The following is a 72,089-nucleotide window of genomic DNA, read 5'->3' as shown; positions in this document are numbered from 1 at the left end:
TAGGGCTAGTTTGTTGTGAGAGGAAAACACCGTTGGCTGGTTGATAAGCCCTGGCTGAAATCAAAAGGCGAACAGGCTGAACATGTTTATTGGGTCAGGTACTCTGTTTGTATAGATCCACAGCCCACGATATTCACATGATGATTTGTCTTTTTGTTTCTCCTTGCATAGAACTTCTTCCATCCCCAGATTTCGCATGAGCGTATCTTTATATTGTCTACTCATTCATATTTTGTTGATTTTTTTTTCGTGCACATTTTTATGGTTGTTTTGGATGAGTGGGAGCACAAGAGGCATTCTCGGTAGTGATGGTCAAAGTTAAAAAAAAAAACTCGAATTGGACTTGTATTGGCGAGAGGAGAATGTGCTACGTAGCAGGCTCATTATTTCCATATATGAAGCCTCATATATATATATATATATATATATATATATATAGACCATGGATGGAGTAGCACGAAAATTTAAATAAATAACATGAATAACTACGAGCAATTAAACACTATAAGAACATAAAACAATAAGATAAAAGAATAGTTTTAAAAAGAGTTCCAACATTTAGATAATATTTTTAGAAAAAAATGATACTAGTTTTATATCTTACCGATTTCAAATAATTTAACCATGAAGTTTAAGAGATTAAACTAGTTTTTTATTTAAAAATAGAAAATCACCTTAGAAACCACTTTAATTGGTTTATTATGGTGGTGTTTTGTTTGGTTGCAGGCTGTTTAATAACCTATAAAATAGTTTTAGGATTGTAAATCAAACTGACGTACTCCTATATAAGTTTTGGAGTTTGAAAATAGCTTTATTCTTTCTCATAAAAATGGGGAAACAGCAGTGCTCGCCCATCCTGGAGAAGAAGATAGAGCTGTCCATGCGGTGCATTGAATTCGGGCCCAAGAACACATCCCGAGTTGTCTGCCGATCGAGCTACTAGCCTACTCCCGCTGTCATCCAAGATAGCGACCGTGCGTCGTCCACCCCCGCTGGCCGCTGCATGCACACACCGGCGCGGCGGCGCGCCAAGCGTTCGGTTTCGCCATGCGCGTCGTCGTCTACGGCCGGCTACGGGTCACTTGGATTTTGGGGGCCGTTACCCTCGTGCCGGGCCGCCGGCGCTTGCCATTTTTCACGTCCCCGGCCGTTTGTTCTTGGGGCGTTCCCAACAATCTAGCTCCGAGCTAGCTGACGTTGGATTCTCGCCGACGTGAAAGAGAGTGAGGGCTAAAATACTTTAACGCTAGCGACGAGTTCCTCGCCAGGCGTTTTGTTTGCCCGAGGCATCTGGCACGCCACGCGAGGTCTTACTCTGTTTTTTTTAAACAAACGAGGTCTTACTCTGTGTCCGCGGCTCTCCCTCCACTCCTCTCCTCAGGACGCCATAAAAAAATCTAAAAAATAGTACCGACGTTGCTTTGGATGGTGCGCTCTGCAAATAACTGTTGGCTAGATGAATTTGTGTGTTAGGATCGGTTTAGTTCCAAAAAATTTTCACCATAAACTATCACATCGAATCTTACGGCACATGTATGGAGTATTAAATATAGACGAAAAAAAACTAATTACACAGTTTGGTTGGAAATCGCGAAACAAATGTTTTAAGACTAATTAGTCCATGATTAGCCATAAGTGCTACAGTAAGTAACATACACAAATGATGGATTAATTAGGCTTAATAAATTCGCCTCGTAGTTTTCAGACGAGCTATGTAATTAGTTTTTTTTATTAGTATCCGAAAACCCCTTCCGACATCCCCGAAACATCCGATGTGACATCCAAAAATTTTCATTCCGTGAACTAAACACAGCCTTAGCTCTCGAGATGATGTGGAGATCAAATCGCTAGCAAGCTGGCTAGATTGTTAACGACGCTCTAAGGGCTGTTTTTGTTTTGGTAAAAGTTAAAAGCTGATCAAATGGCCCAAAACTCATATGAGCTTTTGCCTAAAAACAGCTTTCACCTTAGCATAAATCCAAAAGCACTTCCCTCTGCTTTCACTTGCTTTTGAGCTAAAAAATTACCCAGCTGCCACCGGTTATGGAGAAGAAAATAATGATTCGGTGTTTTCTATTCCGCATGGTGGCTCTTCCCGTCACCCCCTTCTCTGTTCTCGTGAGCGCACAGGCGAGCGCGGCTAGGGTTGCGCCCGGCCGCTGCCACCCTATCGGCGGCGACCTCTGGCAGGCTAGCACCCCACCGGCCTCGCCTGAGTCCGGCCGCATCCCAGGTAGGCTCGGTCGCTGCTCGACTGCTCATCCTGCTCGCCTCCGCCTGCTATAGTCAGCCGGCCATCCACCTGCACCGGTCGTCAGCCCTGCTCGCCTCCACCTGCTGTAGTCAGCGTGGCCGCCATCCCTAGCCGAGGGTGCGCTAGCTCGCCCTTCTCCACTGACTCATCCTCGACCGACAGCACACCTACAAGGTATGTCCGATCCCCTCTGGCCATGATGGATTGTGATGGATGCATGAGTAATCTGCAAAATAGATGTATGATTAGTACTGGTTGTGTGATGTATGGTAAATGTTAAAAAAATGTGGTTTTCAGCAGGTGGGACTAGAAGGAGATAGCCGAAGCCTTTGTCCGGACAGGTGCCTCGGGCGAAGGCATGTCAAGTGAAAGGTGGGTCTAGACCAAACTAGGGTTTCATAAATGCATTCAACTACCCTCCCTCTTTTGTACAGAGTTTGTGTTCCCCTTTTATAGGGCACCGCTTGCTAAGGCTACTCTTTTATAATTTTACCCCTTGACGGTTACAGTACATCCTCAGAACATTCCTATACTAATACAAATTGCTAAGGATAATTTAGGTGCCTTCTTCTTCAACCGCCTTTGTTTGATGGGCCACAACCGTGAGTCCGTCCTCGGCCCACGGCTCGGCTCTGAGGCACGAAGGCTTCCCCCCATGCAGGCCTTACCCTTGAAACCTAGCCCTCAGGCTCTGAGGTACGGAGGCTCTTGCGCACGCAGAGGCTTTTCCCCTTTCCCCCCTAGGACGCCTGGATCAGACCGTTGCGTTGGTGACATGTCGTTATTTGATTCGTCGCGGTGGCCGCAGAACCAACGTGTTTTTGAACGAGTGTGACCGTTGGCCCTGGAAATCGAAGCTTTGCGGCGGGGGCTATATAAGGGACGGTAGGTGAAGGCCCCCGTCCCTATTCTAGCCATCGCTTTCACTATTGCCACTTCTTACATTGTCCCTTTTCGCTCGACTTTCACTTAGTTGGTTTTTGCCTTCACTCCCCTCTTGGGTTGTTTCTGAGTTTTAGAAGTGGCTACGCCTATCAGTCCTCCTCCACACTAGACTTCCTTCTTTGGGCTGTACCATTACTTTCTTAGTGTTAGGTCTACTGGGTGGTCCACGCGATTTGAGGAGTGCATGATTGTTAGTGCGGAGGCATTAGGGCTTGAAGAGGATCTTTCTGGAGTCGAGGCCTCCATCGTGGACTTAATCACTGCTGAAGAGGCAAGAGAATTGGCTGGCACATCCAAGATGTGGGATTTTAGGCCTTCGCTCATGACTCCGGACATGATTGAGGAGTTGCGGCAGCTAGGCTGCTTTAGGGATGCTAAGGTGAAGCCTTCGGAGGGGGAGACAATTCCTAAGCCGAAGGCCGCTGATGCCATAGTTTTTAGGGATTTCTTTCTCTATGGCCTTCACTTCCTGGTGGCGTGCTTCCTTCGCCAGGTGTTGGAGGTGTTTGAGGTACAACTTCACCATCTAACGCCCAATGGAATAGTTACCCTGAGTAAGTTTTATGGGGCCTGCTTGTCTTATGGCGCAGAGCCTAATGTTGGTACTTTCTGTGAGTACTATGAGCTCCAGCGCTAGCCTAAACGAGTTGGCGAAGATCAGCTATTGGCATAGTATGGGAGCTGTGCTTTTATGCCATGGAGGGCCCAAAAGGACGAGAAGTTGGAGATCTCCTTCGCACAGAAGAACAAGTGGTCGAAGGATTGGATGCAGTATTGGTTCTATGTGAGGACTAGAGGCATGACATCTATCGGCTCAGATAGGAAGAAGAATACCTGCTATCCGCTAGCCTCAGTGATGACTCCAATGAGGCCTTTGAATCAGGGAACACTAGGTCCTAGGACTGAGGAGGGTCACAAAGCATGCGACAGGGCCTTTGCTCTAGCCTATCGGCACTCTGGAGGTCATGACTTGGCTGAGGAGATGGTGGCGGCTAACTGCTGGCCCCTCGGTAGGAACAGGGCCGCCATGACCTTTGAGATGGTTAGTCTGTCTGTGTGTTGACAAAGGTGTCAGGGTTCCTTTCCCGTGCTTCGAATTTGAGAAGGAGGGCTGGGCTACGAAGAAGTTGGTCAAGTCTGCCGAGGTGGGGGTGCGTGAGATACTTGGTGAGATGTCTAATAGGGAGTATCTAGTGCGCCGGGCCATTGCTGGTATGATGCCCTAGCTTAATAGTTTTTGAGGAATTCAGGTTCCACCACGAGGAACTTGATGTTCCTGCGAAGGTGCATAAGTACATAGAGGACAAGGCAAGGAAGGCCACTATCAAGAATGTAACTGCTGTGGCAGAGGCGAGGAAGAGGAAGGGGCTACTGCGTCCAAGGTCATTACTAAGAGGTAGAAGACTAGGGCTGCTTCTGTTGCCGCCTCCGTCGATGCGTTCGCGTCTACCTCCACTAATGATGATGATGAGGTTGCCGAGAACGTTGGAGGAGGCTCTGGCTCCGCTGCTGCTGAAACGAGAGGTGAGTGCTCTGCTGCCTCCTTGGATCTTGGCAATGACGATTTGGTGGATACCGCCCTCCAAGGTGCAGGCGATGGCCTTGTTGCTGAACCCTTCGCCGTGGCACCTATGCCCAATGTTTTGGGTGATGAAACTTCTGGCTCTGAGGGTGATGGTGGTGGTGGTGGTGATGCTTCTCTATCTAGAGAGGGGGAGGCTGCTGGTACTAGCTTTTGCCGACCTACGGTAGGTCTCGACGAGGTGTCCGAGGATGAGGCGGAGGCAAGCTCTCTAGTTGCTCCATCTCGTGGCGTAGGGTTTCAGGTCACTGGTCACCACGCCGAGGATGCTGGAGGCTTAGGCAGTGTCTTGAGTCCTTTGCATCTTGGTGAGTTGCTTTTTAGCTTTGCTTTTCCTTTAGTGCTTAAGCTTTCTTATTTTATCGGGACTTGTTTTTTATTTCTCTAGAGGTCTTGACGGAGGCCCTTGGGAGGACTGATGAAAACCCTAATGACCCTTTGGGTGTGGACCTCGCCCGGATTAGCTTGGGAGCCCCTCCGAGGCCTCCACTTGGGGGTCCGACTCCTCGTCCATCCGGTGCTGGCTTGGATGGTGGCGAAGGTTACTTTTTATTTCTTATTTTTTGTTTCTGCATTATTTTTTGTTTTTGGTCTTGCTGATTTTGTTTGCTATTCTAGGTGCCTCCGATAGCACAATAAGTGGGTGGACGGATGTGCTTGAAGCTGTTTATAATGATATAGGAGGTTGTTCTTCCTATATCTTTTATTTTCTTACCTTTTGTCTTACGTTTCTTATGCTTGATTTGCTCCTAGGCTGCCTTTGCCACCACCTAAAAAACGTAGACTACTTCAAGTTTCTGCAGATGAACTTGGAGCAGCAATGTGTGGTATGTTTCTTTTTTTGTTTTCTCGGCTGTTACTCTACTTTGCTTATGGCTAACACTCGTTTTGGTAGAGTCACTATCTTTCGAAGGCCATCGAAGAGCGTGGCACACGGGAGGTGGTTGACCGAAATTTGGCCATCGAGGCCTTAAAGGAGGTAGAGACTCTAGAGGCCAAAAATACACGGCTTGTAGGGGAGGTTGGTGGCCTTCGCACTGTCCGTGCTAAATTGGAGGAGTCCTAAAAGAAGGTTGACTTGCTAAATAAGGAGGTTGATGGCGCGAAGGCTGCCAAGCAACTGGCTACTGAGCGCGCCCTGAAGGCCATTGAGTTAGCCGACAGCCTTCAGAAGGAGGTGGATGTCGAGAGGGAGTCTAGCGCTGCCTTAAAGGCGCAAGTAGATATGTTATCTAAGCGCCTTGAGGACGCCAAGTCCATCAGGCTGGCGGTAGCTGAGCTTTACGTGGGGGGCACTTGAGCAGTTCGGAGGCTCTACGCCGTCGCTGTCTTCTAAGCCTTCGGCATTCAACATCTTCTCCTAGTTGAAGGCCAACTTCATGCAGCTCCCTAGCTTCGTTGGAGGTGTTGTGGATTTTGTAGCTTTGGCCTCTGCCACAAATCTTTCAAAGATGTTAGCGTAGGATGGCTGCCCACATACGAAGGATGTGAAGGAGAGAGATCTTGAGGGCCCGGTCGACCTTGGAACGACTTTGCGTGATATCTGAAGATCGGTTCGCCACTTCATGAAGTCGTTCTTGGTGAGGTTTGGCCGAGCGGAGGCTCGCTCAATGGCGAAGGCACGCCGAGCTGAGGTTAGTTTTTTGTTTGTAACTTGTTTGTTTCTATCTTAGGTTTTTTACTACTTGCTTGCTATTTTTATAACATGGTATTATTTCTATAGGAGTTGTAGAAGAAGGAAGCTGCGCGTGGAGCTGCTGGTATGCGATCTTCACCGGCTATGGAGGCGCTGGCTCTGAAGACTCCATCTCCGGTTGCTGAGGCCTTGAAGCCCCTGGAGCCCATGTCTGCTCCTACTGATCTGGAGGTGTAGTGTAGGTTTTGGTTAGTTTTCTTAGGCTTGGTTGAAGGTGATTTGCCACAGTTGTATATACTTAGGTCTAAATTGTGAACTTGTCCTGCACAGGTCTCTTTCGCTGGGACTGTGCAGGACATGCCTCCTGTTACTATGTATCAAGACAACATTTATGTTAATTATGAATTATGGCAATATTGGTAGGAAACTTTCCCCCATCGTTCTGTTCACGATATGTTTGTTTTTGTAAAGTATGATATTGACAATGAACGTGCGAAGTTTACTAGATCATTAGCTTGGCAAGGGTGTCGTTCTTAGTTTTTTAATTGACTTTGTTTGGCTGGCCTTCGCATCTTTGTAGCTGTTACTTGGGAGGCCTTAGCGCCTTCTCTTTTTCCTTTGCCGCCTTCGGGCTTTTGTACTATTGTGCTTCTAATGCGCTACTGTTGTAATTGTATCTGCTTTGAAATAAAGTTTTCCTTGATTATTTATTTATGCATTTCTTATTACAAAGGATTCTTATTATAATTTTTGACTAGGCCGAAGGGTTACATTTCTTGTGCCTTGGTTTCTCTTTTTCCCTCTGCTTCCCTCTTCTCTATCCGACGTTGAATACAAGTCTGTGCACTTGCGCGAAGGAACTGAGTTGTTGGTTTTTGACCTTGGGCGCCTTGTGGAGGCTTTGGTGCTTGTTTTGCCGCTCTGGCCTCCGCCTCTGTGCTTGCTTGAAGTTGACAGGGAAGTTCTAGCATGTCGTAGCGGAGGAACTGAGGTGCTCGTGTTTGATCTTGCTGATGCTGCGATGGCTTTGGTGCAATTTGCGCATTCATCGGAGATGCTGATTTTTATTCTTGATGCTTCTCAAGAGTCCACAGAGCAATTTGAGCAAGCAACGGAGGTCGAAGAAGCATTTCTTGTACATTGTTCCTGCTTGCTCCTGGATTTTCTTATTTTGGCCTTCGGCTATGCTGGAGCAGCTGCACTCCCGTCGAACAAGGTTGATGTCGGGTCACGCTAGAAGGTGTCTTCAGTTGTGGGGGGATGTTACGAGCCTTTGTGCAATACCCTCCCGCAACCTCTAACACTGACTAGCTGTTGCCGAACTTAGGTCACTCTGGGCCTCGCAGAGGCTTTACGACATCGGGTGAATGATGCGTCCTGAGCATGGCCTTCATTGGGCTAACGAGCTGCTAGATTTACGAGTCTTCGCATGATACCTCCTGGTCTCTCATTTCTATGGAGACTCCGACCTCCATTTCCCTCTAGGTTGGCCCTATAGTGTATTATTTTTTGACTGGTTTGATTCCCCCCTGGCACTCTTCTAGGGGTAGTGGTATGAAAATGCACTGACTAAGGCTGTTGCGTCGGCGGGGTGCCAAATTTTATAGTCTACCAATTGTACGTTTAATAAGTCTTGGTGGTTGGCCGGTGTTTATTGCTTGGATATGTTTTAAGTTGGGATTTCCCTGTACCTGGCGTATTTTTTGGCCTTTAATGCTATTGTACTTTAGCTATTAATTTCGGTAGTTAACTGAAGCTCGTGAGCGATAAGCCTCTCCGCGATGCCTACGCCGAAGGTAGGCCTTTGTCGGGTTAGCTTTGGCCTTTTTGGACATTTTGATAAATCCTTGAAGCCTGAGTATGGACAGGTCTTTCATAAGGTTGCAAGCTACTTTAGCCGAGGAGGTCATTCCATGCTTTAGAGGCTTTGTCTAAAGCATTGGAGGGTCCTCTCTTGTAATGCTATCGTTGAATATTGTGGCTGCGTTGCTAGCCAATTTTGACCTTCGCCTTTTATGGTATTTTTGGGGGATTTTTCTTTATATTTTTAGAGGTTTTTACATGAAACTTGTCTCATTAAAAACCTCACCTCCATTTGGAGCTGCCTTTGTGAGGAAGAGTGCAAGCCCTTTTGCATGAAATGTAAAAATGCAAAAGCTAGAAACTTGGTGACCTTTGCTTATAGTTCCGCGGAGGCCACCTTTTTACATTTAGATGTAAAACCTATGCAAACTGTCGATGTTCTAGGTATGTGTTATTGTTCTGCCTTCGCCGTCGGTCAGGTAGAATGGCTCGGGTCTTCCGGCGGCCTTTGCCAAATAAGGGCCTTCCCATTTTGGTTGGAGCTTTCCAACATTTTCAGCGTTAGGTCTCCTTCTGAGGACTAGGTCTCCATCTTGTATGATTTTCTTGATCACTTTGTTGTCTCTCCATTTTTTGGTTTGGTCTTGGTATTTTGTAATGTTTTCAACTGCTTCTAGTGTTGTTTCCTCAATTGTTTATTTAGAGTATTCTTCATCTTCTGCTAGTGCCTATTTTATGACACAGAGGCTCTGATGCCCGGCTTCTATGGGCAACATTGCTTCTTCGCCGTACAAGAGTTTGAACGGTGTGAAGCCTGTTGTTCTATAGGCTGTAGTGTTATGGGACCATACTACCTTCAGCAGTTCCTCTACCCATTTGCCTTTGCGAAGGTTGAATAGAGTCTTTGACATTGCTGAGAATATCACTCTGTTAGCTCTTTCCACTGCTCTGTTTGATTCTAGGTGGTAGACTGAGGCGAAGGCAACCTTGGTACCTATACTCTTGTAGAATTCTTTGAAGTTGTCTGAGTCGAATTGTTTTCCATTATCAACTATTAGGGTTCTTGGTACTCTAAATCTACAAATTATGTTTTGCTAGAACTTTTTTACTGTCTCTGATGTGATTTTGGCAAGTGGTTTGGCCTCAATCCACCTTGTAAAATATTCTATGGCTACTACTGGAAAGTTGTTCCCCCTTACGATAGTGGTAGCGGCCCAACTAGGTCCATCCCCTATCTTTGGAGGGGCCAAGTGGGTTGGGATGAGTTGTACAGCGGCCGAAAGTTTTGACTGGTATGGGGAGGTGCTCTGGCATGCTTGGCAAGTCTTTACAATATCTTTTGCGTCCTTAATGTGGGTAGGCCAATGGAACCCTTGCATGATGGCTTTCGTAGATAGTGCCCTTGGATCGATGTGTGAGCCGCATGAACCTGAATGAATTTCTTGTAGAAGGTTTTTACCTTCGCTTTGAGATATGCACCCGAGCATGTGACAGAACCACCCAATTTATATAAGATCAAGTACGATCGTCCCTGTTTAACACGTTGACACGCATATACTTTTTACTTATATAAACCCGGTAGTCTACCGAGTGCCACGAAGGATCTTGGTAAATCCACATCACAATCAAGACCATAATAGATTAAGAAAATACACATCATATACACGGAGCTGTAGTGGAAATAATGTTTACAATTGAGTTCACAAATAATAATATATTGCCAAGTTAACAAATATGATAGCTAAAATAACATAGCTTTAAAATGGTTACAATAACATAAGTTTCAAATACACTGCTAGCATAAGTAACATCCTCCAACAATAGCATATAGATGAGAAATAAATATAGAGTCACCGAGCCCACCAGCAGTTAGCCACCATCTTTCGTAGGTCAAAAACTTCACTTGCAACATAGTGGGATAAACCCTAAGTACTCGAATATACTCAGCTAGACTTAGTCATCAGGAGAGAAATAAAAAGACTCAAGGATATGGAAGGCTTATTTCATGGAGCTGGTTGGATAGCATAACTTTGCAAAAAGAGCATTACTATCATGAGTTCTTACTTTCAATCTTTAAGTCAATATTTTAGCATCAAGTTTAGTGAAGCTTATTATGGCTAACTTTGCACCTATTCTAGAGCAATCACTTGATTATGCTAAAGCAAACATTAGTAACCATATCTAGGTTATCATATAATCATCATAACCATCATGTTCCATCCAGTGTAATACAATGAGGGGGCTCAGTCAGGTTTCTTACTATCTGAGAGAGACGGCGATTCGAATCGATTGCAACTAGCTAGGCAAAATCCTAACACAAACGCACACTTCCCCCGTCGGGGTCGTGTCTGGTTACCTTTGGTACAACTCAGGACTCAACTTCACGAGTTTGATCAGCATCACACACTTAGGGACCAACCAGCTACTAGGATGCTCAGGCCTTGCCTGCCCTTGGTCTTATATCCGTGTCCCCACACATCCTTACTACCTCCAATGTGCACCCTTAGACAGAACGACTCCTGGCCTGAGTTGAGCTACTCAGCTTTGCGGTCAGAATGAGTTATTCGGCTAGCTAAGTGAGAGGCTGTGTTCAAAATGACATGAGAGCCCACAATGATGTGGTCCTTAACCGACATAGATAGGATAAATATGCACACAAGACCTCCATGTCCTGCTGCTTCTCAATCACCAGATCCCGTCTAGTCTCCATTTATTCATCATCACATGGTTATTTTCCATGATAGCAAATACAGCCAACCGTGATCAGGTATCCGCATTTCTACCGGTCTAAGCATAGCTAAGCATAGAACATCCTACTCATACTAGTAAGGGTTCAGGTATTTATATATATTGGACAAGGTAAGAAATATGCACCAACGGTTTCATTCAACTCCTATCACCTAATGGAGCATACAAAAGTTATACTTATGTGCATTTGTAAAAAAAGAGGGTAGGAGACTTAGGATGCTCCAGAGCTTGTCTAGGATCCAACACAAAGTTAGTTCAGTTAGCTTGCACCATCTTATGGAACATCTCCACTCTAGGCATGCACTCCAGGAGTCCTTCCATCTTCGGGATAGGTTCACCAAACACCATCTTCAGGTTTGGCTCCAACATCATGTCCTTTGGTTCCCCGCGTGGTTCATCTAGCATACCTAAATGAGATGCAAGATGTAAGTACATGAATGCAAAGAATGTAACATGAGATGCATCACATACAAGCATTTAAGATGAGCACAAGGTTACACCAAAAGACATAAGCACCTAGAGTTATTTAACTAAACATCACACAATCTATTATAGAAAGATAGCAAGCATATCAAGCATGGCACACAAGTTAACTTAAGTTTAGCTATTACAAGCATTTATCAATCAAGAACTAACTAAACATGTTTAGTTAAACAAGAGTAAGCTAAAGCAATTAACTTAGCACATGCTCAGAATCTGGACAGCAACATAGAAGGCACTTGTTTCAATCATAACTAGAGTTATAGGCATCAAACAAATGGGATCCTAGAATTTATGAAAATCTTAGAAAGTTGTCTATATCTTTGTTATTTACACCTAGAGCTAATTCAAAGGTTAACAAAGTTGAAAAACACTAACAAGCAGATCTGCACAAACTAGGATAGAAAACTGATATGAACTTCAGAAATATATATCTGAAGTTCTAGACATTCAGCAAACATGATTCTTAACTTTATGGAAATCTTATTAAGTTATCTATAACTTTCTTATTATCATCTTAAGATGATTCTACACCTAACAAGGTTAAACAACCCAATGAATATATTCCTATCCAGATTTGGATAGAACCTGCCATTCCACTTTGAACAACTATAACCGGAGTTCTAGGCCAGCAAAAGTGGTGCTCTTAGACATTTTGAAAATCTTAACAAAAGCGCTATAACTCTTCTATTATCACCAATACATGATTCCATATTTAAATAAGCTAAACAATATAATCATTCAGATATGTTTAGAGCACATGCAAAAGCTGACAGCAAACTTATAAAATCTATAACACCTAAATCATGAGGCCTAAAATCATGAGATTTTAGGACAAGCAATATAAGGAAATTATATACAACTTTGGTATTCAATATATCTACAGAAAACATTATTTAGGCCACTAAGTCATCACCATACTGCTAACTTCTCTAGCAGCCACAACAGCAGAGATACAACTATATGCATTTATCATTTATGTTGTTAACAACTAACATTTTGTTGCTATATATGTAGCTCCTAATCATAACCAAGCAATCACATTACTTAGAATCAATTATTAGAAGTATTACATTGGCATAAACACATGCATCTATTAACAAACTTTCATCCTCTACTTATATAATGCAACATATAAATATTATTTTTAGGTGATATTTTAAACATAGAGCTAGAAGCTGGAATTTTTATAGGTGATAGATGATATCAAAACATGGCTACTGTAGAAATATTACATGCTCAGGTTTTATAAATTCATTACTACAATAAAAACACGTTTCTATTGAAATAAAGCATATGAGGGCAAAATAAATCTAAAGATCAACATTTTTAGTAAACACATGACCATATTAAGGTTTCTTATATTACAACAACATCATACAAAGCTAGTGGAACCACACTTTCCATTTTTACACCTTCATAATAATTATAGCTTATTTAAAACTATTTATCAAACATTAAGCAAGCTAAATCCATAACTCAATCATACTACATCCAATGAACATAAAATGTTTACCATAGCACACATATGACATCAGTAGCCTAGCATAAAAATTTTACAGCAATTGGAGCACCACAACTTTAGATATGAATTTATTCCTAGAAAACCCTAACTTACAAAAATAAATAAAAACAACAGAAACTTTCTACTAACACATATCATATTAGGACTCTACTGCGTAGATCTACTCGCATAGATTCCCAAACATCTTTATTTGCTATTTTACAATTTTTCTATGAATTACTATGATTTCCAAAGTTTTAGCCGATTAAAAGCAACAAAGGAAAAGATAAAGAAAAACACTTTTGCATCAGAAACCCTAAACTTTATAGGAATAAAATAAGCCCAGATCTAAAAAATCCTTCTCTCTGGCGCTTTTGCATCAGGACCTAGAGAAGAGTTTCTATTTCCATTCCCCTCCTCTCTTCTTCTTCAGTGACGCAGAGCAGAGGAGACGGAGGAGTCGGCCAGCTCAGGCAACCGTGGACACCGACAGTAGTGGAGGAAGGGCGCCAGGGCTGGGCAACGATAGGCCACGGCCATGGCTGGCACTAGCTTGACCTGAGCTATAGGTAGCAGTAGAGCAACGGTAGGGTGGCACTAGCAGCGGCGCTGTAGGGAAGCAGAGAGGGAAAGAGAGGCAGAGCACGAGGGAGGCAAAGGGAGAGGTAGAGGGAGTGAGTGAGGGAGCTAGGAGTGCTTGCTACCATCACACACGCGAGAGAGAGAGAGCAGCGCAGGAGCACACGACAACAATGGTGGGGCGCGTTCTCGCGCATGGAGGACGCGTGGGCATTTCGTCGTGCTGTTGGCGGGCAACGGTGTGTCCAACTTTGGGTCCCAAAAATGGCATCTTCCAAGCATATTTAGTCCTAGGCGCCTTAAGCAAAGTTGTTGCCCTCCTGATTGTCTATAGTTTCTCTTAAGGGTGCATAGTTATTTGGGCAGAAGGTTAGTAGATAATTAAGCTCCAAGATGGCATTGTAAATGCATTGACAACAATTAAGGGAACTCAATCTTGATGATCAAAATGAAGTCAAACTCCGACCCAACTTCTCTGAGTTCCTCTCCATGGAGTTAACTCCAACTTCTATTTTTGGATCAAATCAAATTTCTTACCAAAAACACGGGAACACGACACATCAATCATCATTACCACTGAAATCTCAGACTTAGAATATTTTTAAGGGCTAAAAATAGCAGCAAATTCAATCTTGAGCCCTCTGTATGACAAGCATAGACATGGACTCAGCCTTTGATCTAAAAACAAAGTTTGTAGCACACAAACTAAACTACAACTTTCATTTAAGGTCAAACCTTGTATCTTGAATAGAAACCCTTCCTTTACTTTGGTCAAAGTAGCATCACAATAAAGCTTTAAATTATGCTTTTTGGTCCATTGAAGTATTTTCTTGGCATTTGCTCAATATGAAACTTTCATGACTTTTGTTGTAGAGTTTAATTAGGGTTATTTGGGTAAGGTGTCAAGGTTTGGTCGACATCCCATGTTTCCATTCCCTGATGAAGCATTTCGAGAAAGGTTATAACTTATCATTTCATGTGACTTCTTGGCTCCAAACTTCATGAAACTTTTCCAATAGTCAATGTAGATGGAAATAAATGTGAGGCACATGAAAGGAGCACCTTCAACATTACTCAGGCATATATTTGGAAAAGGATTTACCATTAAACACAAGAGTGTTCTATCTATTCCCAAAAGTTCAAGTTGGGATCATTCCTATAAATTGACCTCGACACCTTTATCACCACTTCCAAAAATTTTAGACTAGTGCTCTCGATCATCACTTGACATAACTTATTTAAGTCCAAACTCGTTGCTTAACTCATGACTAACACCTGGGTTATTACAGAGTAGTGGCTGGACAACCCCTTTTTGTACAGTATTCCCTCTATCAGTGTATAGTTTCTTGCTCTCGCTGTCATTCTGGCTGTACTCGCCTCATCCTCTATGTGATGCACGCTATTGAGGCAATCTATGATCAATTGCCTCTAGTCTTCAGACTCAGTGACTAGGATTGTTTTGAATGCCTTTGCCGTGGCCTGCGTTGCTGGTGCTTGTAGTACTTAATAAAAGGCTCCATTTGGTATGAGTAAGTTATTTGCTGTTGCCTTCGCTAATTCATTTGCTTCTACATTTTCTGCACTTGGTATGTACTACAGGGTGAATCCCTAGAACCTCCGCTCAAAATCCCTTACTGTGGCTAGGTATTTGGCCAGTTCTAGTTCTTGTGCCCTGTATTCTTTTTCAACTTATCCAGCTACAACTTGGGAGTCTATTTTTACCAGTAGTGTTCTTGCTCCAAGTGTCTTCGCCTTATTGAGGCCTAGTATAAGGCCTTCGTATTCTACTATATTGTTTGTTGCTTTGAATTCCAACCTTGCTGCATACTTCATGCGGAGGCAAGATGGTGTTATCAAAATGGTGGAGGACCCAGCGCCTAGATGCCCCCAGGCCTTGTCTGTGTAAAGTGTCCAGATTTGGGGCTGAGGCTACGGGGCTTGTTGTGCCAAAAGTGTCCAATCTGCCATAAAATCTGCTAACACCTATGACTTGATTGTTGTTCTTGATACATAGTTGAGTTCAAACTGGGATAGCTCTATTGCCCATTTCTCTATTCTTTCGGAGGCTTCTTTATTGCAGGGTATGTCCCCTAGTAGTTGTGAAGATGGTACTATGATTTCATGTGCTTGGAAATAATGATTCAATTTCCTTGAGGAGATCAGCACTGCATACGCTATTTTTCTATCTTTGTATAGTTCAACTTTGCTTCTGATAGGGCTACTGAGATGTAGTAGACCAGCTGTTGAATGACCTTTGACTCTTCTTCTTTCTCTTGGACAAGCACCCCACTGACTGCATGGTCGAAGGCTGCAACATATAACAACAATGGCGCCTCTGAATCCAGCACTGTTACCATGAGTTTGGTAGCCAAATAATTTTTGAGTTGCTAGAAGGCCTTTGATTGTTCTAGCCCCCATTCTAGTTTATCTCTGCCCTTAAAGCTTTGAAGAATGGGAGGCTACATTCTACTGACTTTGAGATGAATCTGTTCAGCGCTGCTATTCTTACAGTGAGTTTTTGGACTTCCTTTTTGGTTGATGGTTCCACCATTGAAATTATGGCATTTGTTTTATCTGGGTTGGCTCTTATGCCTTCAGGTTCTATGATGTACCCGAGCATTTTACCTCTACTTACGCCGAAGACACACTTTTTTTAGTTGAGTTTTAGCCCGACCTCTCTTAGATTGGCGAAGGTTTCCTTTAAATCTACTATGTGGTCTCCCTCATCCTTACTCATCACCACAATATCATCAACATAAGCTATGATGTTTTTCTAAAGCTAGGGGCTATCGGTATGGGACCCATAGGATACCCCATAAGGAAGGAAGAAGACCTAGTCCAATTAGGATTCTCCTCTTGTAATCTTAGTAGTACTATTACTCTATAATCCTACTAGGAACTCTCATTGTAAACTGACTCAGATTCTGGCCTCCTGACTATATAAAGGAGGGTAGGGCACCTTGGATCGGGAGTTCAAGAGAGCAATTGTATGACACAACACTTCATAATCAATCCAACGCAAAGGCTAACACCGACTGGACGTAGGGTTGTTACTCGATCTGCGATCGAGGGCCTAAACTAGAATAAATTGACTGTCTCTTGCGTTAACCATCGAGTTCAGCATACGCCGAAGCCCAAACATACTACCCCGGGTACCCCCGTGGTAGGCTATCAGTGGTAAAACATCGACAGCTGGCACGCCAGGTAGGGGCTTTCGGCAACTTTGCATCCGAGATCTTGATGGACCTCGACAACATGATCTTCTCAAAGGGATCGACCTTCATCTTTGGTTCATGGATCTGCAAGGCAGGCGACGATGGCAAGCTCCAAGGCCATCTCCTTGAAGAATTAGATCATCATTAGGATCATCCTATTTCAACGATAACGACAGATCAGCTTGCTGGAAGATTCGCACAGCTCAATCTAACTCAGTTCTTGCAAGATCACGTATCCGATTCAAACTCAAGTTCCGCTTCTGAAAAGAAATCTTTTCCGAGTTCTTTTGGAAGACCGAATTCTTTTCTGACAAAGCTCTGAGACATGACGTCAACCTGTCAAGAATACTACTCGGAATACACCCAGAATACTTCAAAGAAGTCGGATCTTTTACCGTTCAGACTCCACAACATGGAAACATCCTATCAGACATGGCACGAAGGATCCACTTATCCTAGGCTTAGAATGCCACTGAAGGGAGCCCAGGAAGGCCTCATTTTAACCATAACATCTCAAGACTACATCATTCACTAGCCAGATACCGTTCCTAAGAATGATGATGCCCAACTAATCAATGACACGACAACAACAATTCTACCTTACCAAGAAGGAGATTCCATCTATGACTTTGAGACCTCTACTGAGGTCATCAACAGCCCTGCCAGAACAGAAATCAACGACGATGACAGAACAACTTACGCTAGAGAAGTACTCATGATTTGCCATCCTCGATCACCATTGATCCCCCCAGAAGCACCCGATATAAGATCTTTAGATGAATCCGAGTCCAATATATCACCATTCATCCAGGGATATAATGGTGAGACTGAGAGCCAGAGGTAAGCAAGAGAAAGAAAGAACAAATTGAAACAAGGACGGCAACACCGTGCGAAGTAGCGAAAAGACACATGGATCAAATACGAATCAGACCTAGCAGAGTACAATAAAAGAAAATTAGAGCAAGAGATCAAAGAAGGACGAGCAGCGAATACTCCCTACGACAAGATCCAAGAGGCACTAGAAGAACTCAGGGCGACCTCACACCCCAATGAGAAACAAGAACAGCTTTGAGATTTCCTCCGATCAACAATCTTTAAAACGAACGACGGAAAGGCAATATCTCATGAACAGGAAGACCAAAATCAAAGGAAGTCCGCTTTCAAAAGATTAGGACCAAGTGGAAGTCACAACGGAGGAAGCTATAGAAATCACAGTCAAAATAACCGAGTCGAGCAACAAAGATAGGACAGGAGCAGAGCACCTACTTGGATGGTCACACAAAACTACTCTTACCAAGATGACAGCTGGCAAGAAGGGGGCATAGAGTCAGAATATACAAAAGCCAGAACACACGATAGATTTCCCTGTTTTGTAAACAGACTTGCATTGATTCGACTGCCTCACAAGTTCAAGCCGTCCAACCACTCCAAATACAACGACAAGACCGAACCAAAGCAATGGCTCAGGATCTACTCTCAATCGATTGAACTAGCCAGAGGAGATGATGACATCAAAACCTTGTTCTTCCCCATGGCCCTAGAGACCATGCCGCTTCAATGGTTTGACAAATTAAATCCTGGATTAATCAGAAATTGGGAAGACTTACAAAGAGCTTTCTATGAAAATTTTGCAGGAATTATTACACATCCAATCACCCACACAGAATTAAAAGGACTTAAGCAGAAAGGAGGTGAAAGTCTCAAAAATTACTATCGATGATTTGGCGAACTACGAGCTCAAGTACATGACATCACACAACGAGAAGTAATCGAAGCTTTCTCTCATAGAATCGTGGCTAGGTGGAAATTCCAAGACTTCTACAAAGAAAACCCAAGAAATAACAAAGAATTCAGAAGAACAGTAGAAAAGATGATTACGGTGGAAGAAAAAATGAAAGAGAGATTCCCAGAAAAGAACAACAGAGACAACCCGGATAGGCAAAATCCTCGAAACAACAGACATCAGGAGAGAAAGCGATGTCCAGACAACACGGTAGCAATGGCTAACAAATCAAAGAAATTCACCAAGCCCAGAAGATATGACGACATTGAGAACATGCGTTGCCCTTTGCACCCCAATGGGAGGCACACCATCAGAAATTGCTACACCTTCAACGAAAGGTACACTAGAAAAGATAGCAAGGGAAACAATAAAGAAGACAATCAGAAAAAAGGAGACAACCATGATGACAAAGGATTCCAAAAATCTAGAGGGATAGTAGCAGTAATCTTTGTCGGGATTCCAGACTCTAGAAGCAAACATCAAGAAAAGTTAGCGCTATGAACAATTATGGCCACAGAACCTGCTACACCAAGATATCTCAACTAGTCAGAGTACCCAATCTAATTCTCAAGAGAAAACCAGTGGACCAGCATAGGAAACGTAGGCCATTGCCCATTGGTTCTAGATCCGACCATTGCTGGCATGACTATCACAAAAGTACTAATTGACGGAGGAGTAGGACTCAACATCATCTTTTTAGAAACTCTAAGGAAGATGGGACTACAACTCACCGGAATGATCACACCAACAAGTACACCTTTTATGGCATAGTACCTGGCAAAGCAGCAATGCCACTTGGACAAATCACTCTACCGGTTACCTTTGGGACTGCCTCAAATTACCGCACAGAGTTCATCAAATTTGAAGTCATAGATTTCAATTCCTCATATCATGCAATTCTTAGGCGCCCAACACTAGCAAAATTCATGGCAATACCACATTATCCGTACCTGTTGCTTAAAATTCCAGGGCCTAACGGAGTTCTTTCTCTTTGGAGCGATTTAAAGTGCGTATTTGACTACGACGTATAGGCGATCCAAATTGCAGCAAAGGCTAACACCAACTGGATGTAGGGTTGTTACTCGATCTACGATCGAGGGCCTAAACTAGGATAAATTGACTGTCTCTTGCATTAACCATCGAGTTCAGCATACACCGAAGCCCGAACATACTGCCCTGGGTACCCCCGTGGCAGGCTATCGGTGGTAAAATATCGACAGGGGCCAAGGACTACCTTTGTCATTCTGGTGAAGGTTGATCCAGCGTTTTTCAATCCTTCAGGCATTCTTGTGTAACAATAAGTTCCGAAGGGGATAGTGAAACTTATCTTCTCCTCATCTTCTTTTTTGAGGCAGATCTGGTGGTATCCTGAGAAGCAATCTAGGAGAGAGAAACGCTTGCATCCTGCTGCCTTGTCAACAGAGGTGCCTATTCTTGGTAGTGGAAATGGATCTTTCTTGCATGCTTTGTTTAGATCTATGAAGTATATGCATATTCTCATCTTTCCATTTTTCTTTGGCACCAGTACTACATTCACCAGCCATTCTGAGTACTTGATCTCTCTGATGACGTTTGTGTTTAACAACCTTTGAACTTTGGCTTTTGCTGGTAAAATTCTCTTCTTTGACATTTTCCTTTGTCACTGCTTTTTTGGTTTTATTCTGGGGTTGATGTCAAGGGAGTGTTGTATAATGTCCCTACTGACCCCTTTCAGGTCAGAGGCTGACCATGTGAAGATGTCTTTGTTTTCGGCTAAGGTTTTTATGAGCTTCGCTTCCTCTTCTTTTGATAGGTTGCCTTCGACCGTGACCATCCTGTCTAGGACTACATCTTCCAATGGGACTATCTTCGTTTCTTCCTGATCCTTGAGATATATTTTTCCCTTCGACATGTTCGGAGACTCCGTTGAATTAGTTTTAGCTACTTCGATGGAGTTGATGTTGCGCTGTAACTTGTAGATGGCTCTTTCTATATTTTTTGCTTCCTTCTAGCGGTCGTGAACTGTGATGATTCTGTGCAAGGCCGTCATTTTCATACATAGATAAACCATATGAATGGTTGCATTGAATTTGTTTGTGAACCCTCTTCTGAAGATGGCATTGTAGGGGTAGTAGAGATCTACTACGTTGAAGGTTACATATTTTGTTCTTGCGTTTTCTTGAGCTCTGAAGGAGACTGGGAGGGATATTTTTCCTAATGCATCTATCCTTTTCCCTCTAAAATCAATTAGTGGTGAGTTCGAAGGCTGTAACTGACTGCTGCTTAGCTTCAGCTGGTCAAAGGCATTTACAAAGATAATATCTACAGAGCTTTCAGAGTCTATGAGAACCCTATTGATTTTCCATCCTGCAATGTTTGCCTTGATTACCATGGCATCAGTATGAGGGTAGCCCTCTAGCCGCAAATCTTGTTCTGAAAAGGTGATTGGCGTCTTCGACCAATCTTTGTAACACACTAGGCCTTGAACTGTTATGATGTTGACCAACCTAAGGTGATCCTTCTTCTGCTTCTTAGTCTAGAACTCCATCGAGGAGCCCCTAGCTATAGGCAATATCATGCCGATGGTTGAAAGTGGTGTGTGAGGGTTGAGTTGGTTCTCTAGGTTAGGTTCATTTTTGGGTGTTGCGAGCTATGTTGTTGGAGGCGGAGGCAATGCCTCTAGCTATCTATTATGTATTTGGGATGGTTGGTTGGTCTTAATGAGTGTTATGTGCGGAGGCCTCGGGTTTATGTAAGTGAGGTTGGCCTCTGCCCATTGGTTGTTAGTCAGCCCCTGCTGCTGTGTACTTGGTCTCCATGTGGGTAGGAAGTTTGGGTAGTAGGTAGTGGCTAAAGTGGATGGGTGAATTTGAGTGGAGTTTAGGCTTGGGTAAATTGGGCAGTATTGCTACTGAGATGTTGCAAAGGTATGGTTCACCTCTCTCGTGAGTTGTTGTGGCAGAGGTGGCGGATTTGCTCTGCTTTTGATCCTTTCTTGGGTCTCCTTGGTGTCTGGGCAGTCCTTGGTTGTGTGCCCTTTGTTTTCTTCATGAAAGAAACAATATTGCCTTCGCAGCCTTTGGTTTTGGTTTCTGTTCTAGTTCCTACCTTGGTGATTTCCCTTGCCTTTGGGTTGCTTCTAGGACGTGTCATTTGGGCCTACCTTCGCTGGTTGCTACCCCTGCTGGCTGTTTCCTCACTGTTCTATGTTGAAGATTTGCTGGTTTTGCGCTTGCTATGGCTACGGCTGACCTTAGCTTCTATTGCCCTTCTAGGCATTTCTATTGTTGCCCTAGAACTGCTTGCTTTGGTTTTGTTCTTCTAGTCTTCTGCGGAGGTCATTGTTAGATCTGCAATACTTCTCAAATTCATTGTAAAGGTCTTTGATGGTCCGAGGCTTTTCCCTGGCTAGGTGAGCTGCGAATGGACCTATGCGAAGGCCTTTGATTGCTGCTTCAATAGCGACGTCCTCTAGGACATTGGGTGCTTTTGCCTTTATTTGCACGAATTTATAGAAGTAGTCCTTTAGGGCTTCTCCTTGATTTTGCTTGCATTGAAATAGGTCCATGGAAGTCAAGGATTCACTTGTGAACCCCTTGAAATTTGCTAAGATCTTATCGCGAAGGACTTTCCATGAATAGATAGAACTTGACCTTGGCATTGAATACCAGGCTAGCACATCGCCTTCAGCTGTAATGATGAAGGACTTGGCTAGCACCGTTTCATTTCCACCAGCGAAAGCTACTGCTGCCTCAAAGCTCATGATGAATTGTCGTGGGTCTGATCTTCCATTGAATTTGGGCAAGGTGATGGGTTTGTAGGAGGGGGTCAGGGTGAGCTCAAGATGCCTTAGGATAGTGGCAATTTGGAATCGATGGTTCTGTGGGTTTGTGGTGAAGTGTAGGGTATGTCGAAGGTTGGTTGTGCTATGGAACGTGGCAGGGGATTGGGTTGGCTTTGGTTTGCTGAGTGGAGTTGGTTGGACATGTTGAAGTTGGATTACAAAGGCTGCATACTTTGTATTTCGGCTTATAAGATAGCTAGCTGCTGCCTGATCTTTGTTGCCTGAGCTGATGCTTGGGCTACCCGTTGATTTGCGACGAAGGCTACTGCGACCCTATCTCTTTCTTGTAGCATGCTCTACAACTGGGCATGTAGTTGTTGAAGCTCTTGTTCTGGAGTGGGACTTGGGGCTTGCTGCTCCTCGGATGCTGGAGGCTGGTCTTCGACAGCGGGTTCTTCTCCAGCTTGATCTTCTAGGGCTGTAGCATAAGTGCTGCAGGCACTACACCTAGGTTGTCCTCTCGTCGACGGCTCTACGGGAACCCTAGCAGAGGCTGCTCTCTTTCTTGCCATCGTGGGTCTTGCTTGGCCAACACGCAGTAGGCACCAATGTTGGAAATGGTGGTTTCTAGCAGGTGGGACTAGAAGGAGATAGCCGAAGCTTTCGTCCGGACAGGTGCCTCGGGTGAAGATGTGTCACATGAAAGGTGGGTCCAGACCAAACTAGGGTTCATAAATGCATTCAACTACCCTCTCTCTTTTGAATAGAGTTTGTGTTCCCCTTTTATAGGGCACCGCTTGCTAAGGCTACTCTTTTACAATTTTACTCCATGACGGTTACAGTACATCCTCGGAATATTCCTATACTAATAGAAACTGCTAAGGGTAATTTAGGTGCCTTCTTCTTCAACTATCTTTGCTTGATGGGCCGCAACCGTGAGTCCATCTGTGGCCCACGGCCCAGCACCGCCGTCCTTCAGGAAGATCCTCAACACTCGGGGGCTCCGTCCAGGGCGACCTTTGCCCGTACCTTTGCGTTGACTCTCCGTAGCCTCCGTAGGTGCCGCCCGAGCCTTTGCCGTTGGCTACATCCGGGTATCTTCGCTCCGGGTGCCTTCGCCGCATCCTCTATCCTTCGCCCTGATCGGCCGATCGGGCGGAGGTTTTCATCTTCTCTTCCTGTACATCACTCATAATCGTTAGCTTTCATTGTTGTTGCGGTCCCTGGCCTCCGCGACTCATAATCGTGTCCCAACAGTAAACTTGTTGTGTTGCCTGCAAATTGATTGAATTTTTTTTGTTTGGTTCAAGAATGGGTGACAAGGCAAATTGGAGTGATGGTTTTTTTGAGGCATTTGTTTGATGCCTGCAAAGAAGAAATAGAAGTTGGGAATAGGCCGATGGGAATTTTCACCGCTACTAGTCTCTATGGAGTTCAAGAATTGTGCTACTGGTCTTGGATGGGATGCAGAAAAGAAAACTGTTGATTGCCCGCAGGAATGGTGGGATGAACACCTTGTTGTAAGTACTGTACCATCACTGTACATATATTTTTCCCTGTTATTTGTTGTAGTGTGTCTTGCTAATTTTATTTATTTAATTTCAGAGATGCGACAATAGTGAGAAAGGAATAAAATGCAATCATCTGAAGTTTTGAAAGCATGGACCAAAGTTTTTTTCATGATATGCATATTATTTTTGGCAAGACACATCTTAGGGCTTGTTTGGAACAAAGGAATGCAAAACAGAGGAAAGGAAAAAAACGCAGGAATGGGATGTAGGTGTTGTGGGAAAACACAGGAATGGGAAAACACGGGAAAGACATAGATATGGGTGTTTGGATCATAGGAATTATAACACGGGATTTTACAAATCAATTACGGCAACCATGTGGATCTAGTTTAATTAAGTTGTGCCTAATGAAAAATATAAAATAAGGAGAACACAGGGGCTTGTTTATTAATTTGCTCAAGCCTTATCCGTGCGTCTAGCTGCCGTGCCGCTGTTCATCTTCCAATCGCCATTCTTTCTGCCTTTGTGGTCGCTTGGTTGGACGGCCGATGCTCCAGCCTTCGCGTGCCGCGCTGCAACACAGCGACGTCCTTCGCCCGCGCGCCGCCCTGCACGCCGCTAGCTGCGTGCACCGCCTCCATCTGCTTAGCCACCGCCGTCGCACGTCCTGCACATTTGTTCCGAGCGATGCAGGTGATGCCAATTCGTTCCAAGGTGGTTGCTTGCAGTGCTGCGAAAGAGGAAATTGCAGGGGCAAAGATTGGTTTTAGTGCGCTAAGTGTGAGCGCAAGCATCGTAGGAAATTTTCCCTTGGATCTAACCTCATTTTTTCTTTCCTCCAAAAGTACACGCTTCGTTGCCGTTCCTCTGGAAAGGTTCCCGCTTTCTTCGTTCCAAACACGCGCAGACAATTCTTTCCTCTGAAACTCAATCCTTCACTTTTCCTCTGTTTTTCCTTCGTTCCAAACGGGGCCTTAGTGGGTCTTCGGCATCCTGTCCAGGAGATATATCCTCTAGGAGGCAAGTGATGAGGATGGAGAGGAGGTACTAAAACCTGCAGAGAAAGCTGAGAAGACAGGGAACACAGGAAAAATGAAACGCAAAGGGTCCACTACTGTTGCAGACAAGGACATGAGGAACCCATTTTTAAAAACTTTAGAAAATTATTTTTTCCTTGCTAAAATAGTCGTTGAAATGCGAATTAGTGAATAAATTATTTTGTTACGAGCAATTTGCATATAAACAGGTCCCCAGGTATTTAGGGGCATTACAGGTATTTTTTACACAGCCTACAATTTGACAGCAGCTCTAATCAAACGGTTTTCTGCTTTCCCACAGCTGCTTTCTCACAACTGTTTTTTTCACAGCCTACAGCTCTCTCACCAACTTTTCCAAAAACCACAGCCAAACACACCTATGATACTTTCCTAGCTAGGCTGGTGACTTCCTACCAGATTTTGCAAGCACCCATGACGCATGGCAACTTGGCAAGGCAAACAAGGATTATTTTGGAAGATACTCGATGGAAAGCATGGGCAGCGTCTTGATGCGACTTGTTCCTGCGAACTATTGGTGGTTTCTTTGGGTGTTTGATCCAGAGGCTAAAGTTTAGTTCGTGTCACAACCAGAGTAAATATCCAACTACCGGCCACATCAACACTGAACACTACAGTGTCTATGTCCGGTGTCCTTCATCACGGCAAAGCTATAAAAAACGCTTACTATAGAAATCTTAATGGAGGCGGGTAAAAAGGATTAATAGAGGCGGGCATTGCAACCGCTTCCAATCAAAGGTCACGGTTAATCGTAACTTTACGGAGGCGGTTGCCCTGTCCGCCTCGGTTAATCATTTAACGGAGGCGAGAGCCTTAAGGCAACCGCCTCGGTTAATGTTAATTAACGGAGGCGGTCGCCCTAACTTGCCCGGTTCCATTAATGTTTTAACCTTTTACGGTGTATCTACCTTTTTATGGTGTCCTCCTTCAACAAACCAAGAGCAAAACTTCCCCCCCTAGATTTTGCTCAATTTTTAGGGTTTTGGAGCTCAAAACCCTAAAAATTAGAAGAGGAGCCACGAGAAAGAAGAAAAGGGGAGGGGGAGGCTGGGTACATTTATAGCCACAGCAGTAACAGAGGCAGACATTGTAAAGAAGACCGCCTCCATTAATCATATATTAACGGAGACAGTTATTTTAATCAGGCCGCCTCAGTTAATTGATTTACGGAGACGATCACATTAAGATGACCGTCTCGGTTAATGGGTGATTAACCGAGACGGTCGCCTCCGTTAAACATTAACCGAGGCAGCCACTTAGGGAGGCCTGCCTGCCTCGGAACAATGGTGGCGAGCAAAAAAAAAGGTGCCTGTCTCAAAATTAAACGTGTAGTAGTGTACAATACACTACTGTTTCGTAGTCCTTGTTGATATCACGTATCAGCAAATAATAAACCGTTGACTGACCAGAGTCCGGTCGAGATTAGCTTTTGGAGGAGGAGGAAGAGACATGTTTGTACGCGACCGTATAGCTAGAATGGTTGATTAATACACAAGATAAAGACTAAGCATGATGCTTGCATTCATGGCTAATGATTCTTTCTACGGTAGACGGTAGACAATATGTTCTCATCAATCTCAATGCATGTGTACATGAGTATTTATAGGGTGTACACACACTGTATGTCTAGTCTGTACTCGATCTGTACACTGTTTAGCCTGTTTGTAAAACAAGAAAATCTCCAAACTTTAAGAAAGAAACATCGTACGTATCACGAAAGCACCGCATGAAACCTAAGCACCGCATGAAACCTAAAGTTGCAGCGAAACAGCTTGGCACGAGAGAGGCCAAACAAGTGTACGTGACATAAACGTACGACATGGAAAGATAGCACTGCCATCATGTAGCCACCCCATGCTCCCCAGCTCAGAACAAGCTAGGATGGGCAACTTTGAATTCCCCGTACCGTTCTCTAGCTAGGCATCATTGCCGAATGCCAATACGGCATACACTTAGTCTCCCACGCCACCTAAAATACAAGACCTATTTATCCTTTGGTTTAATATATATTTTTGGTTTTCTCCAACAATAAGATTCAAAAGATAACTCTTTATGCAAATGAGTCTCCAGGAGAGAGGATATTTTGGGTTATGCCTCTCCTGGCACCTAAAATGGGTTTTCCATATATATACTCTGTGGGAGGCTATATGTATTATGTTGGAGAACTATTTTAGATCTAGGTTCCGCAATTGGTCTCGTGTTGTAGATAGACTTACCACTGTCCTAGGTTACAAAAATAAACTACTGGATGCTAGCATGGGAGATGCAACTAGGGCATTTCTCAAATAAGTACTCTCCCGTCAAAAAAAAATGGAATTCTCATCTTTCGATGAATCAAACCATATAAATTTTGACTAAAATTTATATAAAAAGCACAAACATTCATGCATCATATAAAAGAAGTATCATTAGATTAATTATAGAATATATTTTTATAATTAATTTATTTGGGAACATAAATGTTAATATTATATTATTTACTATAAACCTGGTTAAACTTGAGCTACATTGACCGGCACGGATACTATAATTGCATTCTTTTATGGACGGAGAAAGTAGTTGCTACGATGGATGGATAAATAATGTCATTTTCCAGTCGCACTTTTGTCATTGAATTTAGGATTGGAAAATTGCTATATGTCAGTGAAGAATGCAAGTTGACCAATAGCAGCTATGAAGAACAGCACCTGTGCAGCATGTCATTTATGACTTTTTTTACTGTGAACCTGAAAATCAACGGTACTATTTTGTTCAAAGAACAATCGTTACAAATAACCAAGGCTCTGTTCGTTTGAGCTTATTTAGAACTACTTTTCAGCCATACAATAATATTTTTCTCTCATAATATTTCAGCATAAGTTAAATTTCAGCATCAGCGAACAGGGTGGTATACAGGTTATCAGGGCAGTAGGAAGCTGAAGAACAAAAACAAGGAAAAAAGTAGGCGGCGTCACTTGAGAAGCAAAACTGTGTCCATCCTAGCCTTGCTTATTTACTACTGGTATAGGAGATTCAGCGAGGACGATACATACTACGTATAACGCATGATTAGTGTATATGAGACTGAATAGCTCAATCGTCGTAGTCGTGGCGGCGGCGGTTGTTCTTCTCGTAACGCTTCTTCTTGTCATCGTCATCGGAGTCGTCGTCGTCGTTCTTTTTGTAACGTGGTTTTCTGTTGTCGTCGTCATCCGAGTCATCGTCGTCAGCGTCACCCTGTAATTTCACGCAGGCCAACAAACCATTAGCACGTACGGGAACTTGCAGTTAAGCTAAGAGGGCCTACAGCTCGAGCCCATGTTTAAAACGGCCCAGATTACGAGTTTAAGGCCCATCGGCCTACGCTCACTTTCTTCTTCCAGCCGTAGCTGGGCTTCTCGTCCCCGTACGACGGTTTCGGCTTCCTGTACGCCTGGTCGTCGTCGTCGTCCCCGTACGAGGGCTTCGGCTTCCGGTACGCCTGCTGCTCGTGGTCGTCCCCGTACGCCGGCTTCGGCTTCCGGTACGCCTGCTGCTCGTCATCGTCGTCGTGTCCCTTCCTCCCGTAGCCGTGGGTCTCCTCTTTATGAGGCTGATGAGGCCGCCCCGCCCCCGCGTACCCGCCGCCTCCACCGTACCCTGCAGCTGACCCGTGGGACTCCTCGGACCCGCCGGGCCTCCGGCCTCCGTGCTGCGCCTGCTGGGGACGGTCGTACGAGGAGGCGGAGGAAGTGGCGGTGGAGATCGGGTAGCAGGTCTCCTCGGAGGGCGGCAGCGGGCGCCCGAAGGTGAGCGCGATGTCGTAGCCGCCGCCGTAGGGGGTGGGGTCGTACTCGTCGAAGTCAGCCACCTCGTCCGCCCTCCCGCCTCCCCAGAAGACGCCCGCCGCCGCCATCGTCGCGCGCTCCGCTAATTCTGCTGGGTGCTCGCCGTCAGCGTCTGCTAATCCGTGCGGAGGTGGTTTGTGCGTGGTCGGGTGATCTGTCCTGGCTTCCGCGATGGGGGCCGATCGATCTCGGGTTAATTAGCGCGGTGTCCATGCATGGCGTGGAGACGGCGTACGTGCGTGCGACGTTTGCGGAGTTTTCGTGGCTGGGAACCTGTCAGATGGAAGCGGGAGGAGCGCTGGCAGGGGCGCGCTTGCATGGCGACGCCGTGCGGCGCGCGCGCTCGGGCTCCACTGTTCACGACGGATGGACGGATGGTGAGAGGCGAAGCCGCGAAGGCAACCAAGCGGTCGGGTGTGGAGGACAGGAAGACGGATGGACGTCACGATTTTCCTGCCGAGATTTGGCTATTTGCCCTTCGCCCATTCCCCACTGTGGATAGGAGGGTGTGTGAACACTGCATACAGTCAGAGAAGAGAAGCATAGGCTACATAACATACCTTCCGAGTTCCGACCGACCACGAACACCCACATCGTGACCTGCCGTACTTCCAAATGACCGAAACCATCAACGGCACTCGCTCAAATTCGGAAAACAGCTACAGGCCTACAGCAGATCGAGATCAACTTGATGCGAGCACCATGAACCATTCAGTATTCCGTGCTTCCAGCTGGTGAGCAGTCAGTGAGGAACACCAGACATGGTGCGCAACGACGAACTACGGCCCACTTGAACAGGCCGAGCAAAATGGACACACGTCAGCCACGAGGTGAGTCCAAACTCGCAGCACAAGCTGGGCAACCTTTCCCTTTCCCTTTTCAGGTTGACAGCACGTTACATCTGTTGACATTTACACATAAATACCCACCATTTGGTGAGGCACAACGAAAGAAAAAGGAGGGATGGTATGAACAAAACACCCCTGTTCTGCCACCCATATCAGTTCCTGGTTCAAGCGTTCCACAGTGCCAAACCATTACTGTTCTGCACAGTTCCTTGCATAGATCACAGCCCTCCGTCTTCTTTCACGGGTATACCAGCACTGATCTTCAAATGTGGATCAATGGCAAGAGGCCTTAAGCTTACCGTCGCGTTGCCACTCTGAAGTGTTGCGCCTCTAGTTGGATAGAGTAGCAAACAGACCAACATCACATCTTTTTTCAACTTTAAACACATGCTTGCTGTTACTGTACAGAAATAACCCTACAAGTTATGGACGTTGTGCAGTCGCCAATCTCCTTGTCTCACTCATCTGTTTGTTGTACTCTCTGTCTTCGGGGCTAGATTGCTGGCCAAGTTCTTCAACAGTGGTTTTAGTTTAGCCATGATATCTGCAAATGATGGCCGCAACTTTGGGTCCCTGAGGCATGTAGCAAAGTGAATTTAGCAAACAAAAAATGCATATATGGTTTAGGAAGATGCAATGCACCAAGAACGGTGCAATATTTTGTATTGCATCAAGAAAGTTAAGAATACTAACGTATGCCAGCATTGCACTATTATCTCTGCTATAGCAGGATCGATGTTATCTGGGATGTCAAGGCGACGACTCTGAAATCCTACTGCACCGACCACTTGCATGGCATTCATTCCTTCCCAAGGCTGTAGTAGTGTACAAAGTTCCCATAATATGACTCCGTAGCTAAAAACATCGCATCTGCCAGCCCATGCAAGATTTCAGCATGCAAAAAATAGGGTTATTTTTTTAACCGAGTCTATAACCACTTACTTTTCGTCCGATGGTTCATTACGAAGTACTTCTGGTGCCATCCACTCCGCCTGCACATCAGCCAAACTATTCAGTAGAAGTAGCGACTAAGGTAGCATTTGCACCAACCAGTGTGACAAAGATTTAAAATGATAATGAATGGATTAGCACAAGTCAACCTGAAAACACAGCCCTATTTCGCACTGGTTAATCTAATAATCTTATCACCAGTCACACTAGCCTGTTCGCTTGGTCGTAAACGATCGTAAATTTTCAGCCAGAACAATATTTTTCTCTCACACCAAACCAGCCAGCAGTAATAATCCACGATCGTATACGATCGTTTCAGCCCCAGCCGAACAGACTGTAAATGTTTATCTCGTGAACATACTTTAGGGCATGTTTGGATGCACTCTTATTCACCTCAATCCACATGTGTTGGAGTGGATTGGGGTGAAACTTAAACTATTTTCCACCCCAGTCCACTCCAACACACATGGATTGAGGTGGATATGAGTGCATCCAAACAAGCCCTTAGATGGCTCTAAATCCAAGAAGGATACCATGGCAGGGCAGTGAATGATGACCGTACCACAAGGGCAGAGATACATGAGATACTAGGAACCTTGGTATATTTCTTGCTTACTGCTGTTATTTTTCTTGAACAACGCAGGAAAGCTGCATGTCATTTCATCAAGGAAAAAATGTACAGAAAAGGGAGAGGCCAAAAGAAGCCCCTCACAACCACACCTCACACACACGAGACTACAAAAAGACGCGCCAAGCTAAGGGACATAAACACGACTACAACCACAACCAGCCCACCTCCAACCTCAATGGTTGGGGCCTAGCGACCTAAAGAGGAGCTCGTGGAGGGCCGGGGTGCCAACCAAACAACACAAGCTGCTTTTCATTAGCCACTGTGAGAAAGAGAATATGAATATTTGGTCTAGCATCTTCAAAACAATGGCATTCCTATGTTTCCAAACCACCCAGGTGACAAGGATGATTAAAGAGTTAAGGCCTTTGCAGTTTGCACATCTCCTTAGGGAGACCTCTAACAGCACTGCCCCACCACCAAGAGAAACTGGTTGTACAGATTTGTGGCGCCACTGCAGACATGTTAAGTTGCGGGTGAGGCATCCCACGTTTGGCAAGACGGTCAGCCGTCCAACACCGATTATTGATGGCCAACGAAACAAAAAAATTGCATTTAAGTGGAGCCCAACTTTTCCAAATTCTTTTCCATGGGGCAAATTTGATAGTCCCCAAGAAAAAAAGTTTGGTAGGCCGACTTGCTGCTGTAGGAACCAGAAGAGGAGAGTTTCCATCGGTGTTGATCTGGGACATCTTGCTGAAGGACCAGGACATCTACTAAGTCCCAAATTTGAAGGTACTCAGCCAATACTTGCACTGTAAGGACTCCTCTTACATCAGCCACCCAATCCCAGTTATTTAGAGCCTGAACCACTGTCCTTCTCTTGACAATTCTACTGGAGATCAACTTGCATAAATTAGGTGCCAATTCAGCAAGCCTCTCGTGCTGATGGCTTTTCAGTCTCAGTCCAATTTATGGAGGTTACTGCTGTTGACGTACACATGTCCGTCGAACCTTCTTCCATATGTACCACAAGTCTATGATAACTTCAATGCACCTTTTTGATTCATTCTTCCATGTCTACCCCTACTTAAATGCATGCTAATCAATGTCATGCACTTGCCACCCATCTTAACTCTAGCAATGATTCCAGTGCTGTGCTCAAGTAGTCAAGTCCAAATGGACTTATATCTGGGATTGGAGGCAGTAAATCCTATCACAACAGGATGCCTTTGTAGACCAGGGGGGCATCCTTAAATCTAGCTTATTATTTATCCGTAGGTAACAACTCAAACTAACAAATTGTATGCTTCCCTGGAAGCCCTTCACGTACCGCTGCTGCTACCCCTTGTGTGTACGTGCATGGCCGTGTAGTTCATAGTCCATAAAAGCTTGCAGAGTCCTTCGAGTGAAGTTTACTGTAATTTAGGCCTATCTTATAAACAATTGTTGTTCTTAGGTGCTATCAGTGCAATAAACGAACTTATAGGATGACAATAAGTCCAACCACCTAGGCCAAAAAGGACACTGGAAAGGAAATCAAATTAAAGCATAAAGTGGTATTTTGCATATTGAGTAGCATTCTTCAAACACAGTGTATTCCATAAATAATATTTTTCCTTCACTTTGATTACTGAAAGCGTTGTTTGCATATTTGATGGCTATAGCATCTCTGCAACAAATTGAAAGTAACACACGATTGTACGGAGAATTTTAATATATTGCAGTGAGGATGTACTTCAGACCTTTGCCATTCATCTAAACCCTGTAACTATGATCAACAATCTTCCTTCCATACTAGGGCAGTTAAAATTATACCTTCAAATATTTCATTCCTTTTCCATATTCAAGGAGCACGATGGAGTAAGTTTATTAATACCTGATGCAATTGTATTAATATTAACTAAACATCAGAAAAGTGTATTCACTGCCAGGTAAACTCTAAATATGTAAGAGCTCAGCTAACAGACAAACCATACCCTTGCAAAATTTTCTTAGAACAAATTAAGACAATTTACACTTTACATGGTTACAGGACTCAACATTGGAACAAAAGATAATCATAGTGATGCAAGTGCCTCTACACTCTCCCAAAAACAAAAAGTTAGACACACTTCAAGCAATTTGGTTACACCTGCTATTAAACCACAAATGCTTTAGGAGTATGCAAAATACTCTCTGGGAGAGTGCAGAAGCATTTTAGAAAAACTAATACGATTGTCAAGTTGTGCAAGCTTACTGTTCCAGCTGTTGATCTTGATGACAGGAAGGTATTGTTCTTCATTCTTGACAAACCAAAATCGCAAACCTAATAACAAAAAAGTTATGTAGCAACTAGTGATACAGATTGCAAGAAATGCAAAATGTCACTGTTATAAAGGAATTTGTATGTTACCTTCACAACCCAATTCTTGTCCACCAGTAGATTCGGGGATTTCAGATCTCTATGAACTATAACTGGTGAGCAATTATGCAGATAATTCATACCACGAGCCTAGACAATTGAAAGAAAGTTTACTGATAATATCTCACATATACTTCTCCATATATACACCAGCATCTAGCAATAGAGATATTCAAAATTTTCATTAATAATACCACATCAAGTGCCATTCTTAAGCGCTTCCTTTCATCTAACTGGTTGTTGGGTCGGTGAATCAAACGGAACAAACTGCCTCTGCAATACCAATAACAATTGCACAGGTAATTTTCAGTAAATAGCACAAATTTTTAGCAAGTGCCGGAAACTGCAGCTACATGTCGTGCGAGTTGAATGAGGTATTCAAATGGGTACGTGTGAACTAAGCCTAAAAGAGTATGTGGATCCTACATAGCTAAATGCATGTCATGCATGTGTTGAATACTACTGTTTATATCATTGTCCCAAGCATACCTTATCATATTTCTTAAATCTATGAACACCGCATGCGGTAAACTCGGTAATAAGTCACTTCCTACTAACTTAATGCACAGTTCTTAAAGACAATCATTATCTGTAAAAGGGATCTTCCTATATTCATGCAACTTAGTCATTCCTAGTTATTCAAGAAAAAATGTGCAGCATGGAAGATATTAGACAAAAGCTTGTGCTGGGGACACATTGCATTCTAAATCATAAGGTAAATTATGAAGTAAACAATCTAAATCAAGAAATCCCACCTTGGAAGAAATTCAGTGACAATAGAAAGATTAGGCACACGAGTGATGGCACCCATGAAGAGAACAACATTAGGATGGCGCAACCTCTTCATTATTCGCACCTAGATATGAAGCAATGCATTACCAGGTGGTGCGACAACAACTTATAAAGAACTCAAACAGTCTCTAATCCCTAAGAAAGGGAGTAAAATTTCAAATTGTAAAATGATTGTTGGGGCTGCTGTTATAATCACTAAAACGTTGACACATAAACAGCTAGAATTTGCATGTTAATTAAGAAATAGTAGTCAAAATGAAGCATCAGAAAAGATTGAGTATTTCAAACCATCTATTGTGTATTTCATACCACTTATCTATCAGCTACAAGCCAAAGTTCTCCTGTGTGTTCAAGAAAAAAATGCAGCACTAACTAATCTAACAAATTTTACAGTAATTTTCAAGTGTTGCAGGAAAACACAAAGAATGCACAATTAACAAATCCAAATTTCTGTATTTCAGTCCATTTATGTCAGTGGATGGCATGGCATAGACAGAGGAGTATACCTCAGTTCTAAACTCTTCCAGAGCATCACTCGAAAAATCCTGTTGCAAAAACTTCTTGACTGCAACTTCCTATAGACAAACAAATTTGTGATTCTGTAAACAACTTGGTAGCAGTGAACAAAGCAAAAGAAAAAAATACAGTGACAATAACAAATGGAATAGCTAGAACTTCAGAAGACAGAATGCAACAATGGATGGATCATTTTTTTTTCAAAAATAAGAACTACTGACACCAAAAATGTTATAAAACCTGTTAGTCCAAATGATGCTAAGGCCTGTCACTAAGATATATGAAGTCACCTAAAGTTGTAGGGAAAACATAAAGCAGCAGACAGAAAAATGTAGGTGCTGTTCAAGTCTACAAATAAAATATTCTCCTTTTCGTTACAAGATTAACCGTTTCATGGTATAAATGGAGAAAAGCCACCAAATCTATGAAGTATTTCACTGGAACATTGCCTTTTATTAACTGGTTTTTCTCATTACTAGATGTCTGTAAGATTGGCAAGTAAAGAGGTATTTTATTTCAGTGTTGGCACAGATAATATTGTGACATTATCTAAATTAACATTTCTTCACATCCTTAGATCAGTATACCAAAAGGGTTGAACTTCATATTTTTTTCCATAGCACATTTAGAAGTTGCTGACTCAAAAGATAAGCAAGGAATTTTTTTCACTGAAAAAACTTACTGTTCCATGCCATTCACCTCTATAAACTTCTCCAAACGATCCTGGAACATAACAGGTTGAATTGAATTTAAAAAACATGAAATACGTTTTTAAAGAAAAAGGATAAAAGAAATCACTTTCCACAGTCAATAAAATAGTAGTATGATTATGAAATCATTTTCATAAATAATCAAATAATAAATCAACTTTACCAAGGCCAATCCGTTCACCAATAACAATTTCTTCCCACTGGATCTCAAACTCTGCAACATCTTCCAGAAGATCAGATTTCGCACTCTCTGTCCCACTTGATTTATTTGATTTATCAGAGGTTCGTTCAGCTTCCTTAGGAACTTCTTGGTCCAGAGAATTATCTTGGCCATGATCAGTTTCAAGGTGGTGTTTGTCCCAAAGGTCATCTCCAGCTTTCTCAACTGATTCATTTCCTTGAGAGGTACTTGGTAAGCTAAGCAGCTGATTACCAGGCTCCAAGTGCTCATATTGCTTGCTAACAGCAGCAATTGTCGCAACAACTGCGGCTGCAGTGACAGTGGCTGCAGCAGCAACAGGCACATCAAAGTTTACGTCATTGTTAGATTTAGTGGCAGCAGCAACCATAGAGGATGCCACCACTGCAGCAGCTGTGACAGGCAATTGCTTTGTAAGTTGGGATGGAGCTTCCTGAGGAGGTGCAGAAGGTTCGTACTGAGAAACAAACGGAGAAGCAGTATCTCTGATATCATGGGGGTGGTAAATGCCCAAGCCCTCGACAGGCTTAAGTGACTCCAGAGGTGCTCGGTGAGGAGCAACTTTTGGTTGGAGTTCATGTCCAGGATGATGAGGCAACAATGGACCATGACCACGATCTGTGTATTCCCTTGACCCAAGCTCGTTCATCCTCCTTTTCATTTCATCCTTGCTTTGAAACAGGGTGGTGTCATACACGATGAGGTCCTTTGGCTCTTCCATTGAATCTTCTGAAAACAAGTCAGGTGGTGCCATTACACCATTTTCAAGTAAAACCTCATGGATTTTCTGAACTAATTGTGGATTTTCCTTGGCAGCATTAATCATGTACTCTGAAATGTCCTTCACTTTCATTCTCCGGACAGCTGGAGTGCTTCCCATATCTGGCGTAGAGGGTGAAGTTGACGAAGAATCAATGGCCGCAGTATATTTTTCTCTGTTTTTTCCAACAATAATGTAGTCTGTATTTGTAGATTCATTACTGACAGGCCTATTTTCACTTGTGAATGTGCTAACTGATAGTTTCTCGAATGAATTTGATAACACATTTTGTTGATTGCTTGTCTGATTAGTTGTAGGTCCATCAGTATCAGGACCAACATTGCTTGAAGTGGATCTTCGGTCAAGTAACTCATACTCAAAAGAACCATACGCTGAGCTCGATACACCACTAAGAGAAGATCCAAACAGATTGGTAGTATCATCTTGGCCGAAGTGATGATTATCAGGGACGAAATTTCTGTCTAATTCTGTGGATAAAACAGTAACATCTGAAGGAATAAGTGTACCGGGACCAGCCACAAGATCAACAATAAACTCCCTGCAAAACATGCAAGTATAGGTGGTTACTGTATTTAATGCAGAACTCATTTCTTAATGACGGCATTAGGATGAACAAGTTTGATGTCTACAAATAACAAAAGTGTGCTATGTTGTCCAATTCTAATAAGGAGAGAAAGGGACGGCACCAAATGGGAACGAGGCACTGCCCTAGGTACGAGACCAGCACCTAGGACTCTGTCCTCTATTGTTCCATCCTACAAAATCCCATATGCAAAGGGTGCAATATACCTTCCGTCTTTAAATTTCACAATGTTCAAAGCTCCATCATCTGATCCAGTGTATTGCTTTCCTTTCAGCAGACGGCAAGGTACATCAAGGCCATCAGCCAAAACCTGCGCAAGCATGATGAGAATTAATTGTTAGCATACTTATGGATTGTCGTTTCAACAGACATCATTGACAAATATTATGCCATGTGTTCAGGGAGTTTATAGAACAACATGAGAATTTGGTGTGTAGAGAACTACATATTCAATTTGAAATATAGGACAGCATGCAACACATTACAGAATATGATTCTCAATGTTCAATGTTGGCAAATTCTGTTGGTAAATAAAGTTCAAAGCTGGTGCAAGAGTTACAGGATCGGAGGTTAGGTCAGCCTAAACATGTCTATAAAGTTACTGACCTTAAACAGCAGTGCACGATGACGAGCTAGACCAATTTTTAGCTGGCCAAGTGGCACAATTACACTTCCAGTACCACTTCTTAAGTAGCTAAGCATATTCTGGTATTTCACTGACATGCTCTCAGGATCAAACACTCCACCCATGTGTCTAGCAACTAGATTTGCAAGTCTCTTAACCAAAGCATTGCCCACAGATTCTGAAGTTCTCGATTGAAGTTCAAGATTCATCATTAAGGCCTCCTGCTGAAGTTTCATGAGCTCAGGGTCTTCACCTCTGTGGACCAACACGGCTTCCCAGTCAACTTTATGTGAAAATGGCTGAGCTCGTAGCTCAGCAAAAGAGGGCATAGTAACTGATGTCGGCCCATTTCCAACATAAAACAGATCATAAAACCCATCCGATATTTTGTCATCATAGCCAAGGGCATTAAAATTCTGTCAATGATGAACAAACAAAAATATCATGAGGCACCAGACATATCAGATATATGGTGAGTCAAAAATTAAGTAGGGAACATGAGTCGGTTTCACAAAACATCAGTGCCACCCAGAATATCAGCCATCACTATAATCCAGATTAAGATTGATCAGTCATCATAGGTGGAAGAGATGTCATTCATGTCAACATGAAGTCGCTTTTGCAAGCTATCACCACAACTTTTACCAAACCTTACACAGCAATGGTGTACTATTCAACAAATAGAAAACAATTTACAAAATAAAGGCACCTAGAATAGTGATTTTGCTCTACAGAAAGAAACCCTGTTGTCACTGATAGAATAAAGGGTATGCACTGGGAACTCCATGAAATAATCCATGCAGCTGAAATTTTGTCTAAACACGAGAGGCAATCTTTAACTTTCGAATCTCAAGTCCAAGCTCGGGCAGCTCATTTTGCCACGACATATGCAAGATTTCAGCCATCCGGTCAAATGCAAATCACATCGTACGGCTAAAATTACGGCTACCGTGCGTGTCTTCCCGTCGCCTGCCGTGAGTTCAAGAAGATTCACGACTCAAGCAAGCAGGCAAGCACACAAAAAAGGCCCTTCCATCTTCCAGCCACCTAGAACGCCACCTACGAGCTACGGCCATTCGACCTTCGCCTGCGATGTGGCGGAACTCTAGGTCGGTCACGTCGTCAACCTCCGCCCACCACCGGCATGCGAGGGCTGCGCCCATCACTGCGGGGGCTGCGCTCGCCTTCGTGGCCGTGACACGCTCTGCGGCGCAAAGCAGGGGACGGGCCAGCGCTCCCGCAGCCGGAGCGGCCGCAGACGTCGATGACACTAGTCGGCTATTTGACGAAATGCCTCCAAGGCAAGTTGCTCACCAAACCATGTTTTCGTCGCGTCCACAATTCCAAATCTTCTATCTAAGATGTTCTCCCAATCTAATTTGGACGCAGGCCTTGCAGCCGGCATCAACACAAAAGCAGCTTCTAGAACTCTCAAGTCTCAACTAGAGCAAGGATGCAAAGAAGATGGCCTTGACGCACACTAGACTCAATCAGTAGTTTATCTGAAGTGAATGACCAATTTGTGTTTAAAAGATCACATAATTTGGTAAACTAATAAATAACCAAGAATAATTTAACTGGTGCCCTTTTTATTGAGATCTGCAATGCACAAATGGTAACCCATCTTTAGACAATTCCTAGGTATGATAAGTGCATCGTTGAAAAAATGCCCAGACCTTGTCTTGAAGCACGAGGTGACCAGGTGACCATAGCCCTGGGTGGCTGGGCCACTGCCCACTGGCGACCCAGATGAGTTGCGTTCGTGCAAGGAGAAGAAGCTGATGGCGGGGAGTCAGATACGCAGACATCTCGAACACAAACAAAAAGGTCCTTCTCTCTGTCATTTTTTATCAGAGATTCTTTCTTTTTGAGTTGCGATTGAATTTGGGGTGACTCTGCTGAGGATTACATGATTTAATCTCACAAGCTTAGGTATTGAGCAACTACTCTGCTGTTGAAGTTCACGGTTCTTACTTCTGAATTTTGAAGCTATTGCGAAGGGCACTAGTACCTATGCGGCCATGCCTATATTACTTATCAGTTTTAAAATTGTCTTTGAAGCAACGATACTGCATATATATCTTCTGCAAGCACAAAATTAGTATTACCTCGAGAAATATTTTACCGATTAACTGATGCAGTTTTTTTACTTATATTCCTATGCTGCTTAGATCTTTTAGCAGTCGTCCTTCACAGTTGAACAGTTAAATCTAACCACATCTATTCACTGATAATACATTGAACAAGGATATTAAACAGGGTCCATTTTCAGCTCTTTATTAGTACAAGTTATTATCTTTTACACGATCGCACTTATCCCCCCATGTTCTTGCCACCTATCAATTGCTATACTTTGATCGCTTCTGTTCTACAAGTCAAGCAACTTTACAAATGTAATTTCTGAAAGTATACAAAAAGTAAAAATGTATGCATTTTTCTTGCATGAGTTCCAGTTATGGTGCAGATTGTTTCCCATATGGCTCTTTTCGTTTTCCAATTTCACTATTCTATGTTCTACAGCGTACATATGTAACTGCAGGTTCTTCCAAGACACATGAACAAAAGCACTTAGATAAACAAACAAAAACTGAACTTTTATCATAAAACATTATCCGAACCATCTCCTTTTCTTTGATCATGAACAAAACATTATACTGCCTCAAATTGTATTCAAGAGGCCTGAAATTCAGTTGCCTCCTGTAGGCGTGAACTGTGTCATTGAATTAGTTTCTCTCAACCTCAATAGCCTGACTTTCTAATATATTTGTTTATCTTACTATATACTATCCACTGCACAAACATCAAATTGACCAAAAGTCTAGGAGAGGTGTCCAGGTCAGGCACGGCAACGCCGTGCCCCAGTTTCTAGTGCATTCTATATTTCTGTTCTTACTAAACTAAATTACATGATAGAACACTGTAATGCAGGCAGTTGGTAGAAAAACCAAGCAAATGGTATGGAAAAAATGTGTAATCCTAAGCATTCGCACGTCATGCAATATGCTCCACGATCACAATTCACAACTGCAATTGGAATACTGCTATTGGAAGATGAAATTGAACATGCTAAGTACTGAATTGGAAACTGACCCAGTATCGGACCGCGAGGACCTCGGCAGGGGATCTCTGTGGAGGGCAGAAGCCCAGACTAAGTTGCTTGGCGACCTCAATCTCCATCTCCTCCGGATTGTCCCGCGCGCTCATCTCCAGCACCAGCTGAATCTGGTACGCCTCCAGGTCGTCATCCTCCTTCTCCCTCTCCCGCTTCCTCTCCTCCGCTTCCGACGACTCTCTTATCACCCTCTCCTCCACCTCGTCCTCTTGCTGAGACCGCCTCCGCTCCCGCTTCATCTCCTCCTCCCGCGACCGCCTCAGCTCCCTCAACGTCTCTTCCTCCTGCGACCGCCTCCGCTCCCTCTCCTCCTGCTGCGATCGCCGCCTCTCGACTGCCCCGGACTGCCTCGCTTTCCTATCCTCTGCCCCAACCCCGACCGACGACGGCGAGGACGACGACGTCGGCACCTCCGGTTCGACAGGAATCGGCGGCGGAGGCCTGGTAGGCACCGAGTCGAGCCAACTGGATACCGCCGAGGTCTGTTGCCTTTGATCGTGGTGCGGTTGATGATGATGAACCCCACCAACACCCCCACCGGTACCGGTACCGCCTTTGCGAGAGGGCGGAGGGGGAGGCGATGATGCTCCGTCGCCCGAGCCCTCGCCGATGTGGAGCTTCCTGAGGAAGTTCTTCATGCCGCCGCCACCGCCGAAACCGGGGTCGCCGTCGCAGTCGCAGCTATCGCCTCGCCTGCTACTACTGGCGTTGGTGGTGGGTGGGTGGATCCGACATGGCCACTGAGACGCTGAGGCGGAGGGTCTCTCTCTGATTAGCGTTTGGCAGCGATTGACTCGTCCCCGAGTGACCGAAACCGCATTAGTTTAGTCGTTATCGCTAATCGCAAGCGACTAGTAGCCTACTCCTGCCAGCTTAGCTCGCGCCTCCTCCGTCGTCCGTCCCCGTCGCCGTCCCCGCGGCGATGACTCGACCAGGGGAGGATTAGGCGAAGAGAATTCGAGGGTTTTACCCGAAAGAGAACGAATTCCGGGCTTGCGGTTAATTACCAAATGGAGCTTGGTTTAGCTTCGAAATTACGTCTGCTACAGCGTGTGCGATTAATTAGGAAAGGCGTGCGCATGTCTCGTAGACCACGGGATAGGCGTGGACCATGAGTTTCCGTTGGTAATAGATATCCGGGTTTAGCGTTTCCGTAAGACTGACATGTGGGGACACAGTACCCGGGGCCCGCATGTCATCAGCGCTAGTACGTGTTTTGCGCCGATAGTGAGATGACCGTTTTGCTCACCCAACAGAAAGTGATTAGTAGCAGAAAGAAAGAAAGAAAAGCGCGCTTACACACACCACCGCCTCTAGCTCGCGTGGACGCGGATCACGATCACCGAACCACAAGGCAAGTGGTGGCGGACGACGACGGGACGAGCAACGTACGTCGGATAGTCGGATGAGCACCACTCCGCGGCCCCCACGCACCATTGAGACTTGCACACTACCGCGTGGACCCCGCTTGGTAACTTTTTATGCTGCTCCCACTGACACGCTGATCTGGCAGGCCACTTGCCATGCACTCCTAGTAGTAGTGGACAGTGTGCATTTATCATGTCCCACTCCCATCCCTTCTCACACGCCAGACCACGAACTGTCACGTGGGACCTAGAACTCCGCGGCGCTTGGACCCCACTTCCCATGTGAAAGCATATCCTTCGCCAGCGGACCGTGCGATACTCCGGCAGATAGACCAGTTGGCGGGGCCTACAAGGTGGCCAGTTCAACATGTTGGACTGTCTCGGTTGTGGGATTTTCATTTTTCATTCAATCTGCAGGCCGAGGACTATTGCTCCGGAACACGTAGTACTCCCTCCATCAGGAAATGCAATTCTCGCTTCTGAGAAGTTAATCAGTTTAAATTTTAACCAAAATTATATAAAAATACTAACATTCTTGATGCAAAATTAGTATCATTAGATTAATCATATAATATATTTTCATAATAAATTTATTTAAAGACATAAATATTAATACTATCTGTTATAAACTTAGTCAAATTTGAGCTCCTACGGATCCCATAATTATATTCTTTTCTGGACGGAGGAAGTATCATCGTAGTCTGCTTTAATTTCCTTTTAATAACTCTAATAAAACTAGAAATTTATCCTCTAAACGCTTAGAACCGATTAAGCTACCTTTTCTGTTAGGTTTTGAAGTGGTTTTGAAGGCGACTTAGGTCCTATTTTGATGCTATGATCTAAAGTTTAGTTGACCGAAAACTAAATTTTAGATCATTTTAGCTCACTTATGTGGTTAATAAATTAATGGTATTTTTGTGAGATTGGTTAAAGTTTATATATCACTTTAGACTATCTGTTTGGAGCCTCAAGAACTAAAGTGCCCTAAAATTTATCGGCTAAACTTTAGACCATGGATCCAAACAGGGTCTTGATGTTCTTTTACTTAAGAAATCCAAGAATTACCTGATACGTTTATTAATTCATACATAATATCTCTAAACTTCTAAAAATTCAAAAAAACTAACGATAGATTGATATATGACAAATCCAAATAAAATACATAGATCTCATAAAAATGTATTTGTAAGCTTCTAAATCTATAGATTTAGCTCTAGAAAGGGGGAATATCAAGAAAAAATAATTTTTTTTCCAAAACATTATAATTGACGTGTAAATGCACTTTAAAAACTTTCCATAACAAGAATAAACATATTACACAACCAGATGAATGCATGGCATGAACACATTCAACATTAAAGTATGTTGCATTCATGTTGGTTGTAGTTCATATTTTTCATGCAGATTTTTACAATATGTTTAGACATGAATTAGAATGTTTGGGGTTTTTATAATTTTTTGTATGTTATTCTCATTTTACTATCCTAAATCTATTTTTTGGGAACTTCTAGATTTTTTCATAAGGTTTAAATATTTTATCTGGATTCTTGGTATCCCAATCTACCATTATGATTTCTTTCTATAAATTACTAGAAGCTTATAAACATTTTTTCTATTGTTTAAAGATGATATCAAGTCTTTATTAACTTTTTTTGAGTTAAAAAAGGAAAACGGTATTTGAAACCACTTTAAACCAGAGCAGGGACGTGATTTGAGTAGTTTAAAAAGTTTGGGTGGTTGAAATATCTGGTTTTGGAGTTTGTGGAGGAAGTTAAATTGATTTTTCCCTTCCGCTCTTGTGTAGTATACTAGTAAATTTGTCCGTGTATTGTAACTGGGGAAAAAATAAAACCTCCATCAACCATTCAACCTTAAACTATCTAATTAAATTTTCCTATGCGTCTAATTTAATCATACAAAGTGGCTTTATTTGTGGCAAGATTAAACGAAGCGCATGGAGAAACGTCCGGCAAAAGAGAGAGAGCGGGAGGGGAACGGAGAGTCGGAGACACGAAACGGAGTCGCCAAGACATTCTTTTGGTACACAAATATGGGCCTTCATATCTATGTGGGCTTTTTTAGGATTTTAGCCTCGTACTAGTGTTGGTTTTGTTGGGCTACTAAACGATAATAGGATGGGCCGTCGACGGGGTGGCAGCCTTGTTTAACTGTTTGCCGGGTCGCTTCTGTCTGTATTTTGTACAGCTTTGTAGGGATCAGAAAATGCACAGTTCACTCTCAAAGAAGAAGAAGAAGTACAGTTCAGGTGCTCAAGGACTACAAGTTCATATCACTAGGTAGAACCAGGTCAGGACGTAATCTCCTACTAGCGTGATTTTTCCATACCTGACGTCTGAATTTATCTTGCATTCCTGATCAGATAAGCCCAGTGTTCCTTTTGGACTATAACGAGTGTTGGAGTACGTCTGTCTGCTTAATGAAAAAGCGAAAAAAAGTGTCGGAGTACGCCAAACTGTATACAAAGGAAGACGGGCACATCGTACATACAGGCATCGTGTCCCATACGTTCCTGTTCCTGCCTGACTGTATCAGCACTTGACAAACGTGCTCTGCTGTGGTCCGTTGGCTTGTAACTTGCAGCTGCCATTGCTAGCTGTTTTCTGCACGCTCGCTCGTTTCGGCCGGGAGAGGCAACTAGCAACGCATTTTGGCAGAAAGCATTCCGTCCCAAAACCACCTTTGTGCTTTTCTGGTCAAGTGGTCATCAAGCTGACCTGTGCTCTCTGGAATTCCCTTCCCTCCCAGTCCCACCAACAGTTGATCAAGCATGCTCATCATGCGCTGCCGTTCATTTTCCTCTAGAAGCAGTAATTCGGTCGCAGTCGCAGGGACCGGTCTGTCAATTACACAGCATGTTTGTTTGGCTGTGGCTTGTCGTAAACGATCGTAAATTTTCAATCGAAATAATATTTTTCTCTTACACAAATCAGTTAGCATTACTTCTTCACAAACCAGCAACGATACAAACCAGTCAACCGAACATGCCGGCAGTTATGTGCATGCAGAGCCAGCGGAGGCAGTTCCTCGACAGCACCCGGCAACTTGGGGACGAAACCTCGATCCTTGGAATCCCCAAATGACCCCGGTCTACCCTCGCCTAGGAATGTTGGCAGAAATTCTGCAATCCTGTCTCTACTAGTACCACTGACTATACTGCAGACGCCGTCACGCACAGCGAAAACAGTCGTTGCACAGCGCGTTTATTATCTTCGAAAAAACTTGACCAAAGAGCAGGGCTCTTCACTCTGACCTTGTTTAGGCCTAGGCCTGGTTTAGACTGAAGTTAAAAATCAGTATTTAGCATTGTAGTACTTTCGTTTATATTTGATAATTATTGTCTAATCATAGCTTAACTAGGCTCAAAAGATTCGTCTCATAATTTACAATCAAACTGTGTAATTAGTTATTTTTTTTATCTACATTTAATACTCCATGCATGTGTCCAAAGATTTGATGTGATGGAGAGAGAGTAAAAAACTTGCAATCTAAACAAGGCTCTAGTTGAGTTGGCGATTTTTTTTTGGCAAATGGTACTGTAGCATTTTCGTTGTTATTTGACAATTAGTGTCCAATCATAGTCTAATTAGGCTTAAAAAATTCGTCTCGTGAATTTCGTCTAAACTGTGTAATTAGTTTTATTTTTTATTTATATTTAATGCTTCATGCATGCGTCCAAAGATTCGATGTGACAGGAATTTTTGAAAAATTTTGCAAAATTTTGGGAACTAAACAGGCACTTAGTTCAAAAAAGTTTTCCCAAAAAGTGCTACAGTAGACATCACATCGAATCTTGCGATACATGCATAGAGCATTAAATGTAGACGAAAAAAAACTAATTGCACAGTTTTGTTGAAAATCGCGAGACGAACGTTTTGAGCCTAATTAGTCCATGATTGAATACTAATTACCAAATAAAAATAAAAGTGCTACCGTAGCCAAATTCCTAAATTTCACCCACTAAACCCAGCCTAGGTATGGTGGCTCAAGTCAACAGTTTGCTCTCACTGCTCTGGAGCTTCACGTACCAAGCGAGGTGATACAGTGAAAACTGTTACTCGAACGGCAGAAGGAACCGTGACGCATCGTAGAAGCAACAGTGGGCGGCTGGAAAGCGAGCAACAGTGATACCCAAGGAGGCAAGGACGATCGGAAGATCGAGTTCCGATGCGGAGAAGCTCGCTCGCCGGTCGCCGCCTGGTCCTGAAAAGAAAATATGCTCCATTCTATCATCATGTGCCGCGCTAGCAGCGATCACCGACGATCGATCATTGTTGGTGTTGGCAAATCATCCGCGCCGCTTTTGGTGCCGCCGCCAGGACGGCAGAACCAGAGGTCCCTCCAGGCGCGCGATGAGCAAGTGTGGGGTGCCCGGGGACAGACCGTGAGGTCCGCAGCGGCGCGACGTCGAGGCCGGCCGAGGGCACTGTGCGCGGCTTGACTTTAGAGGCACGCCATGGTACTGCTGGCCCAGAAGGAGAAACCAGAACCGAATCGCACGTCCCGGAGGACACAGGGGCTCAGAGAACTCGTGCCCGTGCGCCGTGCAGCGCGGCCGGCGCCACTGGGACACGGACACGGGAGCCTTTCTCTCTTTCTTCTCGTCTCAAGGTGCGAGCGCTGCTGGTCCCCGGTTTGGTTAGCGACGAACGGAACGAGGTTTGACCGGTCTAACCCGTGATAAACCCAAGCCACGCACGACGTACTGGATGTCCCGATAAGTGAGTGGACGCTGGTACGTGTACTCAAAATTTCAGGAGCACATGTGATGTGAGTCCGTTGGGAACCACAGACACTGCATTGATTGATCCATTAAGCAGGTCGACCCAGACGAGCAACGACTGTTGATCACTGCCACTGGAACTGGCCAAGCGGAGGCGCACCACTGCACCAGGGCAAGGAGGCGACGGGAGTGGGTGCTTCGGATTTTGGTAGTGGGCGATCGGCACGCCTCATCGGCGTGGAATCGCGAACGAACGGCCTCGCCCCGCATCGATTCCGTTTTTTTTTGTGCCCCCAAACAAAAAAAAAAGTGCGGCGGCAATGGATGGACCAGCGCGCGGTTTTCCTTCCTGGGTCGCGCTCGCGCCGATGGGCTCGCTCGTACCCGCGCTGCGCTCGGGCCGATTCCCTGCCTGGGCCTCCCGGCGCAGCGTAGGTGTGCCCTCCCTCCGCTCTTCGGCGGATCATGGATGGCTACGCCTCTCACGGGATCCACGGTGGCTCTGATCGATTCGAGAGGTCAGCGTCTCGCGGGAAGCCGTTGTCGTCGATCTCCCCCTCGCCGCACAAGAAACGGTGCCCAGGAAGGGGAAGGCGGCATGGGGTGGTTGACTCCATCGTGGACGGACGCTTTGCTTCAGTCGCATCTCGCTTGCTCCAGTTCTGGCGTTCCCTCGTGCTACTGCACCCTAGCTATCATCTACGGACTATGGCTACTCGCCTACGGCTCCACTCCACTCCACTCCATTCGGATCTTCTACAGAACGGGGTATGCGGACACGAGAGGATAGGAATGCGCAGGCCACGGTTTTCCGCTTCAGCCACCTAAATAGAGAATCCAGCTCATGCCCCATGAAGGCTTTTCGATTTATTCTAATCGAGTTTTTAAACCAGGTCACAATTTCGTTCCGGGAAACAGGCCAGGGAGCGAGCTAATCTTGGAGGAATTTCCCCTGCCTTGGCAGCCAAATCCCCAGTTTCATGGATCGGTGGCGATGTGCCACGAGCCTAGTAGATGGCGGCACCCTACAACCATGCATTCTAGTATTGCGGTTTGCCTCCCTTTCCTTCTCAATTGTTTATCCGTCGTTATGGCGTAGTGGCTCACATATGGGAGCATGCAAACGATACTGTCAGAGGGCACTTTACAGCGATTCACCGGCGAGCATAGTACAAGAGCCGTGCTTGGATTAGCTGGGTAAGTAAGGGGGTCACAGGTACTTGAAAAATGATAACACGCACGCTTAAACATCTTTTGCAGCGGCACGTAAGCGCGGGTGGTGGGGCATGGGCAAGCCCGCGGAATTTCTCCAAAGTTATTCGCCCGCACAGCAAAGGGACAGGGTGAAAGGTGGCACAATTGAGATTTTTATAGATAGACAGTAGTATCCGAATAAAAATTCTGACACAGAAGCAGCTTTTGTGGGTATGTTAAGGTGCACTTTGCCGTTCTGCTCCTCGTCGTTTCTTCCTCCCTTGCTACCGTTAAACCCAGGCATAGACGAACCATGCATGTGCACGCATTCATCACACTAAGGAGTTAGGATCGGTACGTAACACGCACGGCATAATTGATGAACCACTGGACCAGTGACGAGCCACGTAAGGTGTTCTACCAACTAACAAGTGAGCCATCAGCCATGCATGTGTTGGACAGGGCCCAATTTTTGTGTGTGATTCGATCAAGGGGTCAAAGCCGGACCAGTCTAGTGCGATACAGGAGTATGCCGTCTCTGTATGTACCAGTCTAGTCCTCGCCATCTGCAACTCGGAATCGATCAATGGCTATAAAAAAGAACGTCATTCATGCTCGGATTATGCAAAGCCAGCGTCGCCGAAAAGATGAGGAATCGATCGCTTTCTTTAGGTGCTTGGTGTGCGAGAGTACAGGAGGCGATCAAGATCACGGCGCGGGCCAATAAACCTGCAGCAGGCCAGGAAACAAACTTTGCTCTCCTCTCTTCCTCGTTTTCTAATCCGCGCTACTCCCCATCCATCCTCATGTCCCCTGCCATTTTTTACGATCCGCTGCTACTGCTACAGCTAGCGCTGTTAAAATACGGTCCTCTGCTCGCTGTCCAACGCGCGGATTCCGACGCCGAAATGGAGCAAGTTTGTGGGCAATTTGTCGCTTTGGACTCGTGTGTTTCTTCCTCCCGATGGGGGATTTGGTCGCCGTGTGATGTAAAGAATTTCGCGTTTGCGAGCTTGGAACGGCAGGTCGGCATGTGTGGTGTGGGTCGTTTCAGACATTCGGATGATAAAATTATGAAATAAGTACCAGTACTACTGTACTCGCTTAGGATCTACTGGTACGATGGATCGGGTACGGGGTTAAGATTATTTCAGACTTTCTGTTATCCGAGTACCGTCTCTTCATGCTTCATGTTTGTTTAGCTTATAAGTCGTACTTTTTTAATTAATAAATAATATTTTTTTCTCACATCAAATCAACTAACCGTATTTTTAGTCATGATTTATCGGCCAAGCAAACAGGGCTATGGTCATCTTGCATTTCTACTTCACTGCCAGTGAGTGCCAGACCGCCGCTAGCAGAAATATATTCTCTGTACGTACAGGCAGGTTTCACGCACTTGAGATCTCGGTTGACTTAAACTTTGCCATCCACTGCGGTGGCGCAAAGAGGAGGATGAAAGATATGATGGTCGCCTCATCACGGATCGCGATACCGACCTGTGACTGAGAGAGGTGCCGTTTCAGGAATATTCGTGGCTACGCCGGCGCGCAGCCTTTGGCCTACCCCTAGCAGATTCTTCGTCCGTTGATGATGCCACTCTTTAATCCCGGAACTGCTGGACATCTGTGGTAATTTCTGGCGGCCCTTTTCCGGATTCTGTTACGGATGGCACGATAATTGGCGGAGGAAGGAAGGCGACGGACCCGGGCCTGACCGTCCGGGCAGCCGCCATCCAGGATCGAGCCCACGTCCGGTCGTTTGCTTTCAGGCTTTCACTTTGGGGCGCTACAGTAACTGCTCCCCAAATGAGCACCGGCCCTTTGAAAAGCATTGCTACAGTATGCAACGTTCCTGGACCTCACGTCTAAAAGGAGAGAAGAAATGCGCGTTCCAGTTTTCACGCTCCTGAACACTGGCAAAGCAAACTTGGCAACGACAAGTAACCGACGTGTTAAGAATATCCAATAGGGATTACATGACCATAATATCTGGTTGATTGATATCTTTTGAAGATTGGTTGTGCGCTCAGGCTTGGATTGCAGGTGAAGGCAAGTATCACGACTTCGATTAGATAGGATAGGTATCTCCTGATTGATGTAATCTTGTGATGTAATCGAGTTACCAAAGTAGTTAGCTTCTTCTTGTTGTACAAGTTGTACCGCCACGTCAGGGGCTCTTCCTGGCCATATTAACACAAAGCCGTGAGTCTGAGAGGACATCACGTTTCAACCATTTTCACATGGTAATCAGAGCTAGGTTAGTCCACAATATTCTCGATGGCTTCCTCTTCCGCGCTTCAACAATCGTTCTCTCTGATCGGTTCTCCCGTCACCGAGAAGCTGGGCAAAGGGAATTTTCCCCTATGGAGCGCCCAGGTGCTGTCTGCTCTTCGCAGTGCGCAGATAGCGCATTATCTCGAGCCCGACATTGTGGTGCCGGCGAAGCAGATCCCCAAGGCGACCGACAAGCCGACTGAGATCATCCCCAACCCTGAGTATGAAACTTGGGTTGCGAAGGACTAGCAGATCGTTAACTATCTGCTCTCCAATATCTCCAAGGAGATCCAGGTGCAAGTCTCCAATTGCGCCACATCGGTCGAGATCTAGAAAGTGATCTCAGAGATGACGGCTTCCCAGTTTTGGGGCCGTATCATCAACACGCGCATGGCATTGGCCATAGAGCAGAAGAGCTCGTCTACAATCGTCGACTACTTCAATAAGATAAAATCTCTTGCTGACGACATGGCGGCCGCCGACAAACGTCTTGAAGATGAAGAGATCATCTCCTATGTACTAGCTGGACTTGACATGGATTTTAATCCAATTGTCTCGGTTGTCGCGGCGCGCACGGAGTCGCTATCTTTGGACGAGCTCTACACCCAGCTAGTGAGCTAGGAACAGCGGATGGATCTCCTGCATGGTGGATCCGGTTCATCTGCTAACACGACTAAACGTGGAGGCCGTGGCGGTTTCAACCGTGGCGGTGGTGGCCGAGGACGCGGGCGCGGCCGCAACTGTGGCAACAACAACAACAACAACGGGCGCCCCCGGCAGAACTACAACGACGATAAACTCATCTGTCAGCTCTACTGCAAGGAGGGCCACACCGGACTCCGCAGCTTCAAGCGTTTTGATGCTTACTTCACTGGCCCACCAGAGCAATCTCGATCTGCCTTCTTTGCGTCATATGGGATTGACACCAACTGGTACACCGACACTGGTGCTACCGACCACATCACAGGAGAGCTGGAGAAGCTCACCGTGAGGGACAAGTACCATGGAAACGACAAGGTTCATGCTGCTAATGGCGCAGGTATGAGAATCAATCAAATTGGTCGAAGTTTTGTTCGTACCCCAAATCAAAATCTCATCCTAAACAATGTTCTTTATGTTCCTGAAGCTAACAAAAGCCTTGCATCTGTTCATCGTCTTACATCCGATAACCATGCTTTTATTGAATATTATCCCAACTATTTTTTGATTAAGGACCAAGCGACAAAAAAACATTCTTAGAGGGGAATGTGAAGGCGGCCTCTACCCATTGAAGTCTAGGCCGTCATCGAATAAAGGGGCGTTTGGTGCTGTCAAGTCTCCTTTGTCCAAGTGGCATAGTCGTCTCGGCCACCCTTCTTTTGCAGTCGTTCAGCAAGTCCTTAGCAAAAATAGTATTCCCTTCGTTGCCGATTTGAATAAAGAAACTGTTTGCGATGCTTGCCAAAAGGGCAAAAGTCATCAGCTACCCTATCCTAGATCCACGAGTATCTCATTGAGTCCCTTAGAACTTGTGTTTTCTAATGTATGGGGTCCTACACCCATTTCTGTTGGCAAAAACAGTTATTACGTTAGCTTCATTGATGATTTCAGCAAGTTTACATGGATTTATTTGCTTCATCATAAATCTAAAGTTTTTCAAAAATTTCATGAATTCCAAGCTATGGTTGAATGCCAAATTAGTAGAAAAATTCTCGCTATGCAAATTGACTGGGGAGGGGAATATCAAAAGCTGAATGCCTTATTTCAGCGCATTGGCATCTTGCATCATGTCTCATGCCCTTACGCACATCAACAAAATGGCTCCACTGAACGCAAACATCGCCATATTGTTGAAGTAGGTCTCTCGCTTTTAGCCTCTGCTTCTATGCCCTTAAAATTTTAGGATGAAGCTTTCATCACTACCACCTATCTTATTAATCGTCTCCCTAGTAAAATTATCAATAACCAAACTCCTCTTGAACGCCTGTTTCATCAAACACCAAACTACTCCTCTCTTCGTACTTTTGGCTGCGCATGCTGGCCGAATCTACGGCCTTATAACGCTCGTAAGTTGCAATTTCGCTCCAAACGCTGTTGAAGGGTCGAGATGGCGGACTAGAGGGGGGGGTGAATAGTCTTTTCTAAAACTTAAACGTGTTGGCTAACCGATACAAATGCGGAATTAAAACTATCGGTCTAGCCAAGACTATACTCCACTATATATGTTCATTAGCACCTTGCAAAGATAACAATTATGCAACAAAGGTGCCAGGCTAGTTAGAGCTCTCCTAAATAATTCTAGGAGCAAGGTTACACAAACCTATGCCACTAGTACTTTAAGCAACAAGGGAGCTCCTACACATGCTAGTAAGCAAAAGCACAAAGCTAACTAAGCTCACTAGCAATGCTCAATAACAAGGCAACCAATGCCTAATTAGAGAGCGCAAACACTTAGCTACACAAACCAAGCAATGTGACTAACAAGGTTACTAAAACCAAATTAGCCACGCAAGGGAGCTACTTCTATGCTACACAAGCAAGAAGGTAATTAGCAAGCTACACAAGCTATCTAATTACAAGAGCAACTACACAAACTTAATATGTATAAAAGTAATTGCAAGCTTGTGTAATGGGGATGCAAACCAACGGGAAGAACAAGGTTGACACGATGATTTTTCTCCCAAGGTTCACGTGTTTGCCAACACGCTAGTCCCCGTTGTGTCGACCGCTCACTTGGTGGTTCGGCGGCTAATTAGCATCACCCGCTAAGCCCGCACGTCGGGCGCCGCAAGAACCTACCCCTTGAGTGAGGATAGCTCAATGACACGCTTTACTAGAGTTGCTCTTTGTGGCTCCCACGGGGCGAGCACAATGCCCCTCACAAGCTCTTCTCCGGAGCGCCGCACAAGCTTCTTGTGCGCTTCGACAGAGACCACCACTAAGCCGTCTAGGAGGTGGCAACCTCCAAGAATAACAAGCACCATCGGCTCACAACTCAATCACCTAGTGCCACTCGATGCAACCTCACGATGCAATCGCACTAGAATCGCTCACTCACACAATCGGATGATCGCTATCAAGTATGTGTGAGATGGAGGGCTCCCAAGCACTCTTAAGCATGGACACAAAGTCCCCCAAGGTGCTCCACACCAGCCATGGCCGAAGGCCACTTCTATTTATAGTCCCAAGGGCTAAACTAGCCGTTACCCCTTCACTGGGCAACGGTCGGGCCGACCGGACGCTCCGGTCGTGTTGACCGGACACTGGACCTCAGCGTCCAATCGCTCGCAGACGACCACGTGTCCCGGTTCCAACGGTCACTTGACTTGATCGGATGCAGCAGCTTTCAACTGACCGGACGCTGAACCCCCAGCGTTCGGTCGTTTCTAGTAAGGTACCGACCTCGACCGGACGCGTCCGGTTAAAACTGACCGGACGCTGAAACCTCAGCGTTCGGTCGAGTACAGCAAGGGTCGAAACCTGGTTTTCCTCAACCGGACGCGTCCGGTCCACCTCGACCGGACATAGCCAGCGTCCGGTGGTAAACCCTAGCCACTGTACCGACAGTCAACGCGATCGGACGAAGGCAGTCAGCGTCCGATGCTTTTGGATTCAGCGTCCGGTCACTGGACCGACGCTGGCATCTCCTCCATTCTCTTCACCCTTGCTCAAGTGTGCTAACCACAAGAATTTGCATCCGGCGCAGTAGAAAATAGGCATTCCATTTTCCCGAAAGCGCCAAATCCCGCCACCCATCTCACCCCTGCAAACACCACCTCCTTTGTAAATGTGCCAACACCACCAAGTGTACACCACCATGTGTAAGTGTGTTAGCATTTTCACAATCATTTCCCAAAGGATGTTAGCCACTCAACTTGCCATGCCACTTGATCCTAGCGACAATGCAAAGTTAGATCACTCGAGTGGCACTAGATGACCGATATGCAAACAAGTTTGCCCCTCTTGATAGTATGGCCATCTATCCTAAACCCGGTCATAAACTTCTCTACACACCTATGACCGGTGAAATGAAATGCCCTAGGTTATACCTTTGCCTTGCGCATTCCATTCCATCTCCTTTAATGTCGATGCAACACATGCACCAACACGATCAACAATGATATGATCCACTTCATATCATCACATGATCATATTGGTTCATCGATCTTGACTCTACGTGCTCTTCACCGTTGCCATCGTCCATCGGCGCCAAGTCTTACTCAAGCTTCACCGTCACGCGGTCCATCACTCCAAAGCCTTCGACTTGCCCTTCACGCTTGCAACCGGTCCATCAAGCCAAGTCTTGTCTTAATCTTCTCCACCTTGATCACATGACTCAATGTCATGTCTCATGTGCATTTAAGCTCCTTCATCATCACATGTGTGAGCTTTGCAATATTTCCAAGCCATTTTCACCTTCATGGCATATGTTGCTCACACACATGTACCTGTGGACTAATCACCTATGTATCTCACATAAACACAATTAGTCCACCTAGGTTGTCACTCAATTACCAAAACCAAATAAGGACCTTTCAGCTGTGTCTTCCTAGGATATAGTAACATACACAAGGGGTTCAAGTGTCTGGATGTCAATGAAGGGCGTGTCTATATTTCTCGAGACGTGGTCTTCGATGAACATGTCTTCCCCTTCACCGAACTCCACCCAAACGCCGGTGCTCGATTACGATATGAAATTCTCCTCTTTCCTCCAACTTTGACAAATCCTTCACATGATTTTGGGGGATGATAATTTTTCATATCATTTTGATAATGATTCCCTGCATACTAACCCTATGTCTAAGCGTGCAGCACATGAAAAAAAATTCGGCGTCAAACGAACCAAACCTGGCTAGAAAAGGACGTCATTTCATGCTCCTCGAGCAATTTCTCGTTTTGGCAGGAACAGGCGGCGATCCCCAGGCTGATTCATCGGCACCTTCCACTATGGAGCCGACAGGATCGGTCTTGGATCTAGCGACGTCAGCTCCTGCGCTCGTGACAAACATGTCTGCTCCATCGGCATCCTCTCCGTGTGCGCCACCTGTCTCGAACTCGCCTCGCCTGGCTCCGCGGACGGGGGGACATGATATTTCGACGGGTGGTGGAGAATCTCCCTTGGGTCCGCCGCTCGCCGCATCTTCTGCGCCAGCCATAGATCAACCCACCGAATCTTCGCTCGCCGGATCTTCTGCGCCAGCCACAGATCAACCCACCGGATCTTCTACATCGCCTGCAGCACCGGCTCTCCAGTGACCCACCACACGTCTACAACAAGGTATACGCAAATAAAAAATTTACACTGATGGAACTATTCGATATGGTCAGTTAGCAGCCATCACTGAAGGTCCTATTGATTTGCAACATGCCTTAGTCGATAATAATTAGAAGCGTGCTTTGGATGTTGAATTTGATGCATTGATCAGGAATAAAACTTGGCATCTAGTTCCACCTCAAAAAGATAAAAATGTGATAGATTGCAAGTGGGTCTATAAAATCAAAAGAAGATCAGATAGGAAAATTGACAGATATAAGGCACGCTTAGTAGCAAAGGGGTTCAAACAACGATATGGCATTGATTATGAGGATACTTTTAGTCCTGTAGTGAAAGCAGCCACAATTCGTCTTGTGCTCTCTCTAGCTATGTCTAAGGATTGGTGTTTGAGGCAACTCGATGTTCAGAACGCTTTCTTGCATGGTTTCCTTGAAGAAGAGGTATACATGAAACAGCCGCCAGGTTATGAAGATAAGACCAAACCACATCACTTATGCAAACTTGACAGATCCCTATATGGTTTAAAACAAGCACCACATGCCTAGTATTCTAGGTTGTGTGGTAAACTTCAGAGTCTAGCCTTTGTTCCCTCCAAAGCTGACACATCATTATTATTTTATCAGAAAGGAAATCATGTCATCTTTATGCTTGTATATGTTGATGATATAATTGTGGCCAGTTCATCACAGGAAGCAGTGGATGCTCTTCTCCGAGATTTAGAGAAGGACTTTGCAATCAAAGATCTTGGGAACCTTCACTATTTTCTTGCATAAAGGTTCAAAGAAAGAAAGGTGAATTGCTTTTGACACAGGAACGATATGCTTCTGATATCCTCAAGAGAGTTAATATGCAGCTGTGTAAACCCATCAAAATATCCCTTAATACTACCGAAAAGCTTTCAGTCACTAGTGGCACTCGGTTAGGAGTGGAGGACTCAACCAGATACAGAAGCATTGTTGGAGCTCTCTAGTATCTCAACCTCACATGACCAGATCTGTCTTTTTGGTCAACAAAGTTTGCCAATTCCTTCACTCACCGACGACCGTTCATTGGGAAGCCGTGAAGAGAATATTGAGATATGTACAAGGAATAATCGACCTAGGGTTAAAAATTAGAAAATCTAACTCTATGCTTATAAGTGCTTTTTCAGATGTTGATTGGGCCGGTTGCCCTGATGACAGACGATCTACAGGAGGCTTTGCTGTATTCCTAGGTTGCAACCTAGTGTCATGGTGCACAAGAAAACAGCCTACGGTTTCAAGATTAAGTATAAAAGCTGAATACAAGTCTTTGGCCAACGCTACTGCAGAGGTAATATGGGTACAAAAATTACTTGATGAGTTAGGTATTCCATATCCTTTGGCAACATGTTTATGGTGTGATAATCTTGGCGCAAAGTACCTATTGGCTAACCCTGTATTTCATGCACGCACCAAGCATATAGAGATCGATTTTCATTTTGTACGCGAACAAGTTGTAGCAAAGCGCCTAGACATCAGATTCATCAGCACTACGGATCAGATCGCCGATGGCTTCACTAAGCCTCTTCCAGAGAAGCAAATGGTCATGTTCAGAGACAATTTCAACCTCGCTGATAAGTTGTGATTGAGGGGGGATGTTAAAAATATCCAATAGGATCACGTGACCGCAATATCTGGTTGATTGATGATTGATTGATATCTCCTGAAGATTGGTTGTGCGCTCAGGCTTAGATTGCGGGTGAAGGTAAGTATCACGGCTTCGCTTAGATAGGATAGGTATCTCCTGATTGATGTAATCTTGTGATGTAATCTAGAGTTATCAAAGTAATTAGCTTCTTCTCGTTGTACAAGTTGCACCGCCACGCCAGAGGCTCTTCCTGGCTATATTAACATAAAACCATGAGCCTGAGAGAGCATCACGTTCCAACCATTTTTACACGACCTACTCCAAGGCAGTGACTACTGCCTCCATTATCACCCCAGTTCGACCAAACGTATAGCTCAGCTGTCAGCTCGTATAACTCCGGATTTCAGTTTAATAATATACTGCCCTAAATCTATATGTACTGCCACGCCTTTCTGCACGTACATACGGCGCATGTACTATAGTTGTATATATGATACTCTACCGTATACTACAATTTACTAGTCGCATGTGATGCGGTGCCAAAAGCACAGCATGGGGTGGTACAATACATTATCAGCCGACCTCCTGAATCTTTTGTCCTGCCCTTGAAGTGTACGTACATGTATCTCTGATCAAATCTAGCCCAGCGTACGTACAATAATATAATAATGGGGATCGGCACACGCATACGGCCACCCCCTCCGCACTGCACGCAGCACGCAGCACGCAGCGCGGTGGCCCCGGCAAGCTCCCTCCCTCAGCTGTCACCTACACGCACCAAACAACCCTTCACTCGCTCACAGCGCACCGTTGATGATGATACTTAAAAGCAAGGAAGGAAGCAAACAAGGGATGGTCCAAACAAAGCTTGGGCCGCGCTGCCACCTCGCCCGCCTAAATAAAGCACACTCCCACGCTGCGCACACCCACCACCGCGCGGAGCAGCGAGCACCTCCTCCTTCCTTCTTTCTCGCTCAGTCCCCTTCTCACTAGCTCTGGCTGAGTGAATTGAACAGCTCACTGGCTCCTCTCAGCTAAGCTCAGCTGTAAAGCTAAGGTTCGGAGTAGTGTGGTCGCGCGCCGGAGAGTGTGTAGCGAGCGGCGTTCAGCTCACCAGTGGAGCTGCGCTTGGAAGGAAGGTGAGAGAGGGAGCTTGAGAGAGCTTCAAGGAGGAGGAGGAGGAGGAAGAGGAGAGAGGAGAGGCAAGATGATTACGGCGACGGACTTCTACCACGTCATGACGGCCGTGGTGCCGCTATACGTGGCGATGATCCTGGCCTACGGGTCGGTGCGGTGGTGGCGCATCTTCTCCCCCGACCAGTGCTCCGGGATCAACCGCTTCGTCGCACTCTTCGCCGTGCCGCTGCTGTCCTTCCACTTCATCTCCACCAACAACCCCTACACCATGAACCTGCGCTTCATCGCCGCCGACACGCTGCAGAAGCTCATGGTGCTGGCCATGCTCACCGCGTGGAGCCACCTCAGCCGCCGGGGCAGCCTGGAGTGGACCATCACGCTCTTCTCGCTCTCCACGCTGCCCAACACGCTGGTCATGGGCATCCCGCTGCTCAAGGGCATGTACGGCGACTTCTCCGGCAGCCTCATGGTGCAGATCGTCGTGCTCCAGTGCATCATCTGGTACACGCTCATGCTCTTCATGTTCGAGTACCGCGGCGCGCGGCTGCTCATCACGGAGCAGTTCCCGGACAACGCGGGCGCCATCGCCTCCATCGTCGTCGACCCGGACGTCGTCTCCCTCGACGGCCGGAGGGACGCCATCGAGACGGAGGCCGAGGTCAGGGAGGACGGCAAGATACACGTCACCGTGCGCCGCTCCAACGCGTCGCGCTCCGACATCTACTCGCGACGCTCCATGGGATTCTCCAGCACCACGCCGCGGCCCAGCAACCTGACCAACGCCGAGATCTACTCGCTGCAGTCGTCGCGGAACCCGACGCCCCGGGGCTCCAGCTTCAACCACAACGACTTCTACTCCATGGTCGGCCGCAGCTCCAACTTCGGCGCGGCCGACGCGTTCGGTATCCGCACGGGCGCCACGCCGCGGCCGTCCAACTACGAGGACGACGCGGCCAAGCCCGCCAAGTACCCGCTCCCCGTGGTGAATGCGGCGCCCGTTCCCGGGGCGGCGGGACACTACCCCGCGCCCAACCCGGCGGTGGCCGCGGCGCCCAAGAAGAAGGCGGCCACCAACGGGCAGGCCAAGAGCGAGGACCTCCACATGTTCGTCTGGAGCTCCAGCGCGTCGCCCGTGTCGGACGTCTTCGGCGGCGGCGCGCCGGACTACAACGACGCCGCGGCCGTCAAGTCCCCCCGCAAAAGTAGCAATCCTTCCCGCCGCGACGAGTGTTTATCGGGCTAATAATTTGTACTCACTCGACTCGACTCGCGTTTCTTTGTTTCTTTATCCAATCCAAGTGGACGGCGGCGGAGCCAAGGACAGGGACGACTACGTGGAGCGCGACGAGTTCAGCTTCGGGAACAGGGGCGCGATGGACAGGGACGCGGAGGCAGGGGACGAGAAGGCCGCGGCGGCGGCGGCGGGCGGGGACCCCAGCGCGGTGGCCGCGCCGACAGCGATGCCGCCGACGAGCGTGATGACCCGTCTCATCCTGATCATGGTGTGGCGCAAGCTCATCCGCAACCCAAACACCTACTCCAGCCTCATCGGCGTCATCTGGTCGCTCGTCTGCTTCAGGTCCGTACCAGTAGTAACTACCAACCGATACGGCATGCATGCATCGGCACTCGGCCGAGCGGGTGATCTGGCGAGGCAGCCGATTGATAGCTTCGCTGTTGGATCGGTTGGTGTCCTGCAGGTGGAACTTCCAGATGCCGGCCATCGTCCTCAAATCCATCTCCATCCTGTCGGACGCGGGGCTCGGAATGGCCATGTTCAGTCTCGGTCGGTACCAGCTGCGGCCTAACTTTCCTCCTAGATAGACCCTACACCTCGGTTTCAGTCTGGTTCTATTACTTATCAAACAGTAGAATGAATGAATCACCGGGTCTCGGTGTCGTGCAGGGCTGTTCATGGCGCTGCAGCCCCGGATCATCGCGTGCGGCAACAAGGTGGCGACGTTCGCCATGGCGGTGCGCTTCCTGACCGGTCCGGCCGTTATGGCGGCCGCGTCCTTCGCCGTGGGCCTCCGCGGCACGCTTCTGCACGTCGCCATCGTCCAGGTACTTTGGGTGGGAAGACGGATAGATATCACACACACGCAGCGGGAAAAGTCTTGCCGGCCGCCCTCGCCCCCGCGCGCGCGGCCAGCAACAGCAAAGCATCATCGCTGCGCTGTTGTTTCTTTTCCCGGTCCCCTCGTGCTTGCTCGCCTCTTTCTCCCTCTCTCGCCGTGGCCTTTTGCCCTCGGCGGACAGCACAAAGGTTAGCTTTTTTTGACCCCTCTTTCTCAATTCTCACTGTGCTCTGCTTGTTTTTGGTTTTTTCCTTTGCAAATTGCAAAACGGCGGAACGAGCAGGCAGCTCTGCCCCAGGGCATTGTCCCCTTCGTCTTCGCAAAGGAGTACAACGTGCACCCTGACATTCTCAGCACCGCGTAAGTCCCCCCGTGTCGGAAAACACGACACCAGCACACACCAAGATCTGTTCAAAGATTCTCTCCAGTCGCCGGCGCCTGTTGCTAACCCTTTTTTCCTGCTCGCTGCTTGCAGAGTCATTTTTGGCATGCTCATCGCCCTGCCGATCACGCTCGTCTACTACATCCTGCTCGGCCTGTGATGACCGACCCGTCACCCGTGGATGATGGCATCCGCATTGCTGTAAAGACCACTGCTGCCACTTTCCGTTCATGGGAGGTAAAGCAGGAGGAGATAGAGCTGCTAGCTGCTACGACATTGCTTGGCGCTTGCAAAATGAGTGGCTTGTTTTTTTTTTCTCTCTCTCTCTTCTATTTTTTTTTCTAGAAGTAGGTATGGGGATTGGGTGGATGGAAAGGGTGGGGAGGTGGACAAGACGCGGTAGCTAAGTAGGACGACAATGGTGAGGCAAAATGGACCAAAAGCAGGTGCAAGTACAAAGCTTGAAGGGAACAGGAGATCCAGTTTAAACAGGTCACGGGATGGGTTGGGTTTTTTCAACGGGTTTAGGGAATTTTGGTTGGCCGCGCTGACCGATGTAAAATCAACGCCATTCTGACTGGAGATGGATCTTGCTTGAGATAAGGGCTTACCTCATGAATTTGATGGCTTGAGATAAGGGTTCAAAATACCCCTGAAATTTAGGGTGGATTTTGGTATTATACTAAATTAAAGCTCTAACTCTACTTTGCATTGACTCATTCCAACCGTTGGATTCCTGAGCACACTTTCTCTTAGGAACGTTTGGAACGCTGTTTTTTTTTTTGTAAAAGTAAATTAAATTCTATGAAATTTCTATATAATTTCTATAAAATTATCACGTTCCAAAGGGGTCTAAAAGTCTTTTATGACTTAATATAAGCAAAAATCATGCTAGGTACCTATAGAAATCCAAAATACTTCAGATTTATTATTTATTACTCCGTACATCATAGAAAGCTCTATTAAAATATCGATGAAATTTGCACAAACTTTGTGGATTTCAAAAAATTTCAGCGGGGCGGATAAAACCCATCCTGAGATGATAATTGGGCCTTATTTAGATTGAAAAAAATTTCAAACTGATAAATAGTAGCACTTTCGTCTTATTTGGTAAATATTGTCCAATCGTGGACCAAGTAAGCTCAAAAGATTCATCTCATGATTTTCAACTAAACTGTGCAATTAGTTATTTTTTTACCTACATTTAATGCTCCATGCAAACGGCTAAAAATTGATGTGATGGAGAGAGAGTGAAAAAACTTGGAATTTTGAGGATATCTAAACAAGGCCTTGGTAATGATTCAACGGGATCCAACGCAATCCCCAAAATAGATCGTGCATGTGCATGTGCATGTGCATGTGCATGTCTAGGCTGCGTTTGCACAAGCGTACAACTTTTTTAACATTTTCACGGTGGCCTAAACTAAACAAAAATACGCAGTACGGCAGCAGTAGGTTAGTAGCTGCCTAGTGCATGTCAAAAAAACCGCCAAATATAGCTGATCAGTGCACGCCAAAACCAACAAAATACTAGCATGTGGTTGTTGATTAGCTAGGTCTTGTCAACCCGACCTCCTCGAGCGCCTGGATGACGTCGAGCTCATTGGCGAGCGCGCGGCCGGCGAGGTTGGCGTGGAAGGCGGCGGACCGGGCCAGGTGGGTGATATGGCGCAGGGCGGCACTTTCGCTTCGCTGAAAAGATAAACCGAAAAGTATTATTCGTAGATTTGTTATGAGAGAAAAACACTGTTATTTCATTGAAAAATATGGCTAATAAGATAAGCGAACAGGGCGCATAGGCGAACCCCGTGGCCTCTAGCGCCTGCGCCACCGTCCGCCCGAACTCGTCCCCTCCGCCGCCGTCGCCGCCGCAGTTCATATCTCCGCTGCTTTTCCTCTCCCCCGCTTTCCGGCCACTCTAAGACTTTATTTGGATGCATGTATATCCATCTCAATTCATATGTATTAGAGTGAAATGAAATGAAATTTAATTTAGTTCCACTTCAATTCACTTCAATCTATATGAATCGAGACAAATACACATGTACGAGGTGGTATTATTGATAGGCACAGCGCGCGGTAAACTTGCGGATGATTTGGAGCGAAGCATACGTCTTCAGTTATTACTAGAAACCTATGGCCATACTCCTACAGTCCCACATCTGTCATAGCAGGTCAAGTTTTTTTTCTCTCTTTTCCTTTATTTTGCAAAAAGAAGCAGGTCAGGTTCAGCCTGTCAGATATGGCACTCTTTTTTTTTTTTCATTAAACAATACTCCCCCGGTCCCCCCCGTTCCGTTTTATCAGGCATACAAGCGTTTTTCAGTTTGATGACAATAGCAAGCACCGGCTGGAGTATCAAGGGTACTAGTCATTACTACACATACTCAAAACACGGAGACTCGCTTGCATGCATGGCCCTTTTATACACTTGCTGCTATATTTTGATGGAGTAAAAACGGCTGCACATGCTAATCACGAGGAAGAGTAAATAATAAGAAGCTCAAGTTTCTACGACGGTCTTGGTATCTGTAGATACTCCTCTCACGTCTGATTCAGCATGTTCGGTTCGCCGGTTCGTATCGTTGCTGGTTCGTGAAAAAGTACTCCTGGTTGATTTGTGTGAGAGAAAAATACTGTTTCGGCTGAAAATTTACAATCGTTTACGACAAGCCACAGCCAAACGAACGGGTTGTATATCATCATTCGCCCATAAGTCAAGGATCTTACTTTTTCATTACCCACTTTACACAAGAAATTCTACCATCGCACTCTATATATATATATATATATATATATATATATATATATATATATAGACACTATATCTGTTTGAGAGATGAGCTACTATCACGAGCATCGTCATCACCCCTCATGACTCATGAGCTCAAACCCTATTTCCACCAAACCTTGTCCGTGGGCTGTGGTAAGTAACCTATGATCGTGCCTCGTAGTCGTAGCACTTCCTTCCACCATCGTCCCTTCGCCACGCCGGCCGCTCACAATAAACATGAGCCTTTATTTATATAGTAAAATAAAATCTAATCTAGTCCTACTTTCATCGTCTAAAAAGGAATCTAGTCATGCTTTGCTGCACATGTGCTTACTAATTGATTAAGAAGGTGCAGAAACTTGGCTATTTCTTCACAAGAAAAGTTGGAGTTTGCTAGTGATTTTGTAATTTTTAACCTTCTCCCATCTCAAAATAGCCTGGGATTCCTCCTCCTGAACAGTCCCTATTATTCATCTGCTAGTAGTAGGCAGTTAGTAATTTTGATAGACAAATGATTAAAAAAATTAAGTGGGGTCACGTTCGGTGCAGGGCATTATGCGCTAATGTGGGATTTGATGTGGACCTGTGGAGCATATCCAGCGACAAATCTGGTCCCGCCACGTTGCTGTCGCATTAAGTGCTTTGTTGGGTCCTTGTGCTCCCCTACTCCTTTTAGCTAATCTTCTGCATACAGTAATCTCTTCTCTGGTTAGGCTGCAGTTGCAGTCTTTGCAGGACCTGCAATCGCTTGCATGCTCTATGCTTTCAGTTTTGCCAACCAAAAGTTACTACTTAATCTAGGTGGAAAACAAATCGTTTCATCCAGTTCTAAACGTAAATTCGGTTTATCTCTGAACATTGATTCCAACTAGATTATCAATCATGACACAGTGTTTTTTCTCTCACAACAAATCAACGAACAATACTTTTTAGCCTGTCTTTTCAGCGAACAGGGCCTATAAAAATTCGTCTCAAATTTTTTTGTAAGAATGGTTTCCGATCTATATTCTACTCGAATTTGTTTGGGGTAACAAACTGATGTAATAATGCCATACTGAGGCTGGAACATATTTCTACTCCCTCGCTCCAGAATACAGCCAGTTTAGACTTCCTTAAAGAGACTAAAGGGAACAATTAAGGCTGCTTTTGATAGGTGAATCAGTTCCGTTTCTCACTTGAATCGCTTGAATCAGTTCCAAACCGTGCTAGGGACGTAGGACTCGGAGCCGAAATGATTCTCTCTTCCTTCACTAGTTCTCGAAACCGCAACATGGTGGTTTTCTACTGATTCTGTTTCTACCTCTCCTTTCATCGGAGACCGTTTTTTATTTAATCCTTTTTAAGTACAACAAATTAAAATCGGTTGTATTTAAATTGTTATTTGTCCATAAAAAAGTTCAATATCTGTTTGAAGCATATTTTATTTATATGACTTTTTTTATTAAAAAACATTTTTTTAATCAGAATCAAGCCTATCAGCCAAACGATTTTGTGAAGTGATTCTGATTTATCACCTGAAACGTTTGTAAGAGAATCTAGATCCTTGCCAAACACACCATAAATATCTAATTTGCCCTTCACTACCATGGTCATGTTACATGCGCACAGAGGGAGCCACATTGCTGGTATTTGCACTATTGGTGGTGTTCTTGTTAGAAAGTTTCAAACTCTGTCCTTAATTTAAGACCCACCAATTTTAAAGTGGAGAATGGGTACTATTAATGGGTCTTAAGCCTTTTTTACTTAATATTAAGGGAGATAACCCTTAGTAGGTGCTCTAACGTGAATTAGAGGGTTGTGGCAACAACTCAATATCCTTGCCGGGTTGTGTCTTGTCCATCATTCCATCTTTTTACTTCTTACATTTAGTTTCCTACAATCTTTGTGTTTCTTGAGATGTTGTTTAACAGAGACTTGGTTTATGTCTTAGTGTGTTGTTCTGGCTAAGTTATGGTTGTTTTAACTGAGTTGTTTTGGAAATTCCAGATATGGTCAGAATTTTCGACTAGGCATCTTAGAATGGTTTTTTTTTATATATCTGTTGTCTCTTCATGTATAGGCTGTGCAAGAATTAGTGCTAACTCTTCATATCTCGGAAATTCTAATCCAAGGTAGAAAAGTGCCCAAACAACTAGCGGGGGGGGGGGGGGGGGGGGGGGGGGGGGGGGGGGGGATCTGCGAACGTTCAGTACGTTCGAAAGTAGCGATCAATATTCCGATATAACAAAATTTCCGTTTTTGTAAAGCACAGTGCGTACCGCGGAGCGCAGGCGCCCACCCCGCTCCTTGTCCCTTTCCTGCATGTGACGTCAAAAAACGTAAAATATTTATTTCAAATTGCTATAACTTCCTAATTCCGTTTACATCGATGTGCGATGAGATGAACAAAACTAGACCCCACTTGCATATGTTCCAAAGAATTTTATTTTATTAGAAACTTATATGTATTAACTTATAACATATAACTTATGTACACACGTTGTTGTACAAAATAACTTATTGTAATAACTTATGTACATGAGTTGTGTCTGATAACTTTTGTACATAAAATTAATTTGTTTCTTTGTGTGTTAATATTTTTGTGTTTATAAGTTTTGGCATAAATTATAAGTTAATTCGTTCTTTTGTATTTAATATTTTTTATAAATAAGTTGTGTTTCATAACTTTTAAGTTTACAAAATTTTCACATAAGTTGTATGTTATAAATTATATGTTATAAGTTACATGTCATAAGTTAGTGCACATAAATTGCTATTAAAATAATTTTTTTTGAAACATATGCACGTGGGGTCTAGTTTTGTTCATTTCGTCGTGTAGAACACACGGGTGCAGATGAAATTTAAAATGAATACACCGTTCAGAAGTTATAGCAATTTAAAATAGATATTTTGCTTTTTTAAATATGTGTCAGGCGGTGGAAAGATATGCCATGCAATACAGCAGAAGCAGCGCAGCGTGTGGTGGAGACGTGTGAGCTCCTCCCGTCACATCATTCGCCGAACTACGATTGATGGGAATGGAATTGGGTACGTATACCCCTTTGGAGCTCTCCCTTCTCCAGCTTCCTAAGCGTGGATTGCCTGATTCTTGTAAAATCTAAAGAGTTGGGTTTAGAGTTTGGATGGTTGAGAAAGAGAGAGCAAAACCATACTTTTTACGAGGAGTAGAACTGTATTTTTATCTGAAGCTGGTGTAACTGTGCTAAACACTCCCTAACAGCGGATAGAATCTATGAAAGATCTAATTGCGAGGAATATGAAAACCTTCACACGCAATGCATTGTGTTGTATCGATTTAAAGCTGACCCTGGCATATGTTGTAAAAAAAAAAAACTGACCCTGGTTATAAAAGTGACATGGCAGTCCGCCTGTTCGTTTGGCTGTGGTTTGTCGTAAACGATCGTAAATTTCTAGCCGGAATAATATTTTTCTCTCACACAAATCAGTCAGCAGTACTTCTTCACGAACCAGCAACGATACGAACCAGCCAACCGGACAGGCTAGTCATGAAACCCAAAAAAAAAGTTATGGTCAAAAAGAAAATAACAGGGGATGTTCGCCAGAAAACATGACCGACTTTTGGAGACTCCTGGGAGCTGGGGCCCAAGAGAGTGACAAGAAGGCCTCGCTACACTGTTTCGGGAAGACGCTTGCAGCCTGTTCGGCATCGTGGATTATTTACTGCTGGCTGGTTTGGTGTGAGAGAAAAATACTATTCCTGACTGGAAATTTACGATCATTTACGAACAAACGAACATGCTGTTGGTCTCTCTGCTTTGCTCATGTACCAAAGTTGCCGGTGACCATGGTTCACAGGTGACACCGTGACAGGCCATCTCGCGGCATGCATGCAGCCGTACGTGCTGGACTGCTGGCTTTGCATCTTGCAAATAATCATCCTCATCCGCCATCTCTCTGAACGTAGCTAGCTTGATCGACTTGGCATTGTTCATCTATCATTTCTTTTCCTAATCAAAACCCGTTATGCATCAAATAGAACAATAGTTTGTATGAATGGATAACGAGTTAACTAGATCTTTTTTTAGTTGTCTTCAAAATTGGTATATCCTGTGTCACTTGAAAGCTAACTATAGCCGAGCTTAATGAGCCGAGTTAAAATTGGAAGCTATTCAAAATTAACTACCTTTTATTAAAAAAATGAGTTATTAAGCTATTTTAACTAGAAGTTTTTATAGTCCTACTAGTTGTTTGGTTGACTCGTTGGATTCCCTCGCCTTGCCTCGCCCAACAAGAAGAGCCTTGCCAACGCCTATGAGCTGATTTCGCTGCCCAAGCTAACAAAAAAAACTTTCTTGAACAAGTAGGGAGGCAGGTGAGAAAAGGAACCATACATTTCAGTTTCTTGCTCGGTGAGACAATGCGAGCAAGAGCCAGGGATCCAAAAGCACAATTAGGGCTCCTTTGGGTACGTCAAACCCCACGGGGATCCCCGCCGATTCCGCGCGGCTGCTGAGGCCCGGCGATTTGCTCTCCCTCCAAGTCCCTTCGGCTGTTTGGACACCACCCTGGCCAAAAAACACGCGTGCCATTCTACCCCTACCATCGTCTAACCACGCGGAATTAAAAAAAAACATTTCCTGGCTCGTGAATTAGCTTCCCCATCCTCCCCCCGTTAGCTGATGACTCCCATCGCGCGATTTGTCTAAGACCGCATCGCAGCCTCCGCCTCCATGCCACGAGCAGATTGCACTAGCGACCTTGCCTCACGAACGCGCGTCACTTGTTCCCAAACGATAAGATAGAATACCCACAGGGTTCGCTGGGGATGTCATTTGCACGTATAATTTTTCCTTTGTGATTTTGTTCCACGTGCCTTTGGTCCCCTGGCATCCAAAGGAGCCCTTAGTGTGTATCATATACCATTGCTTTTAAAAAAAACAAATCAGATAGGATTGTTTCCGATTATATTAAAATGAAGTCTAGACATGACAAAACAACATTACAAAAACAAACCCAAAAAAATCGTATTGCCATTATGATGACTCTGTCGAAGTGACATGGAGTGGGAGAGGTTGTTTTGGTCACTCAGTGGATTCCCTCGCCTCGCCACCTGCAGCAAGGCAAGGCTTGCAGCACCCGCGAGCCAAATTGGCTTGCCCAAGGTAGCAATAAAAAACTTGCTTGCATGGATGACGAGGCAGACGAGAAAATAAACTTTGACACACTACGGACTCCTTTGGATAGAGAGTTGGAAAATGCACGTGGGTTTGATCCCCAATGGGATTACCTTCCATGAACTTGCCCCCCTCCCCCCCCCCCCCCCCCCCCCCCCCCCCCCCCCCCCCCCCCCCCCCCCCCCCCCCCCCCCCCCCCCCACACACACACACATCCCCGCTGGGTGAGGGAAACCCCATCAGAAGAAAATTATTTATTATCTATACCATTTGGGCAACGTACAGCCGCGCGAGAGAACGAGAATGGAAAGAAAAACACGAGGTGGTAGGCGTTTTTTCTGACACCCGTGAATCGACGAGGAAGGACTGAAAAGGCACGTGTGTTTTTTTTATCCTGCATCGTATCCAAAGGGGCACCTGGGGTTGGAAGGGGGTGCAGAATCGCGGGCTTCATTCTCCCCGAGGTTGGGGCTGGTACCCCCGCGGGCATCAGCGTACCCAAAGGAGCCCTACTTATTTCAATTTATTGCTTTTCAAGACGAGGCGAGCACGAGCAAGGAATCCAAACACATCATCAACGTCTGTATCATCTTCCATTCGCGATGAAACTGCAAAAACTTTGTTCAAACTTTTAACTTTTATAAGGCAAGGTGAAGTATGAATTTATGATTCATGCATGACGTTCAAACTTCAAGGTTCCCTTGTCTCCAATCAGATGATCAGAACATATCAGGCTCGGTACCAATCCTAAGATCCATCAGTAGACACGTTCGATGGGTCGTCCCAAAGGCCAAAGGTATTGAATCGATCGGACGAACTTTTGCTTTATAGAGAGACAGTAGAACAGTCAACAAAGGACGATCCCACTCCCATCCCAGCGTAGTCGGTGCAATGTACATGTACTGCCGCAAGTATATGCCAGCCGGCCGGCTACGCCAGCGATTCCGGCGACGAGAGTGAGCGACGTGATCGGACAAAAGGGGACGCGACCATTGTGCTGCAGGCTCCGATCCACGGATCGGAGACGGATACCCTATGCTGAAATTTAATTTATGCTAATATTTATGCTAAAATGTTTGAGAGCCTCGGAGGGGACTTGCACGGGCAGGGAAAACCAGCGACAAGGAGATGCCGCTGTCAGAGGCTCATGATGTTGTGCCTGGAAGGAGGAACAAGGGGAGATGGGTAGCCCGTGAGGGCACTCATCATGGCCGCAACGATCCTCGATGGCGAAAAAGGAGGAAAGCGACGCAGCGAGAAAGACGATCGACCATGCGTCGGTCCGTGCTAGCAGGCAGCTACTCGACGCTACCCCTGACCTTCTGTACATACGCTGCTAATGCTACGCATACAAAACGCTGAAGCTGCAACGCGCGGCTGGCATGCGTGGGATTCACAAAACCAACGGACACAATCCCGCACGGCGTGTCGAATCCGAGTGCCAAACGGACCCGTGCATGCCATGCCCCGTCTCTCAAGTCCTGAAGCCGTCGGGTGCCATGACGATCCCGGGGCCCAGGGGCGCAAGGACCAGCTCGTACGGCCGCCACCACGGTTCAGTTGGCACGAGGCTTCTGCTCGATCGCCCGGCGTCGGGCATGGCCGCACATGCCCGCCCTCCTTTGCCTCGTGGCTCGCCTCCGGCGCGGCGCTCGTCCCCCGGCCCGTTTCCCTTTCCGCAAAAGGCCTCGGTGCCCCCAAAGGCGCCAGCACAAGGGACCGCGTCCTGCGCTAGCTCACGCTAGTCCTCGTCAGCGAGGGCCGGGGGACCGAGGAAGCGCGCGCCAACCCGGCCGGCCGGCCGGTGCCACGCCATGTCACGCACCGGCAGCGCGCGGCGGAGTCTGTTCGTCGCGGTCCCTGATCCATCGATCGATCTGTCCATCCCAAGACGGGGCGTGGGGTGGCCTAGCCCGGTCCGGTCCGGCATCTGATCCGATGACGGGATGTGCCTGCCGTGGTGTGCGTTGAACGATGGCGCCCCCCTGACACGGACGCGGGAGCGCACAGTGACATGTCACGGTCACGGCTCGGCGCCGTGCCATGCCGCCGTGCCCGTTTGCTCGTGTCAGTTTCCACGGGGCCGGCAGGCGTAACTGTGGGCCAGCAGTGAGCGAACTGGCACCCCGCGCATGGCGGCTTCTGAAATGTCCGATCGCTGGGGCCTGCCGGACGATCGTCGTGGAACCATGGGATGGGGGACGTGAGTGAACACGAGACGACGAAAAAGACGTGAGCCTGCTGCCTCCTTATCTTCTTTGAGTCATTGACACAAGGCAAGAGCTAGTGTCCGCGAAAATGCTTCAGTTCTAGCAATAGGTCTCGCCTAACGTCCCCCTAACCTGTTGTGTTTCTGTATATCCAGCAGCGTGACATCGTTCGTCTAGACGTGCTTGACGTTTATCCGATCCCCGGTAATTATGCAACGCGTGATCGATCCGGTGTTTGCACGACACGATCGCCAGCCTATAATGTTGGGTCACATTGCGTTACAGATGCTTTTGAAATGGCATCACTCATCAGGACGCCACCGGGGCTCTGCGATCAGGATTATTGGTTCCAGTTCCAGCGAGGCGCTCCCGTCCTCTCGCCCATGGTCTCGCGGCCGCGGCGGGCAGGCGTCAGTCAGTCGGGGTCCGGCGGTCGCAGGACGACAAGGCACGCTCGGCGACAGCGGCCGCGTCACCAGGCCGCTAGCAGCTGCCGCGGCGTGGACGCGGACGCGAGCGCTCGTGGCTCGCCGAGGTCCCGCGGTCACCGCCCCATGCCTCCCCTGTCGTGGCGCCCACCGTCACTGCAGCACAGAGAGCGCCGCACGGCGAGGCGCCACAGCCCACGCACAGGCTGGAACCAACGCCTGCGCGACACGGATCGTGGGCCGTTGCCTTGCGAACGCCACTGCTGCTCCGTTTCGGCTTCAGCAGAGGACGACGTGTGAGGGGAGCCGGTTGGGACAAGGACGGGCGGGCAAGTCCACTTGGACTGGGATATGGACCTGGACCCCTAGTGCTGGGCCCCGGGCTAAGGTGAGAGGGACACGTGGGCCTGGGCCCGGAGCTTCCGGCCGTCGGCCTACCGAACAATGCTGGGTGGTGGCCCCACATGGTCTTTTGTCCTGCTGCCCTCTCCTCTGCTCACTGCATATGATAGGAGTACTCTATTTGGCATTCAGCCAGCGAAGTAACTGATTCACCGTGCACTCACCTGACCAGGGACCTGGTGATGGCAGTGTTTGTTCCTTTGGCATTTTGGGATGCAAAATAACCTCCGGCAGAGGCAGGTGACGAGTGGTAGATTTGTTCCAAGCGGTACATTTCCTCCAGGTCTTTCTCCGTCGATTTGTACGGCCACACCCGGCCCGTTGCTCCCCTCGGGCTCACACGGCACGACG

At 45.7% G+C, this 72,089-nt stretch overlaps 2 protein-coding genes, 1 non-coding gene and 1 pseudogene across 4 annotated transcripts; 2 read left to right on the top strand and 2 right to left on the bottom strand.

The window, feature by feature from the left end:
* Positions 1-27,655: 27,655 nt before the first annotated feature.
* LOC136467721 (uncharacterized protein At5g39570-like) lies at positions 27,656-29,174 on the bottom strand. Its single transcript, XM_066466491.1, has 2 exons — positions 28,208-29,174; positions 27,656-28,074 (listed from the first exon to the last, which is right to left on the bottom strand). The coding sequence occupies exons 1-2, from the start codon at positions 28,730-28,732 to the stop codon at positions 27,931-27,933; spliced, it is 669 nt and encodes a 222-aa protein (XP_066322588.1). The 5' UTR covers positions 28,733-29,174; the 3' UTR covers positions 27,656-27,930.
* Positions 29,175-29,495: 321 nt separating this feature from the next.
* LOC136467720 (probable serine/threonine-protein kinase SIS8) lies at positions 29,496-41,591 on the bottom strand (annotated as a pseudogene).
* Positions 41,592-50,817: 9,226 nt separating this feature from the next.
* Positions 50,818-50,954, top strand: LOC136468282 (small nucleolar RNA Z247). The gene has a single exon (XR_010761798.1). It is a non-coding gene; the product is annotated as a small nucleolar RNA Z247 (small nucleolar RNA).
* Positions 50,955-58,045: 7,091 nt separating this feature from the next.
* On the top strand, positions 58,046-61,469 carry LOC136467719 (auxin efflux carrier component 1a-like). Of its 2 annotated transcripts, XM_066466489.1 has the most exons (6): positions 58,047-59,532; positions 59,630-59,909; positions 60,031-60,116; positions 60,237-60,394; positions 60,692-60,768; positions 60,884-61,464. In XM_066466489.1, the coding sequence occupies exons 1-6, from the start codon at positions 58,401-58,403 to the stop codon at positions 60,948-60,950; spliced, it is 1,800 nt and encodes a 599-aa protein (XP_066322586.1). In that variant the 5' UTR covers positions 58,047-58,400; the 3' UTR covers positions 60,951-61,464. The 2 variants fall into 2 exon arrangements, with proteins under 2 accessions (XP_066322587.1, XP_066322586.1); XM_066466490.1 differs by lacking the exon at positions 60,031-60,116 and having other exon boundaries at positions 58,046-59,532; positions 60,884-61,469.
* Positions 61,470-72,089: the final 10,620 nt, after the last annotated feature.

The sequence above is a fragment of the Miscanthus floridulus genome, chromosome 7, assembly GCF_019320115.1.
Source record: "Miscanthus floridulus cultivar M001 chromosome 7, ASM1932011v1, whole genome shotgun sequence".
Lineage (NCBI taxonomy): Eukaryota > Viridiplantae > Streptophyta > Magnoliopsida > Poales > Poaceae > Miscanthus > Miscanthus floridulus.
Note: the sequence above shows the minus strand (reverse complement) of the source record. Positions and strands in the feature narration are given on the sequence as shown.

Bases quoted from the DNA above. Each gene is read 5' to 3' on its own strand.
- LOC136467721 (XM_066466491.1), bottom strand. From the start codon at position 28,732: ATGGCGGCGGCGGGCGTCTTCTGGGGAGGCGGGAGGGCGGACGAGGTG. The intron at 28,075-28,207 runs GTGAGCGTAGGC...GTGAAATTACAG, and splicing joins GCTACGGCTGGAAGAAGAAA to GGTGACGCTGACGACGATGA.
- LOC136467719 (XM_066466489.1), top strand. From the start codon at position 58,401: ATGATTACGGCGACGGACTTCTACCACGTCATGACGGCCGTGGTGCCG. The intron at 59,533-59,629 runs GTAGCAATCCTT...ATCCAATCCAAG, and splicing joins CGTCAAGTCCCCCCGCAAAA to TGGACGGCGGCGGAGCCAAG. The intron at 60,395-60,691 runs GTACTTTGGGTG...CGGAACGAGCAG, and splicing joins TGCACGTCGCCATCGTCCAG to GCAGCTCTGCCCCAGGGCAT.